Genomic DNA, 72089 nt, shown 5'->3' on the forward strand with positions numbered 1-72089 from the left:
GCAAAGAGCCCAGTCATTTGGCATCATCTGTAAAGATTCACCAGTTTATTCTATCAATAATTAGGCCACATGAACAACAAACATGTTTGCAACTCATCTGTCTCTGTTAATATACAGACTTGTTATCATACATTGAGGTGTACATATCAATTGGAATATGTTAAAGTATGCTAATTCCAGAGAACTTCCACCTAGAAATAACATACCACAACCTTATATTATTATAAGTATTATATCTTACTTTCATTCTAAGACAATAGTTATTGTAACTATTACAGTTAAAATGTTGAACATGTATAGTTTATTTTTAATTGGGATATATAAACTGAGTGTCTGTTGATGATACTACATCACTTGTATCACTTGTAGTCCGGTTGATCTTCGATTTGCTTGAGCGGGCGCCAGTAACGTCTCCATTTGTCCCTGTCATGAGCTAGTGCAGCCCAATGATATCTGGTTGCTCCAGAAACAGGAAAAGCCTCAAATCGTTCATTCAGGGATTTGACAAAGAAATCTGACCATCTAGTTGGTGGGCGGCCACGAGGTCTTCTGACGTCCTGTGGAATCCAGCTGGTAGCAGCTCTAGTCCAGCGGTCGTCTCCGAATCTCATTACATGACTGGCCCATCTGATTTTTGATGCCTTGGCAAACGAGACAGCATCCCTGATTTTTGACCGTCGACAGAGGTCAGAACTCCGGATTCCTTCTCTCACTTGAGTGAGACTTGATATTCCTAGCATAGCTCCAGGAATCAAAAGAGCTATGCTATGCTAGGATACTACATAGTATGGTTAAATACCAAGAATATATGGATGGGAAAACATATTTATTTTCTTAACATCTAACCAAAATCCATACTGCATTACATTATACATATAAGCCTGAAACCAACCACAAAGTATTAAAAGAACCGTGACTTTATCATCAGAAATTACAATTGTTTTCCTATCAGACTCTAATTAAGCATACGACTGATAATACTGTTTAGACTCAACATGATTTCAAAATATAATTTACATTAAACCTGTACTAAATCTTATTACAAATTGAACAAATAAGCATGTTTATTCACTAATCACAATTTTAAATCTTGTGATAAACATCTCTTACATTTTATTCTACGTATTTAAATTTTTTCTCCTGTGAATAAATGCTAGATCATCTCACTCATATGCAGAAGCAAATAAAAAAAACAGGGAAGCACACAAAAGCGAAGAAAACAATAATGCAGAATTAGACCGCAGGGGGAAAGAGTGGGAAGATGGCTGAAGAGGTGAAGGGGCTCAATGGACTGTAGTGAGGATTATTAGTAAAACTGGACCTCTGAAACATGCATAGTTGTTTAGGGTTATTAGTGAAACTGTACCTCTGAAACATACACAGTTGTTTAGGGTCGGAGAGATACTACAGTGGCAAAAGTGATTGCCTTGCACATGGCCGATATGGGTTTGATCTTCGATACCCCATATGGTCCCTTTGAACACCACCAGGATTCCTGAGTGCAGAGCCAGGCATAAGCCCTGAGCATTGTCCATTGTGATTCAAAGGCAAAAACAAACAAACAAACAAAATACATAGCTGTGTAAACCAACATTCCCTCAATTAAAAACAAATCCTTTGAGAAGAGGTTTATAAACTTCATCCACCAAGAGTCTGTGCGAGTTTACCATTTTACAAGAATGCACCTGCCCCTCAAACTTCCAGTCCTTGAATCTACACAGCAAATTTGTGTGGGCTGAAGAAACAAAGGAAAGAAGCATTTCCAACGTACGGTTTGAATGAACAGCTCACTCTTAGGTCAGAGGTTAGTGCAGAGGTCACGGTGCATACCTTGCATGTGGTGGCATCATCAGGTACACCTGGAGACCCAGCACCAACAGGGTGGGCACAGTGACCCCTGGCACTGCGAGGCTCTCAGCAGTCCATAGACAGCCCTTAGCTTAAATTAGCACCTGCTTGGCAGATAATAGCAAGGAGAGGCATGGGGCCTCCTAAGCACCACTGAGGAGTCACCCCTACCCCACCCCCCCAAAAGAAAACTAGTTTACTCTCCACTTTGAAGAACACTATCTACAAATGGGAGTATAGAATCTAAGACTAGGTATCAGGCTTTTCCCCAATAGCCATGGAAATCTTCAGATGCAAATCCCAGAAATGACAAAGACCCAAAGTGGAAATGAACTTGTTGGTACGAAAGAAAAATAAACTCATGGGAACAGAATGATAGTACAGCAGTTAGGGTTTTAGCCTTGTATGGGGTAGACCTGGGTTCAATCCCGGGCATCCTATATGGTTCCCCAAGCACTGCCAGGAGTAAATCCTGAGTGCAGAGCCAGGAGAAACCTCTGGGCATTACGGTGTGAACCCCCACCCTCCCCAAAAGAGAAATAAGCTCATGCTAAATGCATTTATTCCTCTGTCCTACACTGTGAGCAAGGTCACAGACAATAAAATGTTAAATATTGACTTAAAAAATAAAGAGCAAATGCTTTTCTCACTTAGGCCAGATTATGATGAAAGGGAAGTGCAAATGGCAATGACTGTATGCAAATGTTATGTTCCCAAATCTCAAAACCATTTATATTGTTGTGAATGCTGTTTCATTTCAATTTACATAGAGAGACATTTTTAAAGAAAGCTAAGAGCCATTTTAAAGTATAAAGTTAGGGACTGCAATCATGAAATGCCTAATTATCATGATAAATTATCAAATGGGATATTAAAATTCTCAGACAATAATTACAGAATTACATTAATCACCCGCATAAAAAATTATCAGAAAAAAAAGCAGGTTCATTTCACATGCTTTTTTTTTTCGTGGAAAAGCCATGAACTTTTCTTTATCACTTCTTTGTCTTCACATGCCATTAGTTCAATAGCTTAGACTGCAATTTTGCCAGCTATTGACATCAAGCTTATAAGCATGCTGTTTTAACAATCTCTCTTTCCCTCCCTCCTTTGGGATGCTGGAGTAAGATCTGTGCACTGAGTCTTCTCATGTCTTCTCTGCCTGTAAGAATACCATTCACATTTCCAAAGCATACATACCCCTCAGTCTGACTCAACAGATATAAGTGAATAATGAAAAATGAACCACAGAAAATTTAAACATTAATGACAAGCATTTATTCACGCTTCTGTTTAAAAACTGATTTGTTAGTATTTGAAAGACAGAAATCTGTAGAGGTCAAAAAGGAATTACATAAAACCCAACTCCAAAGAATTCAGTCTCAATAAATTTTGATACAAAGATTTAATGATTATCTCTTCAGAGGTGACTTTCAAAGACAAGAGAACCAAAGATGCGACAGATTCAAAGTCACTGTCTGATGTTAGACAACTGTGCTATGAACCAAAAACTGGTAGTAAAAGAAAGTACGGGTAGGTGTATTTTTTCTTCAATTAAAAAAAGTAGCTAAAGCAGCACTTTGCCTCTATCGTGTTTTTACAAGAAATGTTTTTAATCTGTTTTCAACAGCTACACAGGCTCACCTTTTAATCTAGCAAGATCAAACCAAAATGCCTTCAACAAATAAAATTGTTTTTCTGAAGAAGGAATTTCTACAAATAAAAGCTCCACAAGGAATATTAATTATAAATAAACAATACCCAAAATTCGAGCCGATCAGAAAATAAAAGAACATAATCAAAAGAAAATATTATCTCTCATTTGATTGTTGGCCGGAAACAAAGCTTGTGAACTCTCCTGGTTGCATAGCAACCAGTCTAAGCAGCAGTTCAAGCCTGTAAGAAATTTCCATGCCAAAACTGTGGAAATAGAAGCTTAACTCCTCAGCACAGTTTTCAAGGTTACCTATGTTTACAGAAGAAAAAAAAATAGGAAGATAGAAAAATGACCTTGAAATGTCTAGACACACACATCTGAAAGGAAATTCTCTAATGCTTTGGAACTATTACAATAATCATTTCAAGTGACCATGATTAAGTAGACACCTATGGTCTAAGTAGACAACTGCTATACAGGAAAGAAAATCTCCAACACTCATAGGAAGTGTGTGTCCTTATCACTGAAACACAAAAACCAAGCTCCATATAAAACCGCCAAGTTCAAGATTTAGAAGTTAGACAGTGAATCTGCATTCCATAAGAATTATCATTATAGTGCACTCTCGTACTTTTCCTAAATTTGCTACTAAACAACAAAAGAAAATTTATTTTGCAGATTGTTGTCTTAATTTTCCAACAAACATGTTATTATAGCTTAATTAGTATTCTCCACTATTTCTGAAAATGACTGATCAACACATTGTCTAAGTTCCCAACAATAAGCAATTCATTTCCTTGGATTCATCTTAAGAGTCTAGAGCCTGGTAAATATAATCCACAAACTCACAACTGATGGGCACAAGGAGCTGTTGGTATGTCTTCCTCAGATCCCACCGAAGAAAAAATAAATAGCATGCATTGCTAGGCATGATGAGATCAGACTCCAACTCAGACTCCAATAAAGAAGGGAAGGGCAAGGCAAGGTGGCCAGGACAACAGTACAGTAGCTGACCTGGTTCACTCTTAGGCACCACCACACCAGGAGTGATCTCAGAGCACAATCCTGGAAGCCTGGAGTAAGCCTGAGCACCAAATATGACCCCCAAACAAACAAAAAACAAAACAAAACAAAAAACTGAGACTTACAGAACAATTCATCTGTGGTCTAGTGTTAGATGCTCTAGATTTAATTACAGAGCCTATCTACTAATGCTTAAGGTACAGGCCTCCAAGAAACAGAATTTACCTTTTCTTAAAGGAAACTGCATGAATGGGGACATGGAAAGGTCATGGGGTCCTTAAAGAAGTGAGTTGTGAGTTGGATAATGGCACATGGAAGGAACATGAATCAAGTTTTGGGCTCCAATCAGTAATAGATTAATCAGTGGTAGATTAATCAGTGGTAGATTAATAATGGGACTTTATGGCAACTAAATTCTAATTTATCCATCTATAAAGTTATATTAATAAGAGTATGCCTATTTTTATAAAGATGGTATAAAATCAAATCTTGACAAAGGACCAGAAAGTATATTCTAGCTCCTTAATATTCTTGCTATCATTACAAGACATTTTCTACCTCCTCAAGTCATGTTGTAGGGGTGTTGAACTGGTACTGACTCTCTCCAGAGCTCCAAATTTTTAGCAGAGTGACATATTTCAGTTCATTTGTGTTTGTACAGATGTAGCACTGTAGCACTGTTGCCACATTGTTCATTGATTTGCTTGAGCGAGCACCAGTAACGTCTCCATTGTGAGACTTGTTACAGTTTTTGGCATATTGAATATGCCACAGGAAGCTTGCCAGCCTCTGTCATGTGGGCGGGATACTCTCAGTAGCTTGCTGGGCTCTCCGAGAGGGGCGGAGGAATCGAACCTGGCTCGGCCACGTGCAAGGCAAACACTCTATCCGCTGTGCTATCGCTCCAGATGTATTTTGGAAAATAAAAGAGAAGCTTTATCATCAGACTTAAGCAGTTTTAGATGTATTAGCTAGTGTTAGCTATAGGTGAGATATGATAAGGACAAGTAGAGATGATGAACATAAAAATGTAGTCAGGAGCTTGAGTAATAGTACAGGGGGGAGGACACTTGCTTTACATGTGCGCATCCCAGAATAGATCCCCAGCATCCTCATATGATTTCCCACCTGGTCCCCAAGTGCTGACAGAAGCAATTTGTAGATGCAGAAACAGGAGTAATGACGGGCATTGCTGGGTGTGGCCCAAAACCAAACACAGGGGCTGGAGCAATAGCACAGCGGGTAGGGCGTTTGCCTTGCATGCGGCTGACCCAAGTTTGAGTTCCAGCATCCCATATGGTCCCCCAAGCACCACCAGGAGTAATTCCTGAGTGCAGAGCCAGGATATGACCCCTCAAAAAAACCCAAAAACAAACACAAAAGTAAAAAAGTAGTCATTTCTCAGTTTTCTACAGACATAATTGTAAGTCGGACTGGAAACATTTTCTATAACATACTGAGAATAACAACACTAAAAATAATGTGAAACCTATGATTAACAAAATTAATAAGCCTCATAGAATAATTTTTATGTACATTACCCTTTCTAAAACATACACTACTCTAAAGAGGTAAGTTTTTCCTGATTATGATTAAAATTCTCACTTTACCATTAATAAGTATGCCTTTTATTATTAAAAAGGGGTCAGAGAAAGTGCAATGGTAAAGGCACTTGCCTTTCATATTGCTTACCCAGCTCAATCTCTGGCACTGCACCACACCGCAGATGGTCCCCCAGCACTGCTAAGAATGATCTGACCCCCATACACAGGGACTGGAATAGTCCCTGAGCATAACAGGGTATGGTCTAAGAACCTGACCCCAAAAAAGATTGGAAGCATGCTTTTGTATGTAAAAGCACACATATATCTGTTGAACAAAACTGAAAGAACAGAGCCAGAGAGATAGTTCAATGGACTGTAACAACACGTTTTGCAGGCAAGCTTGTGGTTTGATTCTTGGTACTGCAAAGTCCCCCAAAACACTGCCAAAAGTGACTTCTGAGCACTGAGCTGGAAACAACCCCTGAGAATCACCAGGTGTGGTCCCAAAACAAAAGAAAGAGAGACAGAGAAAGAAAAAAAGAAAGAAAAAAAAAGAGAAAGAAGGAAAGAAAGAAAGAAAGAAAGAAAGAAAGAAAGAAAGAAAGAAAGAAAGAAAGAAAGAAAGAAAGAAAGAAAGAAAGAAAGAAAGAAAGAAAGAGAGAGAGGAGAGAGAGAGAGAGAGAGAGAGAGAGAGGGAGGGAGAGAGAGAGGAGGGAGCCTCACCCAAGAGGGGATAAACCTCACCCAGGAGCAGATCGACAGGAAAACCCAGGTATGCAGGAACCTGTGACTAAGATCTCCAAGCCCGCTTGGATATGGACTGGGCCTCCACCAGGCAGGTCTCCAGATTCCCAGTAGCTTGGCAGTCACACCCACAAACTGCCCCCAGCACCATGTAATCTCATCAACTGCCAAGACCCAGAGACTATAAACTATAAACTATAAAGCTCCCGGAAGAGAAAGACACAGAATTTCCTGGAAATTACATTCTATCCATAACAAGCAATACAAAACAAATTGTCTAGCATTTCCTTTTCAGCAGGTTTGAGTGGTGGTGAGACTGGTGTCGAAATATTAAATATAACCAAAGTAGAGAGGGAGTATGGGGGAAATTGTCTGCACACAGGCAGGGGAGGGGTTGGAAGCAGGGATTTTGTGGTGGAAAATGTGCACTGGTGAAGGGATGGGTATTTGATGATTGTATGACCGAAGCTCAAACAAAGCTTTTTAACTGCATCTCATGGTGAATAAATAAAAAGAGGAGGGAAATGATGATAAAATAATAAAATAAAATTAACATTCTGGATAAAAAAATGTAATGTGGAGTTTATGCCCAATTCAATCATCTTAATGAATGAATAAACAGCAGTACTCCTACATTATAAAAAAAGAAGAAAGAAAGAAAGAAAGAAAGAAAGAAAGAAAGAAAGAAAGAAAGAAAGAAAGAAAGAAAGAAAGAAAGAAAGGAAGGAAGGAAGAAGAATGTATAGCTAACAGCAATTTATTTAATAACATACAACTAGACATATTCATGGCTTGTTAACCTTTGTTTTGGGTTTATTCAACATCATTTGCTGTTGAGTTGACTTTAAAGGCATGCAGGTGGGAAAGCCTATCTTTACTAGGGAACATAGAATTTATAGACAAAAGTAGGGGAATCTGAATAGAACCAGTCCCCAACCGATTGAGAAGGTTCTTTCCAATAGCTTTAAGCCTTGACCTGCCAATGTGAGTCATTTCAGCTTCCTGTAAATTTCAAAAGCATCGCCTACATCCCGATAAATCTTGTACTGGAATCATCAATGGCTAAGTCTACAAGCAAATTGTGACTTTCAACTTACTGCAGCCCAGATCCGCAGGCAGGAAGAACACTCGCACATAACAGATGTATGGAATGCACCCAACAAGCTGTTGCATATTGAGTTCAAGTCATATCTCATTCAAAGGTATCAGGAAAATGAGAGCGCTTACCCCTTTACTTAAAATGGAAACACATAAGGAACTTTAAAAGGAACAATCTCTCTATGCAAACAAAGGGGTTTTTTTGTTTTTGTTTTTGTTTTTGTTTTGGGGGGTTGGCTTTTTGGGTCACACCTGGCGATGCACAGAAGTTATTCCTGGCTCTGCACTCAGGAATTACTGCTGGTGGTGCTCAGGGGACTATATGGGATGCTGGGAATAGGGTTGGCCTCGTGCAAGGCAAATGCTCTACCTGCTGTACATCATTCCAGCCCCAACAAAGTTGTATTTTTAAAATCAATCTTAACCCAATACACACAGATCATATTCACTGAATGCAGGAATTCAATGAAAGCATTCCTTCCTTCCTTGCACAATGAACTTACCTTCCAGGTGGAGGTGCAGAGAATTAAGAACTGTTTCGTGATGCTCTATGCCAGCTAGGAACTGTAGTGGGGGTTATAAATAATCCTATGATAACTGTTTTTACAGATAGTAACCCAGAGCTCTAAAAAGTGAACTGCCTGGAGCAGACACGTGTCATACAGTGAGGAATGGAAACAAGATTTGAGTCTGCATCCAAATTTGATTCTTAAGCACATCCACTTTTACTTACACCACACACACACACACACACACACACACACACACACACACACACACACCTCCCTTTTTAACATAAAAAATACATATTACAAAGAAAGACCAAGCCCAGTCCAAAATACCTAAATCATTGAAAAAGGCTGCCTCTTGAATCCTGGAAACTTTCTGCTGAAGAGCAGCATATTTACATGCCAGAAGGTTTTAGCATATGTTCTAACTATATCATTTCCAAGTACCTATCAGCAAACTGCTCAGGAATCCTGACAAGGCTGACATCTTAATTACTGACTCTTTTCTCAAGAGGTTATACAAGCTTCAAATTATCGCCGGATATTCAAAACACAGATAAAAGTTTAAATAAATAAGTAAAATAAATAACTGCCACCAAGATGGCTTTGCTAGTTATAGAGCTAGAGAATGTGAACCTTTAGTGGGAGATAGAAGTGGATTAGAAGCCTAAGAGCTGCCAGGAGTGGCAAAGAGCAAGACTGCCCTAAGGGAAGAGCACAGGGCAGCAGGAAAACCTGCCTCTCACAATTCTTACAGCCGCTACCAGGTGACCTCTCTGGGTATGTCAAGCAGGAAACCAAATGTACCACTTGAACATCGCAGAACATTTTTCTGGCTTCCTTCTTCAAAAATCAAATCCAAGACATGCTTGGAAAGAGACTGATTTGAAAATCAGTTAGAGCTGAGTTCATGTAAAGCCCTGTGCTTACCAACTACTGCTACCCATTCGTAAGGGAGGGGGAATGGAACTAGCGGCATAAAGTCATTGGGAATTAGAATATGTTTACATCTACAGTATATAGCACCACTCAATAAGCATTAACTCCTTTACTTTTCTTTCACTATACCCTTTGAAGTCATTAAGTTTTGCAGACTGGTTGTAGACTCAAAAGCCAAACTACAATTAGCTACACCAGGAAGTCTTTTGCTCTTTGGTGAACCTAAGCAAGAATACATATGTGTCCTATTTTCTTTCTAGTCTGAGACAGAATCACTTTTTATTCCAATAACCTCTTGAGTTAAAATTTGCAGGCTGAGCAGTGGATGATATGCAATACACTTTACATTGGAGAAAGAAACCCAATTATATGGCTTACAGGAAACAGTATTTAACACATTGAAGCTTCTCCTCAGGTCTTGCCCTAGGATTAATTAGTAGGGTAAAGTCCTATCAATAGGCTCACCAGGAATTTGGAATTATGGTGATTTTTTACAGAGCACTAATTTAACACCATTATATATTATACACACATTTGTGTATGCATACACCCATGCATATATATACATTTAAAATGCACATAGTAATATATAAATAGACAAAATTAGTGATAATAGGTATTAGATGAACAGCAGACAAATAAACCTTTAAAAAGATCAAAGTAAAATGAATATCCTCAAATGATAATCATCTCTTTTTAATCCACCTTTAAAAAATACCAATAAATATGGGTTGTGTAACATATGGGGCAACTAGAACGCAACTATGAGAGGAAATATTGGCCATTTTGAAACTTTTTTTAAAGCATCATTTCCAGGATCTCTCACCAGCTTCATCTATTGCACCGGTACTGCTACACGATGAAAATGTTTGTCACTATAGTTTTATGGGTTTTAACATCATTCTCTTGAAACCTACTACATAGATAATGGGCTCAGAATATCACCAACTGGGGAGAAGGAAAAGGAGAGAGCGCCTGCTGGTTGATGGTAGCGATCTTTAACAGCTATAAACACAGCAAATATCCCAAGATCATTTTTAGTAATCCATGTTCTCATTTAATTCTCATAACAACTATATAAGGTAAGTACCTATTATTATTCCACAGTAGAAATGAGAAGAAAGGAATAGTCAAGTAACTTGTGCACAATTCCTCACTCATAACCAGTATGCTAGATTCTAACTAGACATACAACCCTCAAAGAGACAGATAACATTCAGGAAACAGAACATTACCCCAATGGTAATAAACCTCATTATACTTTTCCATAAGGATGAAATCTAATTTACCTTAATATTTCAGAGCAGAAATTTTTGTACTAGAGATTGAGTTAAAACAAGTTCACATATTATGTCTTTTAGAGGTGTTAAGGTTAAATGCATTTTTAAAAGGTATGCCACACACACACACCCATCCCAAAAACTCCCAGGAGAGGTTTGTTTTTGTTTTTGTTTTGTTTTGTTTTTTGCTTTTTGGGTCATACCCGGCGATGGACAGGGGTTACTCCTGTCTCTGCACTCAGAAATTACTCCTGGAAGTGCTCAGTGGACCATATGGGATACTGGGAATTAAACCCGGGTTGACCGAGTGCAAAGCAAATGCCCTGCCCACTGTGCTATCACTGCAGCCCCCCAGGAGAGTTTTTGTTGGGTTTCTTTCTTCCTTTTTTTTTTAGGATCATAAAGATACAGTGAAATAATATAACACTATCCAGATCATTTGGAAATTACTTTCTTGCTTTGAAGAGATTAACATACTGATCCCCATCAATATACTATGATCTATAATTGAATCCAGTTTAATATGAAGCACATCTATTCTAGATTTACTTCTAAGCTCAGAATTTAAAGCCTCCATAATGATTCTCTCTTACCACTTCAGTCATCTTTACGACCTTTTGATTTTCAGATCTTCGTATCAGAAAGATACAAAACTGTGCACAAACATATTTTATAAACATTAGCATATCTGAAAACAAATTGGTAGTTAAAACTTTCATCATAGTTGGAAAATAAGTACTTATTCACTAATTTGTGTGCACTGCTCACACGCTCAGGGTTTACTCCTGATTTTTGTGCTAAGAGATCACTCCTGGCAGTTCTTAGGGGACCTTATGTGGTATGAAGGATTGAACTCAGATTGGCCACATGCAAAGAGAGCACCTTAAATACTATATTATTTCTCTGGCCCCCAATTTTTTAACTAAACTTTGTGAGCTAATTAATGCAAAAATAATTAAAACCAAGGTAACTGTAGGAAAATATTTGCCAAAAACTAAGATAAAGAATAACATATATCATCAATATATAGAAAGCTAATTTAAATAGATAAAACATTATTCTCTAACAAAATAATGCCCAAAGTACATGGATTGACAAAAAAGCAGTCAAATATTTGTTAAGCAGGGCATGGAGCAATAATACAGGAGGTAGGGCACTTTTTTTGCATGCAGTCAACCTGGGATGGATCCCTGACATCCCATATGGTCCCTGAGCCTCTGAGGGCAGAGCCAGGAGCAAGCCTTGAGCAATGCCAGGTATGAACCCAAAGCCAATTAAGCACGGGGGGGGGGCGGGGGGAGTTATTTCTCATTAATGATGGAAGAAAGGGAAATAAGGAACTCTTGTGGAAAGATTCTTTTTTTACATGATCTTCATATGCTGTACTTTTAATTTTTTGGTTTTGGGGATACACCCTTGATCATGGTAATTAATTTGACTAGTAGTGCCACCATCATCTTTTTAAGTCATCTTGCAGGACAGATATAATGTCCTTGCCACTGAAAGTAAAGCATAACAAACCTGAAGGAAAAATGAAATAGGTTATCCACCAGCTTCAGGGAGACAGTATAGTAAACAGACAGCTTGACAAAATTGCTCTGCTACAAGGCTGCCTTTTTTTATATGTATCTTTAACAGCCTTGTAGTAGTTCTGGAAAACAAAAAGGCAATTTAAAAACTGATTTTCTCATGGACAGGAGAATCCTAGAAGTGTCATGTATGAGAGCATAACATTGACACTTGGGATTATAGATCTTATTATTTATACCATTGAGATTCTCAGCTCATGGATTCTAAGCTGCTGTCAGTTATTCTCATACAATAATTAGATATTAATTAACAAATGAGTTGTAATTTACAAAATGATTTTAGTACAGGTGAATTATGTACTTTTGTAACTATGCTGATCGAGTAATACTACTTATAATCTCCTGTCCCCTTCTTTCATACACACATACACATCACTCGTGAGCATTATTAAGATACTTTTTTAAAAGACAATACTATTTTTCTCATTATTACTGAAATCAAAGCAAACATATCTTCCTTGACTGTAACCGAAAGATGTTCGGGGAACTACCTTCTAAAATGAAAATACAAGCCTTTTCTTCCATTGTCTACCTTGTGAAAGAACATACTAGACGTAGTGAAGAGGAAAGGCATGTCTGAACCATCAGTTTGATGCTGAGGCAATGTGAAATGATAGTGGAGGCAGTCAGCACATCTCACTTCTGAACTTTATGTAAATCAGCTCCCCACATCAAGACCTTCGGGACAGCCTGGCATCTACACTGTGGTATATCTGATTGGCTTGAATGTACAACAAAAATGTACTTTTGCAGGCAACAGAAATCGTCGGGTATTTTTACTTACCTTCAGTGAAACCCATACCCTAAAACTGGACATGAGTCAATTCTGACAGCTCTTAGAATTCTGTCATCAGGATTCAGATCTAGCCTGGCATGAAGCAGCATTGCTTCTGATTACTCATACTCACTAGTTCAAAGACAAAAGAATTCTTCTGGAGAGGCCCCTGCTTTCCTTTATCCTTTCTATTAAGTAAATCGAATGCTCTGACAGCACAGCTATCTATATATGTCAAGTCACATTTACAAACATCTTCATCAAAGACTTGCCCAGGTAAGCTTTAGTGCACAAGATTTTAAAAATTACCTGAGTTTCTCATATGTCACCATTTGATTCACATTTTATAAAAACACATAATCAAAGCAGGAGGAGATGACAAGAACCTAATAAATGGTTTTCCTTTCACATCATTGATTCTTATCTCCTTAGAGGCAGAATGCACACAAGTCACAAGTCATGTGTGGGGTGTGAGGTCATACTTGTTCTGCCTCTATGCCATAAAGGGCTTTAAAATTTTAACTCTGGGAGAGGTTTCAATATCAAGGATTCTGAAAAGGGAACCTGTATTACCGCCTGTGGTACCAGACATCATTTTGCTGGCAAAGTGACTGGAGATAGAAGAGCTGAAGTGATTCCAAGCAGTAAGGTTCCTTCCTAAGAGTTCAGAAATTTCGGTTCCTTCCTAAGAGTTCAGAAATTTCACTTCTGTTAGGCCTTTTGAAACTGTGGCATGACAGAGACAGTGGGGCATGGAAGCTCAGTTTATTTCCAAACCAAACAGAGGCCAAAAGAGATGTTCCCAAGATTCCCAAAAAACACTTGGTAAGAGGACCCCTTTACTTTAGGGATAAAAGGCATCAACTACTGGGGGTTTTTTGCTCTAGTTAGCTTCAATTACTCATCTTACTGAATTCTTGGTGATACTGGTGGCTCTGGGCTGGAGCAATAGCACAGCGGGTAGGGCGTTTGCCTTGTACGCGGCCGACCCGGGTTTGATTCCTCTGCCCCTCTCGGAGAGCCCGGCAAGCTACTGAGGGTATCTCACCCACACAGCAAAGCCTGGCAAGCTTCTTGTGGTGTATTCGATATGCCAAAAACAGTAACAAGTCTCACAATGGAGACATTACTGGGTGCCTGCTCGAGCAAATCAATGAGCAATGGGACAGCAACTGGTGTCTCTAAATAAATCATTTCACGGACTGGAGAGACAATACAGGAGTTAAGGTAACTTCCCTTACATGCAGCCAATCCCAGTGGGTTTACATGAAGCCCACCCACCTAGGATTAAATACATTTAAACCACAGAAAAATTTCTACAGAAGGGAGCATAATCACACATCAACCACAAAGATGCTTAGGAGATGCTAGCTAAAGGACTTAGTCTGTGCACAAAGATTCAAGTTAGAACAGAATGAAATTTGCTCTCCTTTTTTTTTTCTTTTTGGGTCACACCCAGCAATGCTCAGGGGTTACTCCTGACTCTACACTCAGGAATTACTCCTGGCGGTGCTTGTGGTACCATATGGGATAACAGAGATCAAACCCGGGTTGGCCGCGTGCAAGGCAAACGCCCTCTTCAAGCCCATGTTCTCCCCTGAACATGCATCTCACTTGCTTGTCTCCATGTTTCTTTGCTTGACTGCTTCCTGTTTTCCCTTGAATAGTTATTTCCCCCTCTTCCTCTCCTCTCAGCAAGTCTTTCTAAGCAAGTTTCATTCAATAAAATTACCTGGCTTCACACACAAAAAAGAACAGAATGTGAAAGTTGTAAGTCCATACATGAAATAATTCCTTCCTTTTCATCTACAATTTCAGATAAAATTCTATTCAGCTGTAGATGGAATAAAATATTGGTTTTTTAGTTGTGTATTGATAAAACTCATGTTTCATTCATCCTAAAAATTGTATCTATTATTAACTCAACTAGACTTAAAATTCTAAAACATGTTCAGGGAACACGTTGAAGCAACTGCAGAGTACCAGAAATAGAGTAGGGATGAAAGAAGATGGGATAGTCTATTCCTATTTTGATTGTATCATTATTTCAATAACCTCTTAAGATTTTTATTTATCCCACCATATAAGATAAGACTTTTAAGTGAGACCTATCAAAATCTAACTTAGTTTATTTGAAAATTTGAAGATCTCTGTTAAACTATCTGTGTAATTTGAAACTAGATCTATGCTCTTAGCAAATTATTTAACAGATGATTCAATGTTTGGTCTTTAGAAAATAGAGTTAATCATACTTTGTCCTCTGAAATTACTGCAAAAGGAAATGGTCCTAAAGAGGCTAGAGAGAGGAGACAGAGAGAGAAGAGAAAGAGAGAGAACACAAAGTTAAGGCATTTGCCTTGCATGCAGTGAATCTTGGTCAGTTCCCATCTCTGTTTCCCAGGGACCACAAGGTGTGATCTCTGAGCTTATAGCCAGGAATAATCCCTGAGCACTCTACAGGACACTGATAAGTCTGGTTTCAGTTTATCACCAGAGACACAAAAAACATGACCGATAATACAAAAGTATCACAATAAACTCCAGAGCAGAGACCACCTGATGACATGATGAGAAACACCTACTTAAATAATGTCAAAATTTCAACAAACTAAATTATCATGCTTTGGTGTAGTCACAAACTATATCTATGCTCTTGAAAAATTATTGAACAGATGATTTAAGATATTCAAAGAAATCAGAATTTCTACCATTTCACTGAACAGTACAGCACATTAATGTCCTTCAAGGAAGGCAATACAAGGGCACCTGTATTTCAAAAAATAACATAGTAATACATGCTAAAGAAGCAAAATAACAGTTCCATAGATAGGAATTATGTCAGTAATTATTGGGTTTGGGCATACAAAAGAGCTAGTGTTTGGGTTTTTTGATATACCAAAGTACCAACTCCAAATAATTCAATCTAATAAAATCTATATATGTGAGTTCAAAAGTCTCTTTAGAAAAAATACTAAAGTCTAATAATAAATTATTTGACATTATGTTCTGATTCTGAGTTAAACATTTTACTTAGATGAATTCTCACCATAAAGCTATAAGGCAGGTTACTAATCTAGTTTAATATTGGGGAAACTAATTTATTTTAATATTAGAAAAACAAAGCACAGCTCAATTTACTACCCTGGGCCTAGCCTGACAATTGAAAAGAATATACACCTCCCAAGTATTTCATTACCTAATCTGTAACTGTATCAATAAGCTATAGTAATCAAAATTGTATGATACTGAATAAAGATAGACCCTTTGATCAATGGGTCAGAATTGGAGTAAATATAGCCTCCTTAACAAATGGTGCTAGGAAAATTGGATAACAATGTGTAAGAAACTAAAGCTGGATTCATATTTCACACCTCACACAAAAGTGAATTTAAATTAGATCAAAGACCTTGAGTTCTGATTAAAAAAACTATAAAGGACATTGAAAAATAATCTTGGTCAGTTCTGCTTATTGAAAAATAAACAGAACACTTCAATATTTAGATCTCAATAATCTGATACCACTGGCAAAGGCAACAAAATCAAAAAATAAACAAATGGAACTATATAAAGTTAACAAGCTGCATGGCAAAAAAATTACACAGGCTAAAACTAAAAGACATAAAACTGAATGAGGAAAAATATTTGCATTCAACACATAAAACAAATATATCTTTGATATCTAAGGTATATAAAGTACTCACAGAGATCAACCAAAAAATTTCGAAAACCCTATCAACAAATTGGAAAAGGAAATGAATAGACACTTCTCAGAGGAAGACAGGCAGATGGCCAATAGGCACATGAAAAAAATGCTCAGCATCTCTTATCATCAGAGAAATCCAAATCAAGATAACAATGAGATACCATCTCACAACAGTCAGAATGGCACATGTCAAAAATAGTAGGAACAATCTGTGTTGGCAGGGATGTAGTGAAAAGGGAACTTTTATCCACTGCTGGTGGAAATGTTGTCTGGTACAAACCCCGTGGAAAACAGTATGGAGAGTTCTCAGTAAACTTATAATTCAACCCAGCAAGTCTACTGTTGGGTATTTATCGCAAGAATATAAAAAGACTCTCTCAAGAAGCCATTTGCACACCATTATTCATTGCTACCCTCAGTACAATAGCTAAGATATGGGATCAACCTATCACCTGTGGAATATCAACTGATGGAATAAGTCAATCCAAACAATGAATGAAGAATACATGGTATAAACACACAATGGGGGGCTGGAGCGATAGGACAGTGGGTAGGGTGTTTGCCTTGCACACAACCAACCTGGGTTCGATTCCTCTACCCCTGTCAGAGAACCCGGCAAGCTCGCCCACATGGCAGAGCCTGGCAAGCTACCCATGGCGTATTCAATATGCAAAAAAACAGTAACAAGTCTCACAATGGAAACGTTACTGGTACCCGCTTGAGCAAATCGATGAGCAACAGGATGACAGTGATACAATGATACAGTGATACACAAGGGGATACTATGCAGCTGCAAGGAACAATGAAATCATGCAATTTGCTGTAACGTGGTTGGAACTGGAAAATACCAATAAGCCAATAGAGGAAAGATAAACACAGGATGATCTTAATTATCTGTGAGATATAGAATATTGGATGAGGAAATGTACTGTACTAAAAGGGGGATGCCGAGACCAGATTTGGCCCCAATATTTAGAGAGAAGATAGACAAAGAAGGATAGAAATCAAGAGAGAAAGAAGAGAATGAGAAGAAATGGTTGACAGGCATCGGGGCTTCAGTTATACCAGTTAAATGAGTGAGGGTCTACGGGTTCAAATCCCAGCATCCCATATGGTCCCCTGAGCACCGCCAGGGGTAATTCCTGAGTGCATGAGCCAGGAATGACCCCTGTGCATCGTCAGGTGTGACCCAAAAAGCAAAAAAAAAAAAAAAATGAGTGAGGGTCTAGCCATATACCCAAAACACAGTTTCAACAGAACTGAAAATATGAGATCTCAGTGACAACCATTGAAACTCTGTAATGTAAAAACAGTTGTCAAATTGACAGGAAGGGATGGAGTGAGGACTGGGATGGGGAGAGAATCCAGGAATACTGTGGAAGGAAGTTGACACTGGTGGAGGGACTGGTGTTGAATTATTGTCTGCCTGAAACTCAATGATCAGTAACTTTTTAAAGCATGTCTCTTCAATAAAAAATTTTAAAAAGTAATATACACCTCCCAGATTAAAAGCAGAAAAATCAGTGATGTCATGACTATGTAAAAAATTCAACTGTAGGGACTGGGGGAGATGGGAAGCTGAGAGGGAACAAAGATGCACCATTTGTTCATCAATGTTAGCAGGAAGGAAGCCTGTTCAGCACATCGGGTGGAATACTCAAGGTCAAACAAATGTATCAGGAAAAGAGCTGAGTCTTTTCATATGATAATTATCAGACACTTTCTCTGCATTATTCCAGATCTAGAAGCAAGTGACTGGTCATAGTTGGAGTTCCACAGAGACTTTACAAACAAGAGAGAAGGTTAAAGTAATCAGCTTTCATAACATTAAAAAAGGAAATATTTTTTCAAGCCCAGTATAGCTTCGGCATTGGGCTGAAGATATAGTATAGAAGACAAGGGTTGCCTTGCACATAGCCAACTCAGGTTTGATGCCTGTAAACACCAAACCCCACTAGGAGCAACCCCTGAGCACAGGTATAACCTTTCTCCCCCAAACTCTGCATTGGTCTGTAGGGGATACGATTATTTTCAGAAGCCATAAAGTCCAACCTCACACTGCACAGCTGAGGACCAGACGAGAAACTCTCCAGGGGACCATCCTATTGTGTATCCAGATGCCAAAAGATATCACTAAACAAAACAATAAAATCCTGTAAAATGTATTCATTAAAAATAAGCTAACCAAAGCAATTCATTTAAATCATCAATTCTTTTCACCTATGATTATGACTTTTAGAAAGAAAGGAAGCAAAAATATATGTGCCAAAACAAAAATATATGTGCCAAGTAAATTTTTAATTTCCTTTACCTTTCTAGAACTTCTTGAATAGTAGGATCCACAGTCACCCTAAAAAAACGAAGAAATGAACATTTAATAAACATGAAAGAGTTTCATACAATTATCATGACAGTAGTTTACAAATCGTTATTAATGTATTTAAAAAGGTGGACCTATGATGAATCGGTCTAAAAGAAAACATATGAGGGGTATGGCGCTGCCAAAAGGTCAACCTGTACCTGTGGGGTGAGTATATAAGTATCCTGATGGTACCTTCAGGCTTCCTGATACCCCAAAATTGCCACTGTACCTTTGGCAAAACCCCAAAAACTTGGAACCAAGTTCACCAAGAAATTAAACGGCCAAAAGCTAGGTATGTGGGAGCCACACCCACAAACTACCTCCAGTTCAGCTATACAAACTCATTTATTGGCCTTTTTTCAGAAACCCATAGATAAATCTCAAAAGAGATCAAAAGCTGCAGTTAAGCTCGGACCTGCTCTTGGCTGAGCAGACAGGGGTAAATCAAAGGTGGGCAGGTTGGCCTGGTGGCCTGCCCAAGCAGATCCCTCAACAACCACTTTCTTCCACAGTCTAAAATCGCCGCCATACCCTTGGCCTGACTCCACCGTCTCAGGACGGGTCCCTCAAGATTTAATCTGCTGAAAATTCTGGTATGCAGGTTTTGTGACTGAAATCTCCAGGCTTTCTCGGAGTTGGAGTGGGCTACCTCCTCCCACTCCCAAAAACGCATGGAAGCACTGGTAGTCACCCCCACAAACCAACTCCAGCACCACCCTGTAAGCTCTACTACCGACCTTGCTTCAGAGACCTCTAAGTAAATCTTGAAAGAGATCAGAAGTCGCAGTTAAGCTCGGACCTGTGCATGGCTGAACAGACTATGTTGAACTGGAGGGGGGCGGTTTGGCCTGTGCCCACCCAAGCAGAGCCCCCAGCATCCACTTGCTTCCACAATCCAAAATCACCGCCATACCCCCAGCTTGACTCCACTGTCTAAGGACGGACCTCACCAAGATATAATCTGCGAAAAATTTTGTAATGTGGATCTTAGCGCACCAACAGCCCTGGCCCAGAGACACAGCAGCAAGTCCCGAAAGACACCACAGCACTGAAGATCTCTCCAGGCCCCATACCGAGCCAATTTCACTGGGGCACCCCACATGGAGCAGGTGCAGTCTCCCCGCCTACTCCAGATGAAATCCCGGTGACCAAGAGCTTCCACAAGCAAGGCCCCCCACTGTGGTATGCGGGTTCCAGGACTAAATCTCCAGGCCGCATGGCAGCAGAAGACCCGAGCTGTCCCTCCCTGAGTCCCCACCTGCCCAGCAGGCTAGCTGTCGTGCCCACAATTTGCCTCTCAGTCCCATCTTAGTGCACCAACAGCCCTGGACAGCAGAGACTGCCAACTGAATCCCAAAATGAATTAGTCCTACACAGCGATGTCTCTGGAACCCCACCATTTACAATCTAGAAACTTACATTTACAAATGCGGCCATGTGAGCTCTCATGATATTCAAAATGAGCAATAGGAAATAAATTATCTTGTGTCTGCCCCTGGCAGGTAGGCTTGAATGGTGGTGGGAATATTTGAGCAAAACATAATGCCCAAAATTAGAGACAGAGTATTGGAGAAATCGTCTGCACAGAGGTAGGGTGAAGACTGGGATGTGGGTGGTAGAAAATGTGTACTGGTGGAGGGATGGGTGTTCCATCATTATATGACTGAATCTCAAACATGAAAGCTTTGTAATTCAATCTCACGGTGATACAATAAAAAAGTAATGTGGAGTTCAATCAGTTTAATCAATGGCTGAACAAATAGCAATACTTCTACATTATTTAAAAAAAGAAAGAAAAATAAAACATGAGAAACTGCATAGATAACCATGCAATATAAGAAATATTCTTTAGGGAGCTGGAGAGATAGTACAGGGATAAGACTCTTGCCGTGCACATGGTTGACCCCAAGTTCTATTTCCAGCATAGCCTATGGTTCCCCAAATAGAAGTGTTTCCTGAGCACAGAGCCAGGAGTAAGCCCTGAACAGGAAGGAAGGAAGGAAGGAAGGAAGGAAGGAAGGAAGGAAGGAAGGAAGGAAGGAAGGAAGGAAGGAAGGAAGGAAGGAAGGAAGGGAGAGAGGGAGGGAGGGAGGGAGGGAGGGAGGGGAGGGAGGGAGGGAGACGGATGGAAAGAAGCTAGGGGGTTAGGGACAGGACTTGCTCGCTGCCAATTTCACCACAATTCCCAGTACTACATGGTCTCCCCAGCTCCACAAACATTCTTGAGACCTTGCATTACCATGGAAGGATGTTGAGCAACCGAAATAAAATAAAGCTTAGTTTTAAAAAGAAAATGTAGGGGATGGGGTGGGAGTGTGGGAGGGATACTGGGAACATTGGTGGAGAGGACTGGGCACTGGTGGAGGGATATAAACAAAATGCAAACATGAAAGTTCATAAGTTTGTAACTGTAACTCATGGTGATTCACTAATAAAAAATAAAATAAAATAAATATATATATGTATAGGGAGGACAAACATCATATGATCATCTCAATAGATGAATAAAAATCATTTGACAAGATGTAATATCTTTTTGTGATTAAAAAAATTCTCAACAAAACTGGTATATAAAAATGTATTTCAACATAATAAAGACTACGTATGACAAAGCCACATGTTGATCATGCCAAATAATAAAATCTGCAAGTTTTCCCTCTAAAAAAAAAAAGAAAATGTAAATGGCATCAATCATCTGAATAGAATGTTACAAGCACACAAAAAAAATAGGAGCTTGAAAAGAATATGCCCAGAAGATATAACTGTTATTTAAAATAGATACTGCAAATAAGAGTCCCCTCTCTGTATAAATGCTAGTCCAGTAAAATACTTTCCCATAACTTTTTCGTTCACTGCTATTATGAGACCCATTTTTCTCTCAAACTTCATTACCATAGATATCATCTACAAAGGCCAAAATAACAAGATGTATAAAAGCCAAAAACATGATTAAGCAAAAGATGACATAATCTCTATAATATTATTATAGTCTCAAAGCAGAAAACAAAAGTTCCACTCTGAATACAGGAACAAAGATATAAATTAAGGCTTACTTTCTGCTTTTACAAAATTCTAACTTCATTCCAGTGGGGGGAGGTGGGGAGGGAGGATGCATTAAACTTACTTCCTGTTAAGATATGGTAATATATTTAATATGTAAGTTATTCCAACTGATATCAAACATAAATATGCATACTATGAAGAAATGAGAAATCTATTTTGTACCTTTGTTTCTAACTAAACTTGCATTAGTGAATTCAACTCTACCAATGCTTTGCAAATTGATGCCATAAAATTTATTTGATTTTATTAATAATAAATTATTAATAACTATTAATAATAAAATAATTTGTTTTTTCCCCTTATCTGCCACTCACCCCCTACTCTTGCCCAGAGGAGCTTTGAGAATCTTGCTCAGACCACATCCGGATAAAGGAGTATGATGGAACTCATTCACATCCATTCTTTCCTGGTAACCAGCTTCACATGGAAAGACTCTAACCCCAGCAATCTTAAAGCCTGTCCCAACCCAAGTTCCTCTCCCCAGTTCTCCTGCCAAACGTCAAAATGACATGCTGTGAGCTAACATGATGTATTTAAATCAAACAGAATTAAACTCACTTTAATCACATTTAGTAGAAAATATTTTCCCCTTTTAATGAATTCATTATTCGTTTACAACATTATAGAATTTCAGGGGTATGGCTTAACATCTCCAAATGCATACGCATCATATTCATCACCAAAATTCCAATGCCATCCCATCCCTCTATCAGTTCCATTCAGTCATCCTTTCTCTCCGAGTAGTCACAGTAGTTTTTATCAAGTCCAGGACTTAGTTATGTTATTATTACTGTTTTTAAAAGAAATTTATTTCTTAATCTTGGGAGACCTACAGTGGGCTCTGTGCTCAGGGGTCACTCCTAGTGGTACTCGAGAATATATGTGATGCCAGGGATTGAAGTGGTGTTGGCCACATGCCAGGCAAGCGTCATTGTTCCTGTTCTGTCTCTCTAAACAATAAACAACTTTTCTAGTTTTTTGCTAGTTCACTTGTTATTTATGCCCCACAAATTAGTGAAACCATCCAGCAGTTTTTTACTTCCTTACTTAATTCCCTTAGCATAATCACCAAACTCCATTCATTTTTTGTCCCCAATGAATGATTGTATCTTTTGTAATTTAACAGCAGTATGCTGTCTGAAGTTTATACTACAGCTCCTTTGGCCATTCACCTGTCAGTGCCCATTAAGGTTGATACTTATGTTGACTCTTTTGAATAGTGCTGCTAGGAATGTGGAAGTACAAATATATTTTTTTAATTAGTGTTTTTCCATCCTATGGATAAATGCCTAGGAGTTGTATCATTGGGTCATATGGCATATACATTTTAAGTAGAATAGAATTTAAATATAAAAATTCCATCTGTTTCTCTTTTCTCATAGTTCAAGTCATGTATCCTTGGCTCTGTAGGGAAACAAAAACGCTGAGTTATTCCCCCTGTGCTGACATTAATAAAAATGGATGGGACATTTATATGTCCAACTGTTTCACATGTCACGGTACTTGGCACAGAAAACAATCATGTGAACACAGTGGAGATGGTCTTTGTTATTCTTAGATTGCAAAAGAGGAAAAATAACAGGGGATGGAGCGATAGCACAGCGGGTAGGGCGTTTGCCTCGCACGTGGCCGACCCGGGATCGATTCCCAGCATCCCATATGGCCCCCTGAGCACCGCCAGGAATAATTCCTGAGTGCAGAGCCAGGAGTAACCCCTTTGCACTACTGGGTTTGACCCAAAAAGCAAAACAAAACAAAACAAGAATAATAATAACAATAATAATAATAATAATAAGCACAGAAATAAGTGAATTACCCAGAGCTACAGCAGAGGCAGCATGCAAACTTGAACCCAAGATGTCTGTGAATTCAAAGATCTTCCTGCTTCCTAAAAATGAACACTTCGAGTTTCTAGAATGATTAAACTTTCATAATTTTATAAAGGACTGGAGCGATAGCACAGCGGGTAGGGCATTTGCCTTGCATGCGGCCGACCCAGTTTCGATTCCCCCGTCCCTCTCGGAGAGCCTGGCAAGTGACTGAGAGTATCCCGCCCACATGGCAGAGGCTGGCAAATAATGCTTTGTTTCTTAAAATTACTCAATCTAACAAATCTGAATTTCATGATAAGTACTTTAAACCTGTCCTCTGCAGTTCTTTTTTAATTGCTTTTCTTATTTATGTGGAGAGGATTGGACCACACTCAGGGGCTACTCCTGATTGTCTGCTCAGGAATCACTTCTGGTAGGAATAATGGGACCACATGAGTGACAGGGTTTGAATTAGCTCCATGTTGAAGCAAGCACCTTAACCCCTGTAGTATCTCGCTGGCCCCCTTTTTCCTTCTTTAACTAAGTAAGCTTTTTAAGGTAAATCCAGGGGAAAATAAGTTGAACCATGAGTAAATTTATAAAACCAAGACTATAGTTGTAGTTATTCTATCACTGCAAATGCTAAATTAAGGTCTGACAGGATTTATAATTATACCATGTTACAAATGGCTTCTTTAAAATACTAACTTATTTCCAAGGCTATCCAAAATTCGTGACATTTCCTTGTCTAACATTACTTAATTATAGATCTAGTCAATGATTACTGTAGCAAATATTTATTCCATCATGATTCAAAATGTCAGCCATCAAAATGTTCTTTAAAGTTGTTTGAAAATCACATATATGCTTTTGTGACTCCAGAAAAGACCATGTTCTCTCTAGAACATATGTAAATCTCTTTCTTTTTTCTACCCTCACATTTATCAAACAAATTTCTTTGTATGAAAAACTACTTTGCTGAAATGAGTCAGAAAGAGGGGGACGAATATAGAATGACTGCACTCATTAGTGGAATATAAAATAACATGAGACTGACACCCAAGGACAGTAAACACAACGGCCAGGAATATTGCCCCACAGTTGGAAGCCTGTTTCATGAGCTGGGGAGAAGGCAGCTGGAACAGAGAAGGGATCACTAAATCAATAATGGTTGGAGGGATCATTTGGGACGGGAAATATGTGCTGAAAGTAGATAAAGGACCAAGCGTGACAGCCTCTCAGTATCTGTATTGCAAACCATAATGCCCAAAAGTAGAGAGAGAGTATGGGGGGAACTGCCATGGAGACAGGGGGAGGGCTGGGCTGGGGAGGGGGAGACTGGGGACATTGGTGGTGGAAGATGTGCACTGGTGGAGAGATGGGTCTTTGATCATTGTATGACTGAAACTCAAACATGAAAATTTTGTAACTGTATCTCACGGTGATTCAATAAAAAAAACTTACTTTGCTTCAGTAAAATACATAAGAAAATTATATGTAGCTGTGTTCGCACTGCCAATATAAGATAGTAAGAGTCCAACCTTAACAGAGCTTGCTATGCATCTTCTTTGATTCTTAACTAGTACCCTGTGAGGTAGGTGCTTTTATTAGTGCCATTTTATATACAAAGAAACTTCAATAGAGAAAAAGTAAATAACTCGCCCAGAGTTCCATAGCAAATAAGTTACAAAGCTTGGAGGTTCTTAGCTCTTTAGTCTACAGAATTTCAGTAACACACAGAAGACATTTCACTGGACACAGAGTTTATTATTAATTCCAAACTTTTATGTATTGACTGCTAGGATCAAGGATGGCATTCTGAAAACAATATTATTAAAAGGCCAACATTATTTGTGTTGCTCCTATTTTTTCTTCCTGGAAATAGCTTACTTGCTTGCTTGCTTGTTATTTTTCATTTTGGCAAAAATGCTAACAATCAAGATTACTTATTTTTTAGAGTAAACATTTCCAATAAATGAAAACAAATAAAATGAACATATTCTTGAACAAAAGTTTAAAAAACAGACTTTTGTAACTACAGGGAATTCCATAACACAAATATATATAATCCTTTAAACAAATGAGATTGGAATTATTAGAGTACATTGTTACACCATTACAAAAATAAAATCCACCCCCAATTCCCTCTTTAAAGTTCTACTTTAGCTATTCTATAAACCTGTGCTTGATCAATTCTATTGAAACAGCAGTGGCTAAATGTGAGAAAAGCAATATGGGCAAATAATTTTCTACTGCAAGTATGAAAAATGATTCAATATAATGTGTTCAAGCACATCCAAAAATGCACCACTAATACGTTCAAGAGAAGTGCCTTCTGGAACGAAGCACTCAAAAAACTTTTAGGAGAGAAGGGCATCAGAACATTGAGAAATTTTTAATAAGCAATACCGTCTCCCTGAGTCATTTAGATAATTAAAATTCTACATTGTTTTTTCCGGAGTTTGACATTTTTGTTTTATTTCCTCCAGGAAATAAGCCTGTTACAAAGATCAGGAAGTACAGCTTTTCAAATGTATCATTTTTAATGTACTTGAATAAATTTAGGTGCTCAACACTCATGATATGTTTGCATTAGAGAGCAGTGAAACAATCTATCACTGACAAACCAACATTTCAGGTCTTCCTGGAGTCGTGTTATTTACTGCAGGTTTGAGAATATTACTGACAATCAACTTGTTGAAAAAAGTGATAAATTACATGTTGACCTCAGTTCAACTAATAAGTGTACAGAGAATGAACTAGAAAATTACAATGACATAATTATCATAAACATTTTGTTACTTGTGAAAATAAAATACTTTTAATAGCATCTTTTTTTCCAAGACAATATCCAAATAGCATACTGGAGCTCTGTAAATAACAAAGAAATTGTTGGTGAATAAGTAACAGATTTATTCATTTAATCAACTGAAATGCAGTGGTAACTTAAATTTTAACACTAGCAATAGCTATCTTTAATTACTGGACTAGAACACTAATGCAAGATTAAGCATAACTATAGCAAAAGTTATGGTTTACCCAATCTGTCATAGGGATTAAAAAGCGCAAATTCTAGAATAGGAATAACCATAATGCAGCCCATTTTCTCAATCATGTAATTATAATTACGCTGCTACCCCAAGGTTCTTTGTGATTAAATGAGATACTAGAAGTAGAGTACATAGTACATAAGAATGGCACAAATAATATCAACAAGTACTATGTGCAGCAATTATCCATTTAGTTCCCCTGCTTCATAGAATTGTTAGAATTCCATTGGAAGCTAAACTTAAAATGTCCCTTAACCTTAGTAGAGATAATCTGATGGTGGGTGTGATATAGTAACACTATAAGGATAAAATATTAATATTATTATAATCATAATAGCTCCAATAAAAATACTGAGGACAAGATAGTGTAATGGGGAAAAGGCACTTGTTTTGCATGACGGCAACCTCAGTTCAATTCCTGACACCCCAAGCACTGCCAAGAGTGACTCCTAAGAACAGAGCCAGAGATAGTTCCTGAGTATAGTGGAGGCTGGCACAAAAAACAAAACAGAATATAGTAAAAGCAATGAGACATACACAGCCATTTTTGGTTTGGGGGCCACACACAGCAGTGTTCAAAGCTTCCTCCTGGTTCGTCACACAGTGGAGTATGTGTGCATGTGTGCATGTGTGGGAACAGGGGATAGTGCTCAGGGGACCATATGGGCTGCCAGGGATCAAACCCAGGACAGGCATGAACATGGCAAGCACAATACTTGATATACTATCTTTCCAGCCCCCAATACAGACATTTAAAACAATTCTGAATGAATAAACAAACAATACTACTCAAAGTTGAAAATGATTGTCAAATTTTCTATGAACACATTACACAAAATATTGGCTTTAAGTATCTTTTGCAGAGAGTCTCTTGCCCGCGTGCTTGGCTGTCTTCCCCAGGGCCTCCTCGGAGGGGATGGGCTCCAGCTTCCCTCCCCACCCTGAGCAGAGCTCCCGGCGGGCGGCCGAAGACCTCCGGAGCCTAGCCACAGCCATGCTCAAGGCCCCTTTCCACACATTCGGACGAGCCTCACACATGAAGGAACTGGCAGAGGAACCCAGGTGTGTGGGACCCGGGGCTGAGACCTCCAAGGCTGCTTGGATCGGGACTGGGCCTCCTCCACCCAGATTTCCCATCTCCCAGTAGCTAGGTGGTCACACCCAGGGACTGACCCTGGAGCCATGTAATCCTGTCAATGGCCAGCATTCAGAGACTTAAAAGCGAGCTCCCAGAAGATATCTTATAGCCTACTTATCCCTCTAGAAGAACGTGGCAAACTACTGGGAGTTTCCTGCCCACATGGGAGAGCCTGGCAAGGTCCCCATGGTGTATTAATATGCCAAAACCAGTAACAAGCTGAGTCTCATTCCTCTGACCCTGAAAGAGCCTCCAGTACGGCATCGTTGGAAGGACAAGTAGAGAGAGGCTTCTAAAATCTCAGGGCTTGGACAAATGGAGACGTTACTGAGACTGCTGGAGAAATTCAATGATCAGACAATCAACGGGATGATGATGATGATGATGATGATGATGATGATGATGATGATGATGATGATGATGATGATGATGATGAAGCATCTTTTGGAACATGGACAACTGGGCAAACTGAGGAAGAATCTTCAAGCCCTTCCCCCCCCACACACACACACAAAATGTGCTCAAAAAGCATAAAATAAGAAGGGTGTGGGAATATAGCCTAGCGGACTGGAGGGCTCATGCAATAGTACAGTGGATAGGGTGTTTTCTCTCATGCAGCAGACGCATTTTCAATCCTCAGGACCCCATACGTACCCTGAGCCCACCAGCAGTGATCCCTGAGCACAGAGCCAGGAATAACCTCTGAGTACCACCAGGTATGACCCCAAAACAAACAAACAAAAAGAACTGGAGCCAATGTTTTGCATATGGGAAACCTGGGTTCAATTTCTGGCACTGAATAGTGCCTCCAATCCCCACCAAGGCTGACTAATAAACACGACATGAGATTTTTAAAAATCACAGTCAGCACAGTGATCAAAATGTTTCTTGCTGGTTTTATTTTGTTCTGTGTTTTTGTTTGAGGGCCTTATCAAGTGATATGATTCAGAGGCTACTTCCTGCTCGGCTCGATGGTTGACAGTTGCTCCTGGGGGAACTCAAGGAACCGTGTGGCAAGGACAGAGGGCAAAGCCCAATCAGAATGTTTTGAAAATAAATTTATGATAAGAAAAATTAAGTACTTTACTAATATACTAATTGACCTATAGAAAGTATAAATAATTATAATTTTAAGGTAACTATGAGCATAAGCAATATTTCATGATATCCTTATTATAATTCATATGAAAATATTCATACTGCTGATAATAAAAAACAGTTGCTGTTAATACTATTTTTTTAACCTTCATACATAACTAAAGAAAAGGCTAAAATTTAACTTCACATTACTAAAAATGAGCTAATTTGTTCTCATCCAAATTCAGAAGCCTTGTAAATGCGACTCACAGCCAGTGGGTTAAATCCACTGAGTAAAGCATTGTTCATGAATTTTGAATTATAATGAGTCTATACCACAACTCTTTCGAAAAAGCTCTTTTAAAACGCTTGAGCATATGGGGATGCTACTTCCCACCACAACCAGAATGTAAGAGGAGCCAGTAGCTTTTTAAAGAGAGTGGAGTTAATAAGGTTGACTAGAGTTGGGCAGCATGAATTGATGCAAAACGTTTAGGGGCCACATGTATATGTGAAGTTACAGCAGGTCACCCGTCTTTAAATACTAGAGTACAGTCAGAATGGAATTTGCCAGAAAGAGAGCATAATATTAGCATCATGGTTTTCAAGGTAGTCACATAAAGGCTGAAAAAAGAGTTAGGCATGAGATTGTACCAGGAGGTGTTTAAATCTGGGAAAGATGGGACAAAGATCAGCGTGAGGCAAGGGAGGGCTATATATCATGGTAACAAATCCTATTTGATTTCCATTAAACAAGCAAATTTCTGTTTTGTTTCTATTACAAACAAATGCCCTGTTTTTGTTGCCAAAACCCATCATACAGGGACTGAAGCTTAAGGTTAATAAATCCCTGCTGAGTAGCAAATGGACCCGAGGGACCCAGTATAAAAGGCTACTGCTATTATATCAGTGTCTTGCATCTAATTTTATGTCTGAAAAAGCAAAATAAATTTGTTATTTGTGGGATGGTTTTTCTGGCTTTGGGGCACAAATCCTTGATTTGTCAGAAAATGGCCTCCTGGTCATTGCTTGGGTGACTAAAAGTCAAGCTTCTCCATTTTCCCACTTTACATGCACTTATCCCAGGCACCAACCACTTCAAGCACTTAGAAATGTATATCTATTTTAACCATCATAATGACCTATGGCATATTTGCTACTATATATCCCTATATACGAATGAGAAAACTGAGGCCCAAAGAGGTTAATTACCCTGTTCAATATCACAGAGCTAGTCACAGATCATGCCAGGAAACATACCCAGCTGTCTAGCTTCACAAAGCCCATGGCACTCTTTTCAGCACAACTGTGAGATCTCCTGTGGTAGGAAAATGAACACACACAAAAACATTCTGAACATGTTCTCAATCACAAACTGGATTCACCTAATGCTATGGTTGGAAATTTGTTCTTTTCCTAAATTCAAAGTCCCCAGCCTGACGGATAATATCCATTAAGATACTAATATCCTCAACTGTAAAACTGTAAGTGCAATTTGTCCAATACCAGTGATAGATGAACATTATTGACTGAAAACTCCATTGCTTGGTAATTCAAAATATTTTGCTCTCAATTTCACTTAAAGGTTTCCCTTGTGAGAGGGTTAATTGATACAGTAACATCATGAATTACATTATCAGATTTTCAAATGTCTTCTTCTGTCACACTTTACATATTTTCTCGATGCAAGCTGCACCTGATAAAACACAGCTTAGAAGCTTCCTCACAGATGCCTCATGGCTATCAAGGAGCAAATCATATCTTTGTTGATTCTCCAAAGTGCTGAATTATGACCCCATAATTCAAGGCTGAGCTCTGCTCTGCACGGAAAGAGCCAAGTGCCTCTGACCCAGGAGCAAAGGCTTTGGGTCATGTTTGGGCAGCATTTAGATGAAGATCTGGAAACCACATACCCAGCTTCAGAAAAAATAAAGATAAGGAATCTCCCTCCATCTTACAGAGAAGCGGCTACTACTGTCTTAGTGCACCCACGCTGCTCTATCAGAGTGAGTAGCTTGTAAATCACCAACAATTATTTCATCGTCCTGGGGGCTAGAAAGTCAGGGGTTGGCAGATGCTTCCTAATTCATAAGTGACAGACTTTTCTGTGTCTTCACATGGTGAAAGAGGTAAGAAAACTCTCTGGGATATCTTAAGAGCCTTACTCCCATTCCTTTACAAGGAACCTAATCACCTCCCAAAGGTCTTACCTCCTAATATCATCAATTGGCCATTAGATTTCAACATAACCACAGGAGCAATAAAATGAAGGCAGATCAAAAAAAAAAAAAAACACCCTCATTAATAACTGAATTTAGTAATCTCTTTAGACATGTATGTATATATTACATATACATCTGATTTGCTGAATTGCTATTATAATCATTTCCACTCACCTCTGACAAAACATGTCACTCTAATCAAAGTAAAAATAAGAAAAATTATTTGTCGTCAACTAACATAGTGTACCTAATATTTTAATAAATTAGAAATTTCAAAATTACTGCTATAGGATTGAGTATATCAGTATGTTTCTGAATCGTCTAAGACTCCAACCAAGATCTTTGCCATTTTGCTGAAAATACATTCTCTGCCTTTTTCTGGATTTTGAGCAGTGAGTCACCAGGTGATTTCCTTTCTCTGTTTCTCAGTCTCATTTCAAAGACAAAAACTGCTCTCCCTCTTCTTTGTCTTCTCACGTGTACCTGAGATGCCTTTGTTCAAGGTCATGAAACAGCTGGTTAAAATAAAAACTTAGACTTGTTTGAACAGGAGCTTTAGTGTGTGTGTGTGTGTGTGTGTGTGTGTGTGTGTGTGTGTGTGTGTGTGTGCAACATTTAAGGCAATTTAGAATTCCTGCATCTCCAGGGAGCAAGTTAAATGGCTGCTAAAATCTAAATTTTAAGGCAGCTTTAAATCTACTTAATTTGAATAAAGGGCATGCAAACATCATATTTAAAATACATGTTATAGATACTTGAAGATTAAAATATTCTGTTTGTTTCATTTTTTCATTATTGAATTCCTAATATCAGATTCAACATCATCTTCAACTAGCTGATATTGGAAAATACATAATGGCGGGCTGTTGCCATGGTAATTTCTCTACAACTACACATTTTCTATGGCAACCCAGGCTCCATGGAATACTAATGAAACCCCATAGCAACAGAGTTGCAGAGGTGATGTCTGACAACGAAAAAGCTCATGTATCATTTATTTAAAATGCTATAGCTTTGTATATTTAACAAAATCAAGATTCAAACACACAACATAAAGAAAATATTACAGCGTATTTTACAATATTATCCCAGGAGGCTAATGTCTTCAGCACCAAAAAGAATTCTACTTTGGAGTACATTAAATATGAAAACACATAGCTCAAATTCTTATAAGACAATATTTTTGGTGAAAATGTGAGTTTATTTTCCTAAGTTTTGTATGATATAAAGGAATATGAGCCTTAGAAATAACTCAGAACACTTCGCTTCATATTATTCTTTTCCTAACTCTTATTTTTTTTCATAGAGATCCAGCTGTGTAACCTCTGTTGTTTATACTTTAAAAGACTCTGGTTCTCTTTAACAAGAGAAAGTTATATTTTAAAGACTCCACAGTAACTCTAATCTCTATTCACATTTACCAACAAATGAATGTGCCCGAGTCATTTAAACTAAATGTGAGCTTCATATCTGTCAAAGGGCATGATATCTGTCTTGTCCTCATTACTGATTTGGTAGAAAATGTGCTAAATATGTAAAAGACTCTGGGGGCTGGGGGTGGAATTAATTTGTTGTCTTAACTATAGAAAAAGAACTAAAATGTTCCTCCTTATATAATTTTTAAATCACTGGAGTCAATTATAAAAATCCATATAAAAATTCATGCACATTATAATCTATAGTCATGCACAATTATTATTAAGCTCCTATTATTTTTTTTTCAGATTATTTTTATTTTTTATTTTTTTTTAATTTATTTATTTTTAATTAGAGAATCACCGTGAGGGTACAGTTACAGATTTATACACTTTTGTGCTTATACTTCCCTCATACAAAGTTCGGGAACCCATCCCTTCACCAGTGCCCATTCTCCACCACCCGTAAACCCAGTGTCCCTCCCACCCTCCCCAGTCCCATCTCCCCCCCACCCCACCCTGCCACTGTGGCAAGGCATTCCCTTCTGTTTTCTCTCTCTAATTAGCTGTTGTGGTTTGCAATAAAGGTGTTGAGTGGCCGCTGTGCTCAGTTTCTAGCCCTCATTCAGCCCGCAACTCCCTTCCCCCACATGGCCTTCGACTACAATGTAGTTGGTGATCGCTTCTCTGAGTTGACCTTTCCCCAGAACGTGAGGCCAGCCTCGAAGCCATGGAGTCAACCTCCTGGTACTTATTTCTACAGTTCTTGGGTGTTAGTCTCCCACTCTGTTATTCTATATACCATAGATGAGTGCAATCTTTCTATGTCTGTCTCTCTCTTTCTGACTCATTTCACTCAGCATGAAACTTTTCATGCCCATCCACTTAACTACAAAATTCTTGACCTCCTTTTTTCTAACAGCTGCATAGTATTCCATTGTATAGATGTACCAAAGTTTCCTCAACCAGTCATCCGTTCTGGGGCATTCGGGTTTTTTCCAGATTCTGGCTATTGTAAACAGTGCTGCGATGAACATACATGTGCAGATGTTGTTTCGATTGTACTTTTTTGCCTCTCTGGGATATATTCCCAGCAGTGGTATTGCTGGGTCAAATGGGAATTCAATATCTAATTTTTTGAGAGTCGTCCAAATTGTTTTCCAGAAGGGCTGAACCAGTCGGCATTCCCACCAGCAGTGAAGAAGGGTCCCTTTCTCCCCACATCCTCTCCAACAGCGGTTGCTTTTGTTCTTTTGGATGTGTGCTAGTCTCTGTGGTGTGAGGTGGTATCTCATGGTTGTTTTGATCTGCATCTCTCTGATGATTAGTGATGTAGAGCACTTTTTCATGTGCCTTTTGGCCATTCGTATTTCTTCCTTGGTAAAGTTTCTGTTCATTTCTTTGCCCCATTTTTTGATGGGGTTGGATGTTTTCTTCTTGTAGAGCTCAACCAGTGCTTTATATACCATTGATATCAACCCCTTATCTGATGGGTATTGTGTAAATATCCTTTCCCATTCTGTGGATAGTCTTTGTATTCTGGTCACTGTATCTCTTGCGGTGCAGAAGCTTTTTACTTTAATGTAGTCCCATTTGTTGATCTCTGTTTTTACTAGATTGTTAAGCTCCTATTATTGATGGTGTTATAAGTGGTATGACAACATAAAGGTAGGTCCCTGCACTCAAAAATCTTACATTCTATCAGGAAACATCAGAAAATTACCATGCAAGCAAAGATAATTTTTGAAAGTGCCACAGAAGAAATCATCTAGAAAAGTGATTAGCAAGGATTTGTGAGAAAGAATGGTCTCTTTTAAATCTGTCAGAGGGTCAGCCCTTCTGAAAAAAAGGAAACTATGAAGTATGACCTCCAGGATATCAAGAAACCAGCCCTGGGGAAGAGAGAGACAGTTAAGCAAACACTAAGATACGAAGTAAGAAAGAGTTTATGCTTCAATAAGCTGAAGAATGGAGAATGAAGAAGGAATAAATGATATGAGTGACAAAAGAGAGGCAAGACCAAAGTGAAGCCCTTGTAAGATATGAATATTATGCTTCAGAGATAGTACAACAGGTAAGACCTTTTCCTGTGGGCAGCTGAGCCCCTGTGCCACATATGGTTTCCTAAGAACCACCAGGGGTGGTCCTAAACAGGAGTAAGTCCTGAACACTGCCAGGTGTGGCCCAAATGTGGCGGGAGGGAGGGGTTAGAAGTGGAGAAGTAAATGTCATTTTTTTGTTGAATGAATTTTACACTAGAACAAATTATGTTTATTGGTGTGGTAGAACAAAATAAGAGACTCCGACATTGTCAAAAATAAATCAAAGTTTAAGATAGTTTATTTCATGCAGTAACTATATATTAAGTTCTGAAAATGTATTATCTAACTGGAAAAAATAGTCATAAAGACACCTTTATGGTTATTTTTAATCTATTTTTTGTTATTAATAGGGGCACACTTGACAATTTTGAGGGATAAGAGGGGACCAGAAAGGTCCTCAGTCAATGCTGGGTATCAGACTCAGGGATTACTAGCTAAGGACTATACTAACTTAATCTGTCTTTGTGGCCACTGTGGCTATTTTACGTGCTACCTTGTGGCTAGGAATAATTTTTCTATTAATTGAATTATTATTTATTTTAAAGCAAAGGCTATCATTTCTAATGGTTTAAAATAAGAAACATCAAGTCAATAACAAAAAATACTAGTAAGAATTTCAAAGCACATATAGTTATATTGCAATAAGCATAAACTTTTAAACAAATATATTGATTTAATTACAATGCAAAACACCATTATGATTTATTGCTTTCAATTTTAGTTAACCAATCCAATGACACTAGATAAGGAAATTAAGCTAAGGTGGAAATAGTGATGCTGCTCCAATTCTTGAGTTTCTAGGTACCTATAAGCAAAAAATAAGCGTATAGAACAATATCCTAAAATCAATCTCACTTAAAATGTCCACATCTGCTTCATCTAATTATCTCTCTTTTTTTTCCTGACTCTCGAGTGCTCATTTTCTCTTGAGTTGAAATGCCCATGTACTCTACTGCACACTGGTTGTTATTTTGCCTAAACATTTGTTCCCTCTTTGGGGTCAAATATAAACAAAAACATAATTTAGCATAGGATGAGCAGTCTTAAGGAACTTAAATAAACTCTAGTACTAGAATAAAAAAAGAAATATATCTCAATTATTGAGATATTGAGTACAACAATGCCTCTCTTGAGAAGTGGCAAACTACAATTTATCATTCTATAATACAAGCTTTAAAAAGAAACTTTCTAACTACTGAAATTACTTTGAAAGCATCTGTCTTCTATTTTTGTGTAGATTTTGATTGGATTGAAATTTTTTGAAGGTGGTGCTTCAAGCATGAAGAGAAAGCATTCAAGACAGGTAAATATTCCAAAATTCTCTTTCACACTTTATTTACTCTCTAATTTACAACCAGAGTAGAAATATAAGCTCATCAGAAATCTCATAATTTTGGGAGCTCTGGCACTTCTAAAAATTTAACAATCAGGATGCAAGTAAATCACAGAAGGCTGTGAGTTTAATCCCTGGTACTCTATGACATTCCCCAGGATCACTGGAAATGCCCCTTATCTCTTACAGCATTAATGGAACTTTACAATCCAGAGATGATCATACACCAGTTTCCCCAATTCATGCCAGACTCAACACTGCCACATGAAGTCTTGGTGGAAAGGCCTCTCTTCTTTCAAAATGATGATTAGCTCTATTGATCCAGGTATGTGTAAGTATCACCACCTCAACTAAAAACAAACAAATCTCTTCCATATGTGAGATTAAAAAGAAAACACAGTAATGAAACAACAAATGATCAAAGATACTGGAAATGAAGATTATGTCTACAGAACTGAGCTTACATGGGGGCAGGGAAGTTGGAAGGGGTCCATGAGAGTGTGTGTGTGTGTGAGAGAGAGAGAGAGAGAGAGATAGAGAGAGAGAGAGAGAGAGAGACAGAGACAGAGAGACAGAGACAGAGACAGAGAGACAGAGAGAAAAGGAAAGTACTTGTCAGAGAAGAATGGGGGGAGGGAGGGAAACCACATGAACAACTTTGGAACTGTGTATCTCACTGTGATTCAATTTTCTAAAAATTAAAAATAAACAAAAGTGCTATTTTCCTTTTTCATTCTGGACTTAAAAAAATAGTATTGTAAATTCCAATACCTCAATAAAATGATCAAATAATTTCATTCACCTTTAAAATTAAAATATGTATCATACCAAAATTTGTTTACCTAGTTAATGTTTTCCTTATTTCTGCATACTCTATATGTAGCTTCTGATTTTCCTATACTTCTAGATGCCCAAGAAAAAATGTGAGAGGGGCCAGGGAGATAATACAGTGGGTTAAGCCTATTGTCTCGCACACGGTTTACCCAGGTTTGATTCGGTCCCCTGAGCACTGCCAGGAGTAAGCAATGAGCACAGCAGAATGTGTGCACTACCACCGTCACCCCTCCTCTGCAAAGTGAAAGCAATAAACTTATCTAATAGAAAAATGTTCATCCCCAAGTTCTTCAGGTGTAGCACTGAAGGGTCTTCACTCTCAGAACTGCAAGGAATGGCTCTGATCACCCACAGCACTTTGGACTCAAAAGAAGGAGAAGAAGGAGGAGGAGGAGGAGGAGGAGGAGGAGGAGGAGAAAAAGGAGGAGGAGGAGGAGGACGAGGAGGAGGAGGACGAGGAGGAGGAGGACGAGGAGAAGGAGGAAGGGAGGAGGAGGAGGAGGAGGAGGACGAGGACGAGGAGGACGAGGACGAAGAGGACGAGGATGAGGAGGAGGAGAACAAGGAGGACGAGGAGGAGGAGAAAAAAAGAAAAAAATCTACAAAGTTAGATAGAATAGCCAAAAGCACAAGCTATAGCCATTCCTTTTAAGAACTGGCAACCTTAGCGGTAGATTCACATACCATATCAGTTCATAACTGATTTCATAGCTGTGGCCCCAAGTAATTTATAGGACATTTCAAATGTGCACTCTGTACAGGTCTCCAAATGATGAAGCAGTTCTGTTATTTAGGACTCAAAATGTTCCTGCTATTTACCACCCTCGCCCCTTCTCTCTCTGCCAAAAACAACTGAAGTATCAGATTAACAGTACTTTAAGCAAAAATTATAATACACTGCCCCAGGAAACCACTTCTCTCATCTCACATTACAAGACACATAAAAGGCTTAGAATTAGGGCAGAAGCCAGAATGGGGAGAAGCCAGGGAAGTCCACAATCAGGACAGCTATTCTGATTTTAATTCTTACAATGTGAGGTTTCTTCAGGGACTATTTGACACCTAGTTAAGCATGTTATCTATTCTGAGTAAAGCACCTAATTTAATTACCTACAGACATCTAGAATTAATAAAAATAAAACTCAATATATTTTCCTCGGAAATTAAGTTAATATACCATAGTGAGACTATAATTAGTCAAGAAATTAGAAGTATGTCTACCAATTTGGTAATCTGGAAGATTAGATCACTGCAGACCATATATGATCAAACATTGCTTTCAGTAGGAAAAACAAATAGAATTTCTGTATCTATAATGAAGAAAACTCATCTGTCTTTTAACTTGGGGGCGGGGGGGTTGCACACCTAGCACTGCTCAGGGCTTATGCCTGGCTTTGCACTCAGGCATCACTCCTAGTGGCGCTCAGGGGACCATATGTGGTTGCAGGGAACAAACACAGGTCAGCCGCGTGCAAGGCAAGTGCTTTCCCTCTCTCTCCAGACTTAATTTATCTTTTTAAACCTTTGGTTATACAGAGTTTGAAGCTAGTAAAGAATGTAGAGGTCATCCCATTAGTCAGGAAGCATAAAAGAGCCTAAATAAGTTGTACAGTGGGAAAGGAGCTTGCCTTGTACCCTGCCTGCGCTTCCAACTCCTATGGTTCCCTGAGCCTCTAGGATCACACTCTAGGCGTGATCCTAGAGTGCAGAGGCAGAAGTCCTGAATACCACTAGGTGGTGTGCCCGCCTCCCTCAACACACACACACACACACACACACACACACACACACACACACACACACACACACACACACACACACACACACACACACACACGCCTAGAGTCAGGAATATAGCTCTGCAGCTCTGTGATAGAGCACATGCCTCATATGTATGAAGCCATGCGTTCAATTACCCATGCTGCCAAAACAGAAAAAGAGGGGGAAAGAAAAACAAACAGCTAAGCGACTAGAGAAAGATCACTCAACCTATTAATCATTCAAAAGCGGGTGATATGGGCTCCTCTCCAAGATCCCAGTTCAACTATTTCCTGATATGTTTTTACTTCCTCTAACTTTGAGTAAATCATACTGGATTTACATTACAAAAACTTAAGGTCGGCTTTTGTTCCAAAAAGACAGCCAGCCAAGATAAGACCATCACCCCAGAAAGCCAAAATTAGTAAGTGGTAGCCAGGAGAGAGTATCAGTCAGGATAAAGAAAATCTGATGATGCTCAAAAGTTGCTCCAGGCAGAAATTCCTACACAGAATGCAATATATACTGTATAGAAGACAAGAAAGAATCCAGCCTGTGGCATTTATAAGCACAAACAAGGTCCCAATCTGCTCTCCTAAGAAAGAAACAATTAAGAAAAAATCAAAAACAGCAAACAAAAAGCAAAACAACGAAAGAAAAACAAAAAACAAAGGTCTCTTCTTGTTCAGGCACCAGTTGTTATCTCAGATAAAATAGGGCCTGTGGTATGAAAAAAAAAAAAATCCTTGAAAACCTTTGGAAAGAGTAAGAAAAGCAAAACCTGGAGCTGGAGAAATAATAGCACATCAGGTAGGGCTTTTGCCTTGCAGGCGGTCAACCGGGTTCAATTTCCAGCAGCCCATATGGGGTCCCCCGAGCACTACCAGGAGTAATTCCTGAGTGCATGAGCCAGGAGTAACCCTTGTGCAATGCCAGGTATGACCCAAAAAGAAAAAAAAAAAAGCAAAAACAATCCAAGAAACAATTCTGTGTGGAAGGGAGGACTCAGTTACAGTCATGAAATATAAAAGACAGGAGTGTGCGTTTCACTTGCTCAAGGCCCAGCAGAACAGCCCAGCACTCTGCTTTCTGCCTCCAAATCCTGTTATTGCCTACGACATTCTCACTCCAAGCATATCCTTAGCTCCTGCAAAACCATTCCGTGAACGTAACACTCCTTCACGCTTCCATCACCTTAAATATCCTGTTAAACCTTCACCTTCAAACTGTTTCTCTCTCTCTCTCTCTTTTTTTTTTTTTTACTTTTTAGAAATGGCTTAGGATCAAATATTTAAAGAAAACATCTCTTTTTTGGGGTCTTCCAAGGTAGAACTTGGCCTCCTCTTCCAAAATTTATAAACGTCTTGTGATTATTCTACTGTCTCCATCTTCACTTCCAAGCCCTTAAGGGACAAGACTGTGCTGTAGTCTTCCTGGCAGAGGACTTGACGGTGTAACTGCACTCAAAATGGGCTCACTCAATAAATAAAATAGAAAATGCTGTTATGGCTGTGGTAGAATGAGCACTCTCCTGCAATACCAGAGGGAAATTGCTATAATCTTTCTATAAAGCATTTAGCAATACATTTGCAGGGTGTTAAAACTCAAAAATCCTTAAACATAGAAATTCCAATTCAAAAGTGTATCACAAAGACATAACTAGATGTACAAGTCAAAGATTAATGTTCAAGGATGTTTAATAATCTTTAACATAGCAGAAAAGTTGGAAACAAAGGTAATATTGTAAAAATAGGAGATAACTTAAATAAATTATGGCGCATCCTCAGGATGGAAAAATAGGACATGATATGTCTTGGGCAATTTTAATTTATTATGACCAATGCATTTATAAATTCATTTATAAGTAAACCCAAATAAATAATTATTAAAATCTGTGCTTCCACTCTCAACTAGAAAATTTCCTTCTGCTACCGATTGGATAAAATACATGAAACAATATTTTTCAGATGTTGGAAAATACGCCGTGCTGACAACTGGAAAACCACATGCAAAAAAATGGGCTTAGAACTCGACCTGACACCATGCACAAAAGTCAGATCAAAATGGATTAAAGACCTCAACATCAGACCACAAACCATAAGGTACATTGAAGACAAGGTCAGCAAAACCCTCCAGGATATTGAAGATAAAGGTATATTCAAAGATGACACGGAACTAAGCAATCTAGTAAAAACAGAGATCAACAAATGGGACTACATTAAACTAAAAATCTTCTGCACCGCAAGATATACAGTGACCAGAATACAAAGACTATCCACAGAATGGGAAAGGATATTTACACAATACCCATCAGATAAGGGGTTGATATCAATGGTATATAAAGCACTGGTTGAACTTTACAAAAAGAAAACATCCAACCCCATCAAAAAATGGGGCGAAGAAATGAACAGAAACTTTACCAAGGAAGAAATACGAATGGCCAAAAGGCACATGAAAAAGTGCTCTGCATCACTAATCATCAGAGAGATGCAGATCAAAACAACCATGAGATACCACCTCACACCACAGAGACTAGCACACATCCAAAAGAACAAAAGCAACCGCTGTTGGAGAGGATGTGGGGAGAAAGGGACCCTTCTACACTGCTGGTGGGAATGCCGGCTAGTTCAGCCCTTTTGGAAAACAATATGGATGATTCTCAAAAAACTAGAGGTTGATCTCCCATTTGACCCAGCAATACCACTGCTGGGAATATATCCCAGAAAAGCCAAAAAGTATAGTCGAAAGGACATCTGCACTTATATGTTCATCACAGCACTGTTTACAATAGCCAGAATCTGGAAAAAACCCAAGTGCCCTAGTACAGATGACTGGTTGAAGAAACTCTGGTACATCTATACAATGGAATACTATGCAGCTGTTAGAAAAAATGAGGTCATGACATTTGCATATAAGTGGATCAGCATGGAAAGTATCATGCTCAGTGAAATGAGTCAGAAAGAGAGAGACAGACATAGAAAGATTGCACTCATCTGTGGAATATAGAATAATAGACTATAAGACTAACTCCCAAGAATAGTAGAAATAAGTACCAGGAGGTTGTCTCCATGGCTTGGAGGCTGGTCTCTCATTCTGGGTAACTCAGGGAAGGGACCACCAAGTAAAATGTGGTCGGAGGTCATGTGGGGGAAGGGTGATGCGGGCTGAATATAGACTAGAGACTGAACACAATGGCCACTCAACACCTTTATTGCAAACCACAACACCTAATCAGAGATAGAGAACAAAAGGGAAGACCCTGCCATAGTGGCAGTGTGGGGTGGGGGAGACGGGACTGGGGAGGGTGGGAGGGATGTTGGGTTTACTGGTGGTGGAGAATGGGCACTGGTGAAGGGATGGGTTATCGAACTTTGTATGGGGGAAACATGAGCACAAAAATGTATAAATCTGTAACTGTACCCTCACATTGACTCACTAATTAAAAATAAACTAATAAAAAAAAATACGCCGTGCTGAAATGTGATCTCTGAGGAAAGGAGAGAAGAGAGTTTATTGCTATGGTTGTTGCAACTCACTGGGTAGTAATTTTGGACTATGGTTCATAAGGAAAAAAAAACAGAAAGAATCCAAGCACAATACAGCATTCCTACTAAGTACAGGAAACAGGAAGCTAAAATTTGCGGGGCTGAATATAACAGAGAAGAGAACTGCACAGGAGTTCCCGAAATTCTACAAAGAGGTTAACTGAATCATTAATGAACACAGACCTGCACATACATGGATTACATTCCATGAAGAGGGGAGAGAACTAACAGGCTGTAGATTTCTTAGACCTTAGATAAGGCTGCAAAGAATTCATATTAGTATCAACCAAAGTAGAGAGACCACACATCATTGGGTAAAGTCTTTCAGTGGGGGGTCAAACCATAGGTAGAACTAAATTAGTTTCCAAACAAAATGTATTCTAGATCCACCTTAACAATGACTATAAGAAGCCTCAAAGATTAAAGTGATCTGTAAGCTACTTAACTGCTTTACAGGAAAACAAATACTTTTTTAAAAGAATACTCTAAAATCTAATGCTCAACCATATGAAATTATTGATGTCTATGTGCCAAAGTGATAGTACAGGAGACAGGGAGCTTGTGTTGCAAGCACACTATCTGGGTTCAATTTCAGAGCACCCCAGATGGTACCCCAAGCCTGCCAGGAGTGATCCCTGAGTGCAGAGTCAGAAACAAGGCCTGAACACTGCCAGGTGTGGCCTAAAACCAAAAACAAAACAAAAAGCAAAAACAAAATTTGCTGATGTTGAATATCTAATATAAAAATTACCAGACATACATAAAAATCAGAAAATAAGAGGGCCTGAGCCATAGTACAGTGAAAGGGCGAGGGAGGCACTTGCTTTGCATGAGATCAATCCCAGTTCAATCTCCAACACTACTGATGTTGGAGACTCAAGTCCTTCTAGAAGTGATCCCTGAGAACTGCCAAATATGACCCAAAACTTAAGAGTTGGGGGAGGGGAAGGCAGGGGAGAAGAAGAAAAGAAAACTCATTACCAGGGAAACAAAAATTTACCCAGAGAAATAGATCCCAAAATGACATAGATGATGGAATTTACATATAAAAGCCTAGCAAAGCGATAATAAATACTCTATCCTTAAGAAATATATAACTATCCTTAAGAAATATCCTTAAGAAAATATATAACCATAATAAAAAGATGTCAAAAAATGTAAATCCCAAATGCAATGTTGAATGTCTTCAAAATAAAAATAAACCAGATGAGATTAACACTATATTATGCATCGCAGAAGAAAAGAACGATGAAATTGGAGACAAAAATAGAAGTAATCAAAATAAAGCACAGAGCAAATACTGATTTTTGAAAATGACCAGAGTATCAGTGAACCACAGGACATTATCAAAGAATCCAGGGTACGTAAAACTGAGATACTGAACGAAAGGGGGCATTGGGGGAACAGTTATTACAAAAATTCTAGAACAATGCTTTAAAAGTAGATAAGTATCAATAATTTCACATTTGTGTGAGATATGAAGGAGCAAAGGGAATGGACAATGGGCAATGAAACAAACGAACTCTTAAGACTCTGGCAACAGAACTGAGATTACCAAGTGAGGGAAGGCCTTAGGCACCAAAGTGTAACTATCTCTCCAGCCCCACAAATTAGTATCCTTTAATCTGTCACTGTCATCCCATTGCTCATCGATTTGCTCGAGCAGGCACCAGTAACGTCTCCATTGTGAGATTTGTTTGTTACTGTTTTTTGGCATATTCAATACACCACGGGTAGCTTGCCAGGCTCTGCCATGCGGGCAAGATACTCTCGGTAGGGTTCTCCGAGAGGGGCAGAGGAATAGAACCTGGGTTGGCCGCATGCAAGGCAGATGCCCTATCGCTGTGCTATCGCTCCAGCCCAGTATCCCTTAATGTTAAGTTTCAAGTTCTTTAGATGGTAAAATTAGAGGTCATTCTCTTCTCCCTCACACTTTCCTAGATTTTCATTATTTTCTTCAACCTATATATATTAGATGTATTTCATAATGAAATTCCATAGTTTACATGTTGGTTTTGTCTCTTTCTCAAATCTTCCTTGATCTGTAACTCCATTTTTCCTTCGGGGATCCAACTCTTCTCACAAGCAGGGAACTTCAAATTTGAGAGTTGAAGGGCTAGAGAGATAGTATAGTGGATAGGGAGCTTACCCTACACGTAGCCTTCTCAGATTTGATCCTCAGCATCCCATGCAGGCCTCTGAGTACCCCCAGGAGTGAAGACCCAGGGAGTTACCCCTGAGCATCACTGATTGTGGCAAAAATGAACAAACAAACAAAAATTGTAGGTGTTGAAAACTGCCTGAATAACCAGTGTGATCCCAGATTCCAAGATCCAGTGATAAAAATATCCACAAATAGAAAATGACCCAAGGAGCGGTTGTTAAGCTACCTGTTCCTGGATTCACAGGATCGTCTTTCTACCTCCACTGTAGCACTGTTGTCCTGTTGTTCATCAATTTGCTCGAGTGGGCACCAGTAACGTCTCCATTCTGAGACTTGTTACTGTTTTTGGCATATTGAATAGCTTGCCAGTCTCTGCCGTGCAGATGGGACACTCTTGGTAGCTTGCCGGGCTGTCTGAGAGGGACGGTGGAATCAAATCCAGGTTGGCCTCGTGCAAGGCAAATGCCCTACCCGCTGTGCTATCGCTTCAGTCCATCTTTCTACCTGAGGGCCTAGTAATTCAGGCCAACCAGAAATATCTTTGCCATTCCCAGAGTTCCTTCCTAGAAAAACCTACCAAAAAGAAATCTGTACTGAGAATTAACGAGAAAGAAACTCTGGAAATATAATGAGAGCCTCCATATCTAGCTGTGCCTGAAAATATGCCCTCCAGGACCTTTCCGTTTAAATGAGGCTTTTAGATGAGCTATAATATATATATGATGATAAACATGGATTATCTTTTCTCTTTTTTTCCACTTAAACTAATCTGACTACGGATTCTGTCAGCAGAAACTAAAAGACCCCCAACTAAGGATCAGAGAGACCGTACAGGTGCTATGAGATCCTGGTTCTGTCCCTGGTACTACAAGTGCTTGAGGACCACCAGGAATGAGCCCTGAGCCCAGATGTCCACCCCACCCCCCAAACACACCCTTTAAAAAAAAACCCTAATACAAATATAAGTGAACACTTCAACTAATTTCTGTTTTTCTTATGTGTTTTTCTCTCTTTTGGGGAGTTTGGAGAAATGAACACACAGCACAGCTCAGGGGCCACACCTGAGTCCATGCTCAGAGACTGGGGCTGACAAGACTCATAGAACCACACACCATGCTGGAATTGGAACCATTCTGGCTGCACAGATGCATGCCAAGGCAAGTGCTCTGACCTCTGTAACTCTCCGTCCCCATATTTTTCTTTTGAGAAAAGAGTAATAAATTCTAAAATATCTTTCCCTTTGATTTATTAATGCCCACCGTGCTGGCACTGGATTACCAGGAATGGCAATTATCTTAATAGAAGATTCCAGAGAAAATTAACCACTTCTAGGTATGCATAATGGTATTAGACATAATGAAAGCACGTTACGTATCAAAACCAATACATATATGAATATATAGACTCATATTATAACTCATATTATATACGTACATGGTATATCCACAATATTTTCAGTCTTTGGAATACATTTTTATGGGCAGGGAGAGAGCTCAAAGGAGAGGAACATATGCAAAGCATGCACCAATCCCCATTTTGATACCAAGCACTGCAGATCTCCACCAGGAATGACCTGTGTGCAGACCTACACACACACACATACACACATACGCATACACACAGAGGCACAGCATGCGCAATACATATGCACGAAGCACAGAGGAAGGGCTCAACCCCTGAATATCACCCAGTGTGGCCAAAGATCAAAAATAAATCAAAGTGTTTTGTTTGCTCACCTGCTGTACTGTGTCTTCAACCTCATAAAGGATACTTTTGAATACTTCTTTATAAAATAAAGAATGTTTTGTTTGTTTCTTGCCAGTACACAGCCACAAAGATTTTTCCTCAATGTTACATAAATTTCTAAGTGAACAGACCACTACATGGTTTAAAAGATTATAAATTGTTCTCTAAACCTAGTGGGAAAATCTTTAAAAGTGCCACATTTCCCTATTTAAAAAATTTTGTTTCAGGGGCTGGAGTGATAGCACAGCAGGTAGGGCGTTTGCCTTGCACGCGACTGACCCGGGTTCAATTCCCAGCATCCCATAAGGTCCCCTGAGCACCGCCAGGAGTAATTCCTGAGTACAAAGCCAGGAGTAACATCACCAGGTGTAATCCAAAATGAAAAATAAAATTTTAATTTTGTTTCAGAGATAAGTCTTTGACTCAATCAGAACAGACTTGCACTACAGTTTGGCTTATGGGACTGGATACACTATCGATGACACATTATTATCTTCCATTCAATCAGTGGCTCACTATACAATTCCCTTTTTCTCCTAGATTAGATCATGAAAGTAATCAAAGTATATTATAGCACAACAGATTTGTGAGTTGCATGGTGGGGTACTTAATTATTCAACCACTGAATGCAGATTTAAAAATCATGTGCTCGAGATAAAAATTTTGGAAAAATATGTTCTCAAAGTGAGGCCTGCAGCAGATAGGTTTAGTTTAAAAAAAATAATAACGATGAGTCATTTCTGCTCTTCTTTGGTGTTCAAATTTAGACATAACTTAGATATATTTTTAGGAGTAATTGTGATCCACAGGGTTGATTTGGACTAAAATTCTATTTACTTTAAAGTAACAGAGTTTTTATACAGCTATCCTAATGCTTCTTCATTTGATTTTAAAATATAGAAATGTATAGTAGGACACATATAAATCTTATGTATCCAAATTTATAGCCGATATCTTTTTCTTTTTTTTTTTTTTTTTTTTTTGCTTTTTGGGTCACATCTGGCGATGCACAGGGGTTACTCCTGGCTCTTCACTCAGGAATTACCCCTGGCCATGCTCAGGGGACCATATGGGATGCTGGGATTTGAACCCGGGTCGGCCACGTGCAAGGCAAACGCCCTACCCGCTGTGCTATCTCTCCAGCCCCCGATATCTTTTTCTAATGACACTTTCTTCATGCACAAAATTTGGAAGTCTCTGTAATCAACTAATTTATATTGTGCACAATTACAAGCAATTTCAAAAATAAAAAAATAATAATCTTTCAATAAAAATAAGAAAGTTAAGGCACGTTTTATATTTTTTGTTCCCTTTGCTACTGCTGTAATGACAGAGGTTGCATACATGCTTGGTCACGGTGCTAGGCAGGACTCACATACCTAAGTCACTTCTCTCAAGTAACCCTGGAGGACCAGTGAGATAGCAAAGGTGGGTAATGCACCTAACTGTGTGCAGCTGGTATCAATTTGATCTTAGGTACAGCATCAGGAGTGACTTCTGAGACACAGCAGCAAGTCCCAAAAGACACCACAGAGTCGGAGATCTCCCTGGGCCCCAAAATAGCCAATTTCACCAGGACACTCCAGATAGAGCAGGTATGCCCTCTCCGCCTACTCCAGATGGAATCCCAGAGACCAAGAGCTTCCACAAGCAAGGCCCAGGAAGGCGGGTTCCAGGACTACGTCTCCATGCCACATGGCCGCAGAGGCTCTGGGCTGTCCCTCCCTGGCTCCCCACTCACTCATAGGCCTGGCTGTCACACCCACAGTGTGCCTCCGGGCGCTATCTTAGCGCACAACAGCCCTGGTCCAGAGATGCCCAACTGAATACCAAAGTGGATTAGTGCCCTACAGAAATGTCTCTGGAACCCAACCATCTACAATCTAGGATTCCAGAAGCACGAGCGGCCACGGCATCCATGATATTCAAAATGAGCAATGGACAATAAATGATCTAGCATCAAAAGTAGAGAGAGAGTATTGGGGAAATTGCCTGTCAGGAAGGCAAGGTGAGGACTGCAATGGGGCTTGGGGGGGTATACACTGGGGACACTGGTGGTGGAAAGTGTGCACTGATGGAGGAATGGGTGTTCAATTATTGTATTGCTGAATCTAGAACATGAAAGCTTTGTAACTGTATCTCACGGTAATTCAATAAAAAAAAAGTAATGTGGAGTTCATGCCCAATTCAACTTAATCAATGGCTGAATAAATAGCAGTGCTCCTACATTTAAAAAAAAATTTTTTTTAAAAAAGAGTGACTTCTGAGCATAAACTAGGAATAGCCCCTGAAAACTGTGGGCATGGCCCAGCCTCCCCCAAATAAATAAAATATACTTGGTGTATTTTATGAGCTCAAGATGTAGCTCTGCTGTAGAACACTTACCTTGTATATGTGAGGTCCTAGTTTTCATTTTTGGCACCACAAACAAGACAAATAATATAAAATAAGTGTTTTTGAAAGGACATTTTTGAGACTCTAGATGACCCAGCATTTCCACTCCTTAGTATCTATCTCGAAGGCCCAAAGGCCCTATTACAAAAAGACAACACTCATAGCAGCAAAAATCTGGAAACAACCCAAGTGTCCAAGAAGAGAGGACAGGACAAAGAAACTGGTGTATATATATACCCTACTACTCTATGACGATTACTACTACTACTACTAGAACTATTATTTAATCATAAAAATATATGAAATCATGCAGTTTTCTGCTACATAGATGGATCTAAAGCATATCATACTGAATAAAGTTAGTCTGAAGGAGAGGGAGAAATACAGAATGAAACCCTGTCATTAACAATATTGTAAACCACAATGCATCAAATAATTTGTTTGTTTTAGGAGACATATCCAGCTGTATTCAGAGCTTATTCCTGGCTCTGCAATCAGGGATCACTTCTGTTGGGCTTTGGGGAACCACTTCCGGTGCCACCTGGATCAGCCACATGTAGGCAAACACCTTACCCACTGTACTATCTCTCCTGATCCAAAATTTTTTTAAAAAATTCCTAGAAAATGATTACTTTGACCTGTATAAGCTTAAATAAGATTTTAGTAATCGATAATCTTACCAAAGTCATCTAACTTACAATAATGAAAAACTAATCTTTAAAAACTGACGATGAAATGTTTCTGAAGTTTGTCTGATAATTATACTACCCTGGTTTCTGCTCCAGTAATTCTGCTAAGAATTAGGATAAAACAAAGAACTAGGTAACAGGGGCTGGAGTGATAGCACAGCGGGTAGGGCGTTTGCCTTGCACGCGGCCAACCCGAGTTTGAATCCCAGCATCCCAAATGGTCCCCTGAGCACCGCCAGGGGTGGTTCCTGAGTGCAGAGCCAGGAGTAATCCCTCTGCATCGCCAGGTGCGACCCAAAAAAGAAAAAAAAAAAAAAGAACTAGGTAATAAGGGTTGATCAAGTTCCTTCCCTAAGAGTGTCGGAACACATGATTATTATGTCAAATTTTATTTCATCAGAATTGAGAAAAAGCCTCTGAAATGAATGCAGCATGAATTGAGAACTTGTCACAAAAATCTGAATATGGTTGATGAACAGTGAGAGACTGAGGATGTGGCTGGAGACCACCAATTTCCAGTACCTGGAAGCAGATAGCTAAGAGCGTTTGTGGGTGAAAACAGGCTCTAGACGAAGCACATGGAGTGAATGAGCGTGGCTCAAGAGAGATTGTAGGCAGGTTTAGGATATACATGAGGGAAACAAGAATTTGAGCCTAAGTTTTAAAGAGCAATGAAGAGCTCTAAGTGTGTTCTCACTAAGGAAAATGAAATTCCTAGCCTCTTCGTTGAGTCCCTAGTGTCCAGGGACTCAGCTTTCATTAACGCCTTCTCCGCTTTTCTGTATCAAGGCAAACGCCCAGGCAAGTGCCTGGAGGTGGAGAGCCTCAGTGAAACGAGTGGTCTGACTTACAGATAAGAAAGAGTAAGATGACTGTAACCTGAGAAACCTCAATATTCACCCAGAAAGAACAGGAGGGATTCAGGGGCCAAAGAGATAGCTCAGTGGACTACGCATATACTTCATATGCAGCGTCGCATAGTTCTCTCAACCCCACCTCAGCATGACTGGGAGCTAGCCCTTGCCCAAGCACAGAGCCAGGAGTAATCCTTAAGTACCACAGAGTGTGCCCTCAAAAATTAAAAAAGAGGGGCAGGTGGAAATGGAGGAGGAATTTGAAAATAGTAAGCTTCTGCTGCTGCCGGGAAAGGATGGTTAAGTAGAAAAATGAAAAATATACATACACAGTAAGCCCAGCGTCTCCAGTGCAAGAAGCTTCTGAGAGTAAGAAAGCAAGGGACATAATAACATACGGCCCCTGGATTCACAATGCAAGCTCTCCCTGGTAACCTCTGCAAGAGCACTCGGAGCGAAGTGACGAGTGAAGGACAAGCTACAGTAGTTGGCAGTGTTAGCTGGCAGGAAATCTAGACTAGGCTAGACAACAGCACTTTCACTAACTCTGGCTGCAAGCAGAGGAAAGATAAGATAGAAGCAAAGTGTGAAAGATGGATAGTAACGTTTGCAAAATGGAACTGTATTGCACAACAAGGTAAATAGGATATATCTGTTGGTGTTGAATCTCTGTGTACGTTTTTACACGGCAGATCGAATTTTACAAAACTATATTTTAAATAGAAAGCATAATGACCATAGCTAGCTCATATGAATCACTTTTTTATTTATTTATTTATTTATTTATTTTTTATTTTATTTTTATTTTATTTTTTTTTTATAATTTATTTATTTTTAATTAGAGAATCACCGTGAGGGTACAGTTACAGATTTATACACTTTTGTGCTTATACTTCCCTCATACAAAGTTCGGGAACCCATCCCTTCACCAGTGCCCATTCTCCACCACCCGTAAACCCGGCGTCCCTCCCACCCTCCCCAATCCCATCTCCCCCCCACCCCACCCTGCCACTGTGGCAGGGCATTCCCTTCTGTTCTCTCTCTCTAATTAGCTCTTGTGGTTTGCAATAAAGGTGTTGAGTGGCCGCTGTTCTCAGTCTCTAGCTCTCATTCAGCCCGCAACTCCCTTCCCCCACATGGCCTTCAACTACAATGTAGTTGGTGATCGCTTCTCTGAGTTGCCCTTTCCCCGGAACGTGAGGCCAGCCGCGAAGCCATGGGGTCAACCTCCTGGTACTTATTTCTACAGTTCTAGGGTATTAGTCTCCCACTCTGATATTCTATATACCATAGATGAGTGCAGTCTTTCTATGTCTGTCTCTCTCTTTCTGACTCATTTCACTCAGCATGAAACTTTTCATGCCCATCCACTTAACTACAAAATTCTTGACTTCCTTTTTTCTAACAGCTGCATAGTATTCCACTGTATAGATGTACCAAAGTTTCCTCAACCAGTCATCCGTTTTGGGGCATTCGGGTTTTCTCCAGATTCTGGCTATTGTAAACAGTGCTGCGATGAACATACATGTGCAGATGTTGTTTCGATTGTACTTTTTTGCCTCTCTGGGATATATTCCCAGCAGTGGTATTGCTGGGTCAAATGGGAGCTCAACCTCTAGTTTTCTGAGAATCGTCCATACTGTTTTCCAAAAGGGCTGAACTAGCCGGCATTCCCACCAGCAGTGTAGAAGGGTCCCTTTCTCCCCACATCCTCTCCAACAGCGGTTGCTTTTGTTCTTTTGGATGTGTGCCAGTCTCTGTGGTGTGAGGTGGTATCTCATGGTTGTTTTGATCTGCATCTCTCTGATGATTAGTGATGCAGAGCACTTTTTCATGTGCCTTTTGGCCATTCGTATCTCTTCCTTGGTAAAGTTTCTGTTCATTTCTTCGCCCCATTTTTTGATGGGGTTGGATGTTTTCTTTTTGTAAAGTTCAACCAGTGCTTTATATACCATTGATATCAACCCCTTATCTGATGGGTATTGTGTAAATATCCTTTCCCATTCTGTGGATAGTCTTTGTATTCTGGTCACTGTATATCTTGCGGTGCAGAAGCTTTTTAGTTTAATGTAGTCCCATTTGTTGATCTCTGTTTTTACTAGATTGCTTAGTTCCGTGTCACCTTTGAAGATACCTTTATCTTCAATATCGTGGAGGGTTTTGCCGACCTTGTCTTCAATGTACCTTATGGTTTGTGGTCTAATGTTGAGGTCTTTAATCCATTTTGATCTGACTTTTGTGCATGGTGTCAGGTCAAGGTCTAAACCCATTTTTTTGCATGTGGTTGTCCAGTTGTGCCAGCACCATTTGTTAAAGAGGCTTTCCTTGCTCCACTTCACATCTCTTGCTCCCTTATCAAAGATTAGATGATCATACATTTGGGGTTGTGTGTAGGGATATTCCACCCTATTCCATTGGTCTACGGCTCTGCCTTTGTTCCAGTACCATGCTGTTTTAATTGTTACTGCTTTGTAGTAAAGATTGAGGTTGGGGAGGGTGATGCCTCCCATCATCTTTTTCCCAAGAATTGTTTTAGCTATCCTTGGACGTTTGTTATTCCATATGAATTTTAGGATTGCTTGATCCATTTCTTTGAAGAATGTCATGGGTATACTTATAGGGATCGCGTTGAATCTGTATAATGCTTTGGGGAGTATTGCCATTTTGACAACATTGATTCTCCCTATCCACGAGCAGGGTATATGTTTCCATTTCCTCATGTCCTCTTTGATTTCATGGAGTAGCGTTTTGTAGTTTTCTTTGTAAAGGTCTTTTACTTCCTTGGTTAAGCTGATTCCGAGGTACTTGATTTTCTGGGGCACGATTGTGAATGGGATTGCTTTTTTCGTGTCCCTTTCCTCTGCCTCATTATTTGCATATATGAAGGCCATGGATTTTTGGGTATTGATTTTGTAGCCTGCAACTTTACTGTATAAGTCTATTGTTTCTAAGAGTTTCTTAGTAGAGGTTTTAGGCTTCTCTAGATATAGTATCATGTCATCTGCAAATAGTGAGAGTTTGATTTCTTCCTTTCCTATCTGGATGCCCTTAATCTCTTTTTCTTGTCTAATAGCTATCGCAAGTACTTCCAGTACTATATTGAAGAGGAGTGGTGAGAGTGGGCATCCTTGTCTTGTGCCCGATCTCAGAGGAAAGGCCCTTAGTTTTTCCCCGTTGAGGATAATGCTTGCCGTAGGCTTGTGATAGATGGCTTCGACTATCTTGAGGAAAGTTCCTCCAAACCCCATTTTGGCGAGGGTTTTCATCATGAAAGGATGTTGGATCTTGTCAAATGCTTTCTCTGCATCTATTGATATGATCATATATGAATCACTTTTTTTAATTTTGCTTTTTGGGTCACACCCGGTGATGTTCAGGGGTTACTCCTGGCTCTGCACTCAGGAATTACTCCTGGCAGTGCTTGGGGGACGCTATGGGATGCTGAGATTCGAACCCAGGTCAGCCTCGACAAGGCAAAGGCCCTACCCACTGTGCTATCGCTCCAGCCCCATGAATCACTTTTAAGGTAAATCCTTAGTAAACAGATCATGGAGAAATCATGTGCCCAGCAGTGTGGTGAGCACATGGAAAGGAGTTCTTTCATAAAGTTCATGTTATACCTAACAGGATGCTTGGTTTCTGTCAGGCAAAGCTAATAAACACACGGAAAATGCAGTGAGTCCATGCACAAAAGAAATATCTTGTTCAAAAATTCATTTAACACCTTTCAGTTAAAATGTAGCTTTCTACACAAAATAGGAAGTTATCTGTTTTCAGGATGACAAGTTTGCAGCTGCAATACATCTTAAAACACTTTATTTCAAGTACAACACCACATTGCCATCTGCTGGAAGCTCATTACATTTTCTCTGACAGTTTTTTGTTGTAATCACTAGAGAACTTGGTTGAGTATTGTCACAGTAGAATATCTCATATTAAAATTAAATACTGATGTCAGGGACAGAGAGATGTATAGTGGGTAGGGAATTTGCCTTGTATGTGGCCAACCTCGTTTCAAACCCTGGCACCTCAAGTGCCACCAGTAGTGATCCCTGAGTGCACAGTACTTGAGAATGGACATGTAGGACCCAAAGGCAAATAAATAAAATTTACATACAGATGTCATAAAAGCAGCTTAATCTTGATAAATTTCCAAATCAAAATTTAAAAATAAAATACTGCTTGTGATGATGTTATCTTATGATATACTGTTCCCCAAGCACTGCCAGGAGTAATTCCTGAGTGCATGAGCCAGGAGCAACCCCTGTGTGTCGCCAGCTGTAACCCAAAAAAAGAAGAAGAAAAAAGTATCTGTTTAGGGGCAGGAGTGTTTTAGTACAGAGCACAGGGCATTTGCCTTCCAGGCTGCTCACCCAGGTTCAATCTCCAGAACTCCATATGGTCCCCTGAGCACCAACAGGAGTAATTCCTGAGTGCAGAACCAGAAATAACCCCTGATGAACACAGAGTCAGGAGTAAGTCCTCAGTACCACCAGATACGGCCCCAAAACAGAAACAAAATCCCCCCAAATTTTATCTTATAATGAACAGTGACACACAAAAGACCCCAATGATTAGATAGAAGTGCATTGAGATCACTGTGTACTACTGAATAAAGGAAAAGGTTTGGAGGGGGCAGCCACTGTGTCCCTGGTCTCCAGAGGCACCTCCCAGCCACCTGCTTCCAAGCTTCCTACTTGATGATGCTTCCTCCAAGCCAAGAGAATTTGTTCATCTGACTATCATACCAGGCCACTGAGTAACTTAAAAAGAACAAAAACATGTCCCCATGTTTTTTTCTGGTTCTATACATCAGGAAACAGATTCTAGCTACTCCAAAACAGTCTATCAGTTAGATGGTACTTTGCTTTTCAAGTTGTCTTTTTTTCCAGCATATGCTGGGAGCAAGCCAAGATTGAGGCTTCAGTGAGCCATCCCATCAAAACACCAAACCACCATAAAAACCCCTAATGTAAATAGTACAAAATACATATATGCAAGAAAAATTCATCTAGAGATCTACTCTAAACATTGCGCGCGCACACACACACACACACACACACACACACACACACACACACTCTGAAGGAACACACCAGAGGAAATCTTTGGGGAAGATGAATATGTATACATCCTGGATTGTGGTGATATTAACACAAGTATACACATATATCCAATTGTACACATTAATTATGAACAGATTTTTCGATACCTATTTTATTACATCTCAAAAAAACTTAGGAAAATGCATTCAAGTTTAAAAATTTTTTCTTAATTAAGCAGTCTAGGGGCTGGCGCCATAATATCCCTGATAGGGCGCTTACCTGCGCAAGGCCACACAGGTTCGATCACAGCACCCCATGTGGACCCCTGAGTACCACCAGGAGCGATTCCTGAGTGCATAGCTAGAAGTAAACCTTGAGAATCACCAGTCTGACCCCGAAACAAAAACAAACAAACAAAAAAGCAGTCTACAGTGCTTTAACAATAATTTTTTGCTTGTTTTAATTGAATCACCATGAGATACACAGTTACAAAGTTGTTCAAGATTGAGTTTCAATCATACAATGTTCCAACACCCATCCCTTGCCAGACCTTTCCCTGCTATCATGTCCCCAGTTCCCTCCTTCCTTCTCCCCCAGCCTCCCTCTATGGGAGACACCTCTCCCCCACGCTCCCCTCATCCTTTTAGTCTAACAGTAATTGGGTTTTTTTCCCTTTTTGGGTCACACCTGGCAATGCACAGGGGTTACTCCTGGCTCTACACTCAGGAATCACCCCTGGCAATGCTCAGAGGACCATATGGGATGCTGGGAATCAAACCCGGGTCGGCCGCATCCAAGGCAAACGCCCTACCCACTGTACTATTGCTCCAGCCCCTAACAATAGTTGTTTTATCATAGTAATCACTTAACCTATTAAAACATAAATAATGTTACTATTTTATAATATAATACAGACAGTATAGTAAAGCACAGTAACAGTATACTACAGCCTAGATGAGTCTCAAGATGATATACCAACGCTAAGAATATGAAAGTTCAACAAGGTCAATGAATTGCTTCAAGTTCATCAATATCTAATGCGAAATCAATTAGCATCACACACTTCACAGTGTACACATTTGAGACCTGGAATGAGTTGTCCCAATTGTTAGGCTGCAGGTTATCGTTAAAGCAAAAGTTCTAGGAGGGTCCTTCAGCCAGGGTTTAACTGGCTTTAGCCTGAGCAACTATATCTGTGTTTTTATGCTAATTTTGTCTGTTCGGGCTTTGTTTGGGGGTCACACCTGGCAATGCTCTGGGGTAACTGGTTCTGCCCTCAGAGATTACTCCTGGCAGGGCTCCAGAACCATATAGGTTACTGGGAATCAAACCTGGTTGGCCACACACAAAGCAAGCGCCCTACCCACTGGACTATCACTCTAGCCCCTTTATGTGTTATTACTCGTCTCCCACATAAAATTCCTGGCTAGAGCTACTCACAAATATTTCACTTCACTTCCTTTTAGGTTCATTATAGAACTGGATCTCCCTGTCCCCTTTTAAGTTAAATATGGTCACTGAACTTGTTTGAGACAACAAAATGTGTTACTTTGGGGTGGAAGCTTTAAGGGCTGCTTCAATATCTATCACCTTCCCAGTCCTCTACTTCATGGGACTACATGTCCAGATAAAGCCTTGTCCAGGCTGGGTATCCAGACCGAAGAGAAAATGCTGGCTAATTCCCACTGGCTAGAAAGTATGAACAAAATATAAACTTTGGTGAATAAAGCCACTGAGGTGGAGTTCTTGATTATCACGGACAGGCTTTTCTTCGGACTGTTACAATTGCTAAATAATTAGCTAAACTTGCTGTAAGGCAGGAATCCATCAGCAATGGCACTTAGGCTAAATCCAGCCAGCTACCTGGTCTTATAAACCAACATCTGTTAGACAGACATGCCCATTCATTTACTTGTTGACTGTGGCTACTTTAAAAGGTGAGGGGTGGTGAGTAGATCTATAATATTAGAAAACAGGAGTTAAGCCTATAACAATAATCTTGTGACCAGAGAGATAGTTCAGGGGTTAAGGCGCTTGACTTGCACAAGGCTGACCCAGTTAGATCCTGGGAAATAATATGGTCCACTGAGCACCACTGAGACTGATCCCTGAGCACAGAGCCAGGAATAAGTGCGAAGCACCACCAGGTGTGGTCAATCCCCACCCATCAAAATAACAATCTTAAGAGAACTGTGTTCCCTCAGTGAAGTACAAAAGACCACTGTCGCTATAATATTTGTAACTATTACTATAGTCATCTGTTAGGAATATTGTAAAGAACTAAGGTTTTAGAGGCAGTCCTTTGGCATAGGGAGTGGAGAAGGTAAGCTAATGAGTGATTCTACCTAGTAAAATGCCTCACAATGGAGTCTAATGACAGCTCAGCTGCTCTCCAATCAGTTTTTTGTTTTGCTTTGCTTTGGGCTTTTTTTAAATTTTGTTTTGGGGGCTGTTCTCAGGGCTTACTCCTGGCTCTGCTCTCAGGGGGACCGACCATCTGTAGTGCCTGGGATGTCAAAGAAGGAAAGAGCTCTTACCACTCTAGGTTTTAGAATTTTATCACCTGAAATATAAAAAGTAATATCTACCTTACAGATTAGTCACAAAATAAATCAACTACTAGAGCCCATGGCAAAAGTACTAAACTCTTAGGAAACAGCCAGAAAGCAAACACTTCATAGCTAATGTTCAGGGCAGAACATCGCGATTAGTGGCGGCTCTGGGCTGTCGTATAAATGAATTTACCATAGTCTGCAGTAAGAATTCCTTCAGCAAAGGCTTCTGACTGGAGAATAAGACTCAAAACTTTAAAGAGGAGGGCTGGAGTGATAGCACAACGGGTAGGGCATTTGCCTTGCACACACGTGGCCAACCGGGTTCGATTCCCAGCATCCCACATGGTCCCTCAAGCACCGCCAGGAGTAATTCCTGAGTGCAGAAACAGGAATAACCCCCTGAGCATCACAGGGTGTGACCCAAAAAGAAAAAAAAAACAAACTTTAAAGAGGGTTACAATGACATTTAATTTAAAAGATTAAGGATATTTCTAAGCAATGCTTAATTTCCCCCTAGTAAACTGCAAATAAACTTTCTATTCAGCCATGAACACCAGAAAAAACAAGTGCTTTATTTCTATAAAGTTCAGCACACAAATCAGCAAATTATTTGCACCTTTGGAGCTTAACGTTGGCTTCAAATCCCAACCCAGCTCTCTCTTAGATTTACCTTCCTACAGTTTCTACCTTCTGTCTATCTGAGTTACCTTCTGGCAAAATGGAAACATGATAATTAATCTGTCACTGCATTTCTGTGAAAACATTTATATTTATGATCATGCTAATAATGGTACTTGGTATATAATTGTCTTTGATATAAGCATCTGACATTTACAAATAATCAAACATTCAAACAAGACCCAGATAAAATATGGCTGGTCAAAAATTTATATGTAAAACATTATAAAATAAGTACTCACTAAGGAAAGGATATTAAATTTAATGAGTTCTTTTATTCCTACATGTAAGTAAAAATTTTGTGAAATGTTCATAAAAAACTGGAATGATGAGTTGTAACATGTTAATAAAATTATTCAAGAGGAAAATAAATACATTGAAAAGGTGGGGGGCAGTTACTGAGGGGGAAAAAAATAAATCAGATTTTCCCTGTGACTATAAAAATGAAGAAGAGAGAACAAAGTGGAATAAGAGCACCCATGGAGTTTTAAAGCAGAATTAGTTGAGGTTAGGATGAAATTCTTCATACTTTTACTTGGGAGAAAAGGAACCCATTTGTTTCCAGATGTTTCTTTAGCGGCCTTATTACTCTTTTCCAGGGGGAAAAATGTAACAAAAATCAAAGTTGGGCAAAGAAACAGAACCAGACAAGTCTCAGTCTGAGGGTTTTAAACCAGGAAGTATCAAGGATTGAAAAAACCAAATATAGATCGCTGGGGAGTGGCTACACAGTGGAGAACATGCTTTGTCCATGTGAGGTCCTAGGTTCAATGCTTGATGCCAGGAAGAAAAGAAAAAAGAATAGATATGTACACTGTAGTACAGAAAGATTGAACAGGCGTTCCTAAAACAATAAGTTTGGAGCCAACATCTGTCCTATAAATGCAGTTCTTTATTCTTGTGCTCTTCCCCAGAGCTCTAAAGGCAAGGACTATTCACTCATTTATTTATTGAGCTTCCCCCCCCCCCCATGCCGTGTTGCTATGGCCAGTGCCACACATTTGGTGATGATGCTCACAAGGGGTCACAACTCAGGTTGTGGTGCTCACTCGGCTACGGTGCTTGATGCCATTCAGAATCCCAGCCACTGTGCTCGTGCATCATTTTAGATCCTTTTGGCACTGTTCAGGGTCCACCTTGCCCTGCAGCTGTTGAATTAGAAAGCATCTGGCTGTATAAACCACCCTACACTTTTATTTGTCAAAGACCTGTTTCAATTTTTTTAACCTAATGTTATTAGGTTAAAATGACAGGTAATTTGTCTTGTCATTACTGTGCCTCAAGATCTCTTTATCTATGCCAGTCCTTTGAAAATACTGAAAACATTATCTTCTGTTCCATACCTCATTTTTTTCTTGGTGATTTTTAATGAGTAAACATTTTTATTTTCATAATAACTACTTAGTAGTTACACTGTTATGTGAGCATGCTTCTTGTGTCCTAAGAAATCTCTGCCCTCTCCTTCCCCATATGTCTTCTCTTCCCTGTTGTGGTGGCAATGTTGTGTTAATCAGGTGGTTGCGCGCGCGCACACACACACACACACACACACACACACACACACACACACACACCCTGCTGAGGTGCTCACACATTTTCAGCAGTATGGCTCACACACCAGGTTGCAAGGCTTGCACACTAAGAGGTGGTTTAAACTCCTTTAGTTGTGGTACTTGCACAGGCACTTGTTGGGATGCACACTCTTAGTAAATTCTATTGAGGAAAATGATGACGTTCTAGTTCCTCTGTTGGGCAAAAAAAGCTGTGCTGTGGGTAACTTCCTAGAGTGGGCTTTTTGGATATCAGGATAGCCATTTGGATATCATTTCCTTCTTCTTTCGGCCTTACAGAAGTAAGAAGGAAAGACCAAGAACCTAAGTTTCGATGGTGAAACACAGTTGTCATAAATTTTAGTCTGCTAGGAAAAACATTTCAGGCAGAATGGAAATGATATCAGAAGAGATTGTTGGATCATAAGGAAGAAAGCCAGAAATCATAACTATGTGGGCAAGTTCTAAAGATAATAACTAGACATATCTTAATTTCTGAGGTGGGCTGGAAGTGAGAGAATGTGTATGTCTGCATGTGTGCGACTGTATGTGTGTGGCTGCATGTGTATGTCTGCATGTGTGTGGCTGCCTGTGTTTGTGTATTGCAAAGTGTGTCCACCAGCGTCATTGTCTGTCTGACTGAGGAAAACTGCATTCCTGATTCTGTATGAGAACAAGGGTGTCTAAAGCAACAAAAGGGGCTGGAGCGATAGCACAGCAGGTAGGGTGTTTGCCTTGCATATGGCCAACCCGGGTTCAATTCCCAGCATCCCATATGGTCCTCCTAGCACTGCCAGGAGTAATTCCTGAGTGCATGAGCCAGGAGTAACCCCTGAGCATCGACGGGTGTGATACAAAAGCAAATAAATAAATAAATAAACACATAGATAGATAGATAGATAGATAGATAGATAGATAGATAGATAGATAGATAGATAGATAGATAAAGCAACAAAAACTGTTAGCTCTTATTTTACTTTAAATTGAAAGCTATTATTGATAATTATTCTTGGAATGGGTTTTTCCCCTCAAAATTAAGTTTTTTCTTTCCAGTACAATCTGGTACTGCTAACTGAAGCCAGTTTGACATAATGAGATATCAGACAGATGAAAAGTGTGCAGCCTAACCAAACCTTATGTCTTTTTAAAGGACAATAGGACAAACTCTACATGTGTTTTAAAAAAAAGATAATGATTCTCTCAAGCAAAATAATAATGTATTGACAAGTTTATAAATATAAATGTAATATATGGTAATAATAGCACTAAAGATGGCAGGAATGAGTAAGTACATCATGCAAGCAAACACTGTTGTAGGATTGCCATATTTTATTTGGAAAATTCACAATTAATTAAAAATCATTGGAGTATTTTTTTTTTTTGCTTTTTGGGTCACACCTGGCGATGCTCAGGGGTTACTCCTGGCTTTGCACTCAGGAATTACTCCTGGCGGTGCTCAGGGGACCATATGGGATGCCAGGGATCGAACCCCGGTTGGCCGCGTGCAAGGCAAACGCCCTACCCACTGTGCTATCGCTCCGGCCCCCATTGGAGTATTTTTAAGCATGAAATTTTAATTCCCTAAGCAACTAAAAATAATGCAGATAAAACTAGACATTAAATATCAAATGTAAACTTTTGGGGCCGGAACGATAGTACAGTGGGTAGGGCATTTGCCTTGCACACAACCCAGGTTCAATCCCCAGCATCCCATATGGTCCATTGAGAACTGCCAGAAGTAATTCCTAGTGCAGAGCCAGGAGTAACCCCTGTGCATCACCGGGTGTGACCCAAAAAGCAAAAAAAAAAAAAAAAGTAAACTTTTATTTAACTTGTTTGATTATATTATTGTTTGGATTTGGGGCCACATCAGGAGGTGCTCAGGCATACTTCAGCTCTGTGCCTAGGGATCACTCCTGGCAGTAGTTAGGGGACTCCTGTGGTAAAGGGGATTGAACACAGGTCAATAACAGGCAAGACAGCACTTTAAACCCCATATTATCTCTCCAGATCACAGACTGAAATTTTTAATAAACACAATTGATAAAAAAGAACACAAGAAGGAGGAACAAAGGAATAGCAACTCTAAATATAGATGGACCAATTATCAGACACTAAGAAAGTCAAGCGAAATACAATCAAGATACTGGGATGCAGCTCAGTGGTAGATTGTATAACTTTGCAGGCATGAGGCTGTGAGTTCTATACTAGCACTACCCCACATCATTGAGTGTGATTCTGGTGGCACTGTCATTGGGATCCCTGATGCCAAAAAGTATGTGAGTATTTACTGCACTGCAACCAGAAGTGTGAGCACTTCAACCAAGTACGCAATTCCCAGGGAACATTACAGCCAAAGGGCACAAGTGCTACTACAGCTGAATGTGTGCCCTGCAGAAAGCATCAAAACTAAGTGTGAAAAACAAAAACAAAAACCTAAGTAATCAAGGAAGCACTTCAACTCAAAGCATGTCCCAGGCATTGCAACAATAAAATAATAAAGGGAAAGGAAGATGGGGGGGAAATAAAAAATACACATATCAGTAATTACTTAGCTACTAGTGAATCAAACTCCAATCAAGACACTGAGATTTTTCAGACAAGCTAAAATAAACAAAGGGCAGCTCCTTGCTTTCTACAAAAGCTGTGTTCTTTAGTAAAAAGGCAGAATTATATTAAGAGTAGAAAGCCAGAAAAAGAAGTATAGAATATGCAAACAGTAAACAGAAAGGAGTGGTTGTAAAATTCAAGTTAAGAAGAAGTCTTTGAGGTAGTGAGAAATAAGTCTGTAATGATAAAATAATACAATAGGGAGATTTAACAGTTATAGAATATGTGTTCCCTATACTAGAAACCAAAAATGACAAAACGAAAAGAAATAGGTATAATCATAGTAAAATACACATTTCTTGTAACTTCTGTAACCAGAAAGAAATGATAAGGAATAGAAAATTAGAACAGCACTCCATCCATCTTAAGATGATTAATACTTATAGGATATTACATTACTGCAGAATACTCATTTTCTAATACACCAAATAGATGTGATCTAATACACCAAATATATGGATCTCTTCCTACTTGCACAGTTATGTCAAAATTCACAAATAAGCCCTATTTTCAATAACACATTGAAATTGCAAACTTAGTATTATTGTCTATTTTCTTTAATCTTAAGTAGCACCCATGCCTCAAATCAATGAAAATTATTTTTGAACAGGCTTTTGATTATGCAAAAAATCCTTTATATATCTCATCTTATTATCCTTGCAACTATAAGCAGTGAGGCAGTTAAAACAAGGGCAGATGCTGATATTTAAAACACGGAAATGGGCACTAGAAGGAGTACAGAAGGTGAGGCCCTTCTTGTCTTGCACACAGCCAAACCAGGTTCAATCTCCTGCACCACATATGGTCCCTAAAGACCACCAAGAGTGATCTCTGAGTCAGGAATATTCTCTGAATACTGCCAAGTGTGGCTCCCAAACAAAAGAAAGTAAAAAATTTAAGTACGGAAATAACGAGAAATTAGGGCCCTTCCCAAAACCAAATGCATCCCAGGTCATTTGCCTTGTAATAGTGGCAAACTTCTCCCACTGTGGTCGGCCTGCTCCCCAGGCCAAATAGTCTTTTCAAAAAAAATGTGTTTTCTTGGACTGGAGCGATAGCACAGCAGGTAGGGCATCTGCCTTGCATGCGACCGACCCAGGTTTGATTCCTTTGTCCCTCTCGGAGAGCCTGGAAAGCTAGCAAGAGTATCTTGCCTTCACTGCAGAGCCTGGCAGCTACCCATGGCGTATTCGATAATTAAAAACAATAACAACAACACAACGGAGACGTTACTGGTGCCCGCTTGAGCAAAATCAATGAACAATAGGATGACAGTGCTACAGTGTTTTATTTCTATAATTATTTTACACCATGTCATTTTTTTAATGAATCACTGTGAGATATAGTTACAGACTTACAAACTTTCATGATTACATTTTTAAGTCATACAATGATTGAGTACCCATCCCTCCACCAGTACCCATTCTCCACCACCAATGTTCCCAGTATCCCTCCTGCCACCCCCACCTCAAACCCCCACTTCTTCTGTGGCAGGCACATTCCCTTTTACTCTCTCTCTCTTTATCTCTCATTTTGGGTGTTACGGTTTGCAATACAGGTATTAAGTGGCCATCATCTTTGGTCTATAATCTACTTTCAGCACTCATCTCCCATCCCGAGTGAGCCCTCCAAAGTATCATTTACTTAGTGATCCCTTCTCTATCCCAGCTCACCCCTGTATGTGAGGCCAACTTCCAAGCCATAGAGCCATTCTCCTGGCCCTTATCTCTACAATCCTTGGGTGTGAGCCTCCCATTCTGTTACTTTATATTCCACAAATGAGTACAGTCATTCGATGTCTGTCCTTCTCTCTCTGACTCATTTCACTGAGCATGATACTCTCCATGTTGATCCACTTATATGCAAATTTCTTTATTTCATCTTTTCTAATAGCTGCATAGTATTCCATTGTGTAGATGTACCAAAGTTTCTTTAACCAGTCATCGTTCTCGGGCACTCGGGTTTTTTCCAGATCCTAGCTATGGTAAATAGTGCTGCAAAAAACATACAAGTGCAAATGTTATTTCTACTGTATTTTTTTTGCATCTCCGGGATATATTCCCAGAAGTGGTATTGATGGGTCAAATAGGTGACAAGAATTTAAGTGCAGCCTAAACTCAGTGACCCAGGCAGCTTCACTCAGGGTCAGGAAGAAAGCAAAGTAAGGCACACTTCAGGTGGGATAAACTCAGCCTAACCAACACAACCTTCCAAAAGCGTAGAAATTATGGTCTCTAACTTTCATGTTTGGGATTAATAAACAAAAAGAGTTTAATGTTACATTTTTTACACTAACACTGCCAAATGAGAGCAAAGTACAGAAAAAGCTGGCTTCAAATAGTCTGGTTTTATAACTGAGCCTGAAATGATTATTGTGATCACATTCCTGAAAACAAGAAAGCCAAACTGAGAAGTCATGACCTTATCCTAGAATGAAAACACAACTGCAGATATATTGATGGGTGGAAGATACAGCCGAGATAGTTCAAAAAAGAAAAACGAAATCCAGTGAGTTGAGAAGCAGTCACCTTGATACTCCAGATGAGTGTAAGCTTGATTCGTACAAAGTTGGCTATTTTAAGTCTCAAAGCACAGAGAAAAAACAGAATGAATTCATTTGAAAGAAACCACTGCAGGACAAAACAGCAGAAGGCTTATGCATTTGCAAACGTACAAAACTTAAATATGGACTTCAGCATCTATTTATTGATTTTGGTTTGGGGTTCTAGTTGTTGTTGTTCATTCATCTGTTGATTTGGGGGCCACACCCAGCTGTGCTCAGGACTTACTCCTGGCTCTGCACCAATGGAGAGTTTCTGAGAGGCTTGAGGGAACTATATGGGGGCCAGGGATCAAACCCGGGTCAGCTGCATGTCAGGCAAGATCCTGCCTGCTGTATGATCCCTTCGACCCAAGCATCTATTTAAAAGCATAAAACTCAGGGGCTGGAGCAATAGCACAGCGGGTAGGGTGTCTGCCTTGCACGCGGCCGACCTGGGTTCAATTCCCATCATCCCATATGGTCCCCTGAGCATCGCCAGGAGTAATTCCTGAGTGCAAAGCCAGGAGGTAACCCCTGTGCATTGCCAGGAGTGACCAAAAAAGCAAAACAAAAAAAAAAGCATAAAACTCAAAATCACAGAAATGACCTCGATGAAATAAGATTCAAAGAAATGAAATATTTTCAAATGTTGATGCACCTTACTCATGAATTCATCATTTTTGTAATTTTAAAGTATTTTCAAGTGTACAGATGCAATATGTGGATTAACATAACAGGAACAAACTATGAAGACTGTGACTTATGATGACAGTCAATATACAATTCACTTAAAAAAAGAATATGGTTTCAGAAACCACAGACTCCAGGGGCCGGAGCGATAGCACAGCGGGTAGGGCGTTTGCCTTGCACGCGGCCGACCCGGGTTTGATCCCCGGCATCCCATATGGTCCCCCAAGCACCGCCAGGAGTAGTTCCTGAGTGCAAAGCCAGGAGTAACCCCTGAGCATCGCTGGGTGTGACCCAAAAAGCAAAAAAAAAAAAAAAAAAAAGAAATCACAGACTCCATAAAATCAATGACATATTTTTATGGGGTCATGGCATGAAGTAGGAACACAGAAAGCACTTCCTAACCACGGCAGACAATTGAGAATCTAGGAGAACAATATACTTGGTATATAACTGTTACATAATATATAATAATATAATTGTTATAACAATATAATATTGTCTAGTCTGAGCCCAGTTCAGAGCTTAGTCTGCGCTAGTTGCTAAGAACAACTGTCTCCTCTTCAATGAAATGAGAAATAAGCTGCTCTGCTGAGGGCTACTGGAGGATGCAAAACACTGTATGAAATTATTTTTTCAATAGGGCCAATTTAATACGATGGATGATTACCTTGCAGAAAATGCCTACCGACCAGCAGCAATAGGAGAGAACTTAGCTGGGGTGCACATTTTCTGGTCTATTTTCAGGGATTTCGACTCCAAAGATATACAACGGAGGAGTGCTGCATTTTGCTGGCAAAAGTGGATCAATGAATGTCCAAATGTGATTTGGGGGAGCACCGAGGGTGGCAAGAACAGGTTCCTGACAGAGAAGTGGCACAAAGCATCTGTTGTTCAAGGATATGACTACTTACAGAAATAAAAAGTGCTAGGATTGTTCTCTCTGATTTTAATTACTGCAGCAAAGCACCAAGTAAGAAAAAATACCAAAATCCAATGATATTCAAAAAGCATATTCTGAGAATAAAAAGTATCACTGTGCCTGATGAGCAATGACCAAAACCAAAATATGTTGACTGTTCATTGTGTTCTCAGCACCAAATATGGCAGCCGAAGTGTAGCAAGAGTTCATTCAGTTGGACAAATCCTTTGAGACCTGAACCCCACTCTCAAGGTCATTATACTGTCATGGGAGGGAAGGGAGAGAGGGAGAGATTTCAAACCATCCCCAAATGCTCATTTGCACTTGGACTGCGGAGTGCGTCTTCAGTATTTGTTTCAGTGTGTTTAATAACACATGCAATTGGGGGGAGTTATTTATGGGGAAATTACACAAAGGGACCATTCAACTAAGAATTTCTAAGGATATTCTATGAAAAAAAAATCATCCCAGACTGGAACAATAGCACAGTGGGTAGGGCATTTGCCTTGCACGTGGCCAACCCAAGTTCGATTCCCAGCATCCATTTTGGTCCCCTGAGCACCACCAGGAGTAATTCCTGAGTGCAGAGCCAGGAGTAACCCCTACACATCGACGGGTGTGAGCCAAAAACAAAACAAAAAGTCATTCAGTTCTCTCTCCTAACACCAGTGTTCTAACTCTGGTTAGAACAATTCAAAGGAAGACCCACTCTCAACTACCAGCAAACACTAACACATTTCAATCAAGTGATTTGCTAACAACAATGAGGGTTTTATTTTCTCCAAAATTTTATTAAAGCACTGTGAAGTTTTATTAAGTACTATACATTTATGTGATTTTTTTTTTAAAAAGAAGGTGTCCTCCCTCATTTCTGTTAGGAAGGCAACAGTCAACGCAACAGAGGGAAAACAAAGAAAGTGACAAGTATTGAGGATCCGAGAAAAGCGGAACCCTGCGCACTGCTAGTGGAATGTCAAGTGTTGCTGCTGCTCTGGGAGAAACAGCAGCACCTCAGAACGCACACTGAGTTACCTATCACTTCAGAATTTACCCGCAGGCCCTCGCCCTCTAGAACTGAAAAGCAGGCTACCAGAGAGATATTTGAATGCCCATATTCGCAATATAGTACAACGGGTAGGACGTTTGCCTTGCATGCGACCGACCGGGTTTGATTCCTTTGCGCCTCTCGGAGAGCCCGGCAAGCTACCGAGAGTATCCTGCCTGCACGGCAGAGCCTGGCAAGCTACCTGTGGTGTATTCAATATGCCAAAAACAGTAACAAGTCTCACAACGGAGACGTTCCTGGTGCCAACTTGAGCAAATCTATGAACAATGGGACAACAGTGCTACAGTGCTATTGATAAAATAAATCAATAAATTTATTTATAAAAGCAATTCAAGCACCTATTAATGGATTGACGCCTAAGAAGTATGTGTACACAGTCAATGGAATAATATTCTGACATAAGCAGGGAGGAAATTCTGACACATACTACAATATAGGTGAACCCTGAGGACATTATGCAAAGTAAAGTGAGCTCCATACGGACAGATATTGTATGATTTCACTCTTATGAAGTGCCTACAGTATTCAAATCCCAATGGAATGGTGGCTTCTCAGGGTGGATGAAGGAGGCATGAGGGGATCCTTATAAGTAGGGAGTTTCAGTTTTGTAACAGGAAGGGCACGAATGTTGGCAATACTTGCACAACAGTTTCAACATCCTTAAAAGCACAGAATTGTTCACTTCAAAATTCTTAAGATAATAAAATTTCAGCTATGTGTATTTCATAACATTTTTTAAAGCACACCAAATAGGTCACTTATAAACTGAGAAAACCCAAGAGATAAAGGGGGAAAGGTCTGTAAGTATTTACAGCACTTGTCTTAGAATGTGTAAGGTGCTGGGTTCAATCCACCACAAAATGTGGGCAAAAATTTACAACACAGATATTACAAAAATGGAAACTGCCTTCAGAACTGTCTGCATAGGAGCATCACTCTTCCTCGCTGCATTCTGATATAATCCATTATCTCATGAAACATGAAAAGCAAAAGTTCTCCTCCAGGGTACCCAGAACCATAAACTGTCACAGTCAACCTTACCTCCCAGTGAAATTTTAACTAATAGGTAGGGTAATTCTGAATACCAAAAATGCTTAAATTATATTATAGGACACCCCTTTAAACTTAGACCTTAGAGAAATAAAGAATTTTTAGCATGTTTGTCCTTAAACATTACATGGATCATACTTACATATTATTTTCTTATAAAAATTTCATCTGCATTCAAATCTATCTATGTTTAAACTTAATTAGGTACTATGTTCATTCTGATTTTTCTAATGATAGCAAACTAACTCCAATTTTTTTTTATTCAGGGATTAAAACTTTCTAAAATGAATCACAGAAGAATTAGACCATCTTTGTTACACAAAAAAGTGAGGCAAGTCTTCTTTCTTCTAATTTTGGATGGGAGATTCTGGTACCTGGGGATCAGATTGAGCTTAAAATTAAATGCTGCTACCCAGGGGATCAGGTTGAGCTTAAAATGGAATGTTGGGCTTCTCCGTACAAAGCATGCTCTTCAGAGTCTTGAGCTGTCTTCCCAGTCCATGAACTCTTAAGGTACATAATGCCCAACAAATCAATGGTATTGAAGCAATGATTCAACAATAACATACATAATAAAATGCAGAAATACAGTGATTCAACAACAATACACACCATAAAATGCAGAAATAAAATGTGCTATCTTAACAATAAGAAATTTTGTGAAGATTTTTTTAGAATATGTATTCACTTATTAGGTATCAATTGAATTTCTGGCCTTAAAATAAAAGTTCACTTTAAATTTGTTTTTAATTTGGGGTTGGAGACATAGTCCAGGGGTTAAGGTATTTTGTTTTACAAGTTTGATCCCCAGCACTGCATGGGATCCCAAGCAATATCAGGAACTACCCACAGCGCAGAGAGCCTGGAATAACGCCCAAGTACTCACATAGCCCAAACCACTCTTTATTTTTTAAAAAGTCACTGTCACTGTCATCCCATTGCTCATCGATTTGTTCGAGTGGGCACCAGTAACGTCTCCACTGTGAGACTTCTTGTTACTGTTTTTGGCATATCGAATACGCCATGGGGAGCTTGCCAGGCTCTGCGTGCAGGCAAGATACTCTCGGTACATTTGTCAATGTATTTTTTGTTCCTCTAACAAGTTGAGATCAATCATCAACGGTCAAATCTATTGCCCCTGCACTCTGAAAATTCTAGTAGAAATTCTCTTCTTCCCACTGCCAGCCACCTACCCAGAAGCAAAACTGTTTTGGGGTTCAAATCTAGAGCATGAAAATAGGACGTCCAAGGCACAATCATCCCCTGCAGATAGGGGAAGGGCTACCCTCCAGGGATGAGCCAGATGTAGGAGACAGAAAGGAACATCCCATTCCCTACTAAGGGGCTGTGGAAAGGTTTGCTAAGAGTACTGAGAGTCAAACTAGGCTATGGGTCTACCCCACCATCCAAGGTACCAGACTAACTTCAAAAAATACCTCAGGGATGGGAGTCATTAAGTAAGTCTATATTTGGCCCATGCTTTTTAAACATCCTAAAAAAAAAAAAAAACCACCTTGTCTTTTCTCCTTAAAAAAATCCCTTTAAATGACTGGCACTGGTCAAGATGAAGCCTGAATTAAACATTCATGTGGTTTCTACAAGAGCGCCCAGTGGACACCTATAGAGGGAGCTCTACCCACAACCCAGAGCTGTGACCCACTCTCTGCAGCACTTAGCCACACAAGGTCACCGCCACTTTTCCTTCCCAGAAGTCGAAGCTTCCAGTAAATCGGGAGGTGTTGTAGGCAGATAAACTGGGGGTAGGGAGGGTGGTCATGAGCTTTTCAGGAAGTACCAAGTTAACTCTCCCTGAAAAGCAGGAAAGCAGGAAGACCACATTCCACTGAGATGTAAATATGAACACCAAGGAGAGGGAGGCACTACCCAGGGAAGGGGGGATCCACTTAGAAAAGAAATTTCAAGAGAAACTAAAGGTCCCAACATGAAAAGAGCATCAAGGAGCCAAGACTCTTTCCCTCGACAATGCCCTGGCAACAGACTCTTCCTGCCTGTTCTTCCCTGCCCCTATTTAAACTTTAAGTTCCATGAAAATTGCTCAATCACCCCACCCCACAGTTAAGAAGCTATAAAAAGGAAAAAGATTTCCACCTTTCTCTGGAATTCAACTTAGGAGACACCTTTCATACCATGGGAAGCTTTTCCAGCCTACTTTTTCCCTGAAACTTAAGCAAATCCATTTTCTTGGGGGAAATGGGGGGGGGGGGCATCAGCTACTATTAAAAAAAAAGTGTTAGATGTTGGATTAATTAAAAGATTAAAATGTTTCAAGGGGCTGGAGCGATAGTATAGCGGGTAGGGTGTTTGCCTTGCACATGGCCAACCAGGGTTCGATTCCCAGCCTCCTATATGGTCCCCTGAGCACTGCCCAGAGTAATTCCTGAGTGCAAAGCCAGGAGTAACCCCTGTGCATCGCTGGATGTAACCCAAAAAGCAAAAAAAAAAAAAAGATGTTTCAAGTGGGGTTGGAAAGATAGTATAGGAGGTAAGGCATTTTGTTTGAATAAGGGCAACACAGATTTGATCCTAGGCACTACATATAGTCCCATGAACTCTGTATACCATCAGGAATGATCCCTGAGCACTACTAGGTATGGCTCCCAAACAAAAAACTAACATGTTCCAAGACATTCTAATTCATAGCTTTGGGGGGAGGTACTGAGAAAGATGTAGACCTTTGTCCAGAAGTATTTGGGGATCAAACTGAGGGTCACGTTCACGTGAGGAATATACTTGATAAAAACTAAAAACAGAAACAAAAGAGGACACGGAGATGATCAGTAGCTAAAGAGCCTGCCTTGCCAGCATGAGTCTCTGAGCTCGAGTCCCGGGGCCACTGATGTGCCAAGCTCCACTGCCTGAGCCTAGACACTCTGATGATCATCTCCAGCACCACGCGCAAACTTCAGCTGCACGACAGCCCAGTGGCACCACAGTGAAAACAGTGTGATCTCTGGGAAGTACCACAATTAAGCATGTGTGGGGCCCCATCCATTCATCCAAAAGAGAGAAGGGAAAGAAAGCTAGTAAATTCATTTTTAAGAGAGATGAAAGAAAATGATAAAATTTTCATTCAGTGAAGCTTGGCATTAAAAAGCCC

This window comes from Sorex araneus, chromosome 5, assembly GCF_027595985.1.
Source record: "Sorex araneus isolate mSorAra2 chromosome 5, mSorAra2.pri, whole genome shotgun sequence".
Classification (NCBI taxonomy): domain Eukaryota; kingdom Metazoa; phylum Chordata; class Mammalia; order Eulipotyphla; family Soricidae; genus Sorex; species Sorex araneus.